Source organism: Poromitra crassiceps, assembly GCF_964638095.1.
Source record: "Poromitra crassiceps genome assembly, chromosome: 8".
In the NCBI taxonomy this organism is placed as follows: domain Eukaryota; kingdom Metazoa; phylum Chordata; class Actinopteri; order Beryciformes; family Melamphaidae; genus Poromitra; species Poromitra crassiceps.
The window spans coordinates 37,384,636-37,450,710 of NC_139629.1; the positions used below are offsets into that span (position 1 = coordinate 37,384,636).

A 66,075-nucleotide genomic window follows, 5' to 3' on the forward strand; every position below is an offset into this window, starting at 1 on the left:
TTATCAGTACATTTGACTTCTAATCTAACACTAACATAATGGAAGATAGCCTACATTAGTTACTGGCTGATTAGATGCAGCCATTGATAGCTTTTCACTTGTGTGTTTGCAGCTCTGGTAAGCCTGCTAGTTTTGTAAACAGTTGTTGTCGCAACCATGAACATGAATGACACTACAAGGAATACTACTTCTCTGGAGGTTATCATGTCCTATTTTCCTTGAGACAGTTGGAGACATTTAGAATACAGGGTAATTATTGAGGCTGTAGTTTGCAGGTAATGTAGTTTTAGATTGCAGAGATTGAGCCGACTTTCCCCTTTTGTGTCTCTGTAGTAGGCTACAACCAGTCTGACTTCCCCACCTACCAAGTACTTCTACTCCAAAGTCCTTTTACTCACATAGGCACACCCATAACTACTTAGTCCCCCTAGGTCCATGGGCAGGGACCTTGCAAGCCAGGCGGTGCATGGCGAGGACGGCAAGCACAATTACATTTTCGGTAGGAAATGTAGACATTCTAGTTATTATTATTATTATTATTATTATTAGTGGCCGGGCCAGCGAAGTGGCCAGGCCACTTCTTGTATTTGCCATTATTCTTCATCCTCCCGGGAAGTTCGACTTCCCATGGATGAAAACTAACCAAACTTTGCACAAAGGTCCAGTCCCATGCCAAACGTCTTTGACACAAATTTGGGGCCAATAGTCCTAACGGTGGCACTACAGCGACCGTCTAAAGTTTAAAACTTAAAAAATTCATAAAAAATCAGGCATACGTGCTACGGCTTTGCAACTTTCACCGAAATGTGCGCCTAAATGAGGGGAAGCTTTTGTACAATGCAACCTATGGCCAATTATGAAGTCTAACGACCGCAAAACTGCAAAAACGGCAAAAACGAATTAAACCCTACTCCTCCCACATTTTTTCTTCAAACGACACCAAACTTCAGCATCTGCATCGTAGACTGTTCTACACAAAAGTATCAAACCAGATTTTCGATCGGTCAAAAATTGAGCCCACAGTGCATCAAAACGTTGAATTCTGGCTCCGTGTATAGCCTAATTACCTTATTTACCTTTGGCAATTAGGTTGTATTTGTGATGTCATCAGTCAGTCAAGCAATTGTGATGCCATCACTGATGTCACTCGAGCAATTGTGATGTCATAATATTTTTTTTCCCCATTGACTTGCATGGGGTTTCGAAAAATCTTGCAGTAAATTAGCTGTAATTCAGAAACCATAACAGCTACAGCTACGAAACTTGGTAGGGAGGTGCACAGAGGGGCCTTTTATTCTACATGAAAGAATTACACAAATTGAGCAGATGGTGGAGCTATAACAGCCCTCTTTACATTCTGGTCCATAACTTCTGAACCGTATGGTCTATCATCAAACTTCTTTTTTCCCTGGATTCCTTGGGTCCTTCCGCATCTACTCATCTAGGCCACGCCCATTTCCGTCTGACTAGATTTCCTGCCATTTTGAATTTGGTCCAAAACAGTTTTTTTTGCAATTCCCCCTTGAAATGTTGTCCAGTCTTCACCACACCAAAGCACACATCATGTGATGAGTGTCCTGCACAACACTGTTTCGTGGTATTTGAAAAAAGCACACCGTTGCGATATAATCGACTTCCAAACTTCTGTGGGTGGGGCCAATTTCACAAGAATCACCATAACTCTAGAACACAACGTGCGATCCTAACCAACCTTGGTCCAGGTGTGGAAGGATGTACTCTGAGCCTACAGGATAAATATTGTGTCATTTCGCCTTTAGGGGGCGCTATAGCAGCATTCAGTACCTGTACCTTCTAAATTGTTTTATTTTGAAGGGCGGCAGGAAGTGCTGATTCATTGTCATTATGGCCAACCTTCCTTCTTGTATTGACACTTGACACTTCTGAGCTGATTTCAAGGCTCAAGGCTCAAAGCCTTGAGACTTGCCCGGCCACGACCCATTGCTGCGCAGCAGCTATAATAATAATAATAATTATTATTATTATTATTATTCCACAGTACACAGCAGCACTTACAACCTACCTGAAAAGAGCCCTGTACCAACCTCCCTGTCTTCAGCAGAGTTGGGGTCTGTTACTCAAAAAAGTAATGTATTACACATTACACATTACTTTAAAAAAAAGTAATGTTTATGTTTATGTTTATGTTTATTTATTTAGCACACATTAAAACAGTGCAAGGAGGGAACGAAGCCCACAGGGCTTGTACGGAGTTCCACCCCTATCAACAATCATAATCGTATAATCAAAATCATATAAAAAATAATCATATCAAAAAAAATTACAAAGTTACAATAGGCTAACAGAAAATTAGTCTATTGACATCCCCAGGCTAACACAATGACTTTTGCAGATAAATAAGGAGACAAGGTACAAAGCAGAGCGTATGGAGGAATAAGGAGACAATATACACAGATGGGAGAAGGGCACACAAAAGAAGGCAAAAGAAAAACCACGAACATGACAATGGCAAGGGCAGAGAGGGAGTTGGATTGATGGTTGGATGGTTCATGTATGGATAAGATGCTTTTTAAGGTGCTTTTTAAAGAGTGAATAAGAAGCTATGGATCGGAGTTGAAGACTTAATTCACTCCAGAGCATGGGGCCTCTATAAGAAATGTTGTGTTGATGACTTGATGTTCGGGTGAAAGGTAAATAGAGGTTATTATTGCTGTGCCTTGTGTGATATGAATGTATGTCTGAAGTGAATGTAAAGAAATTTCGAAAAGTGTCGGGAAGATCTTGCTTTCTGTAAGTAAACTTGTGAATGAATAAGCATGTTTGAAGAATATTAAGTTTATGAATAGGTAATAAAGAATATTTTTTAAAAAGTGGAGTAGATGGAGCATGTCTGTTGGAATGTGAGATGATTCTTAGGAACCTTTTCTGAATAATATACAGTTTGTTGAGATAGGTGGGAAATGTAGCAGCCCAGACAATGTTACAGTAATTTAGGTAGGGAAACAGAAAACTATAATACAGAGTTAGATGGGCTGAAGGATGTATTAAGGGGGTGACTTTTCTTATAATGCCCAGCATCTTCGTAGACCTTTTGCACACAAGGTTAATGTGGTTAGACCAATTGAGTCTGTCATCCACAATAACTCCCAGGAATTTTGTAGAATTGACTTGTAAAATTTCAGATCCAGTGATGAATATTTTTGCGGACTCTTTAGGGTAGGACTTATTTCTGTTGCAAAAGATCATAAAGTTGCATTTATTTACATTAAGTGTTAATTTGTTGAGTTGAAACCATTTGGAGACAGTAGATAATTCATCATTCACACAGCCAACCAGATGACTGAAGTTATTATGAGTTGCAATAAGGTTAGTGTCATCAGCAAATAATACAGGTAGAAGATGTTCACAAGACATGGTTAAATCATTTATATAAATCAAAAATAATAATGGACCCAGGATTGATCCTTGGGGAACCCCATGCATAATTCTGGATTTAGTAGAAGAATATCCATTAAGCGATACAAATTGTTCTCTGTTATTTAAATAGTTTTTAAACCAGTTCAGGGCAGTATCCTCCACTCCATACCTGTTAAGTTTTGAAATCAAGATAGCGTGATTGACAGTATCAAAGGCTTTACTAAGGTCTAAAAAGACACCAAGGGCGAACTTATTTTTGTCCAGGGCTGTTGAAATTATATTTGTTAACTGAAGTAATGCATGTTCTGTTGAATATTTTTTTCGGAAGCCATATTGGTGTTCATATAGAATGTTGTTAGTAGCTAAGTGACTGGATAATCTTGAATAAACAAATTTCTCCAGAATTTTTGAAATACAGGGCAGAATGGATATTGGTCTATAGTTGCTGAAGTCCTTGGTATCACCTGTTTTGAAGATAGGAATGACTTTAGCCGTTTTGAGATCCTGGGGGACAATACCAAATTGCAGTGATAATGATAAAATGTGGGTTAGAGGTTTAATTATATAATCAATAGATTCTTTGATAAGGATACTCTTTTTTTTTTTTTTTTTTTTTTTTTTTTAATATTTTATTTAGCAATTTAGATTTTTTAGAACACAGAAAAACAAACCAAAAACAAACACAGATACAGTAAAAGAAAAGAAAGAAAAAACATACATACACTAGTACCACCAGTCACAGCTTGTAAATATACATAAATTATGCTTGCAAACATATATACATATATACAAATGAGTGGGATCCCACGCAAGGGAGGAAGACCGGCCGGGCGAATCACCCATCACCCCTAACCTCGTCAAGGTAGGCCAGAAACGGGTCCCAAATAGTTTTAAATCTCCCAGGTGAGTTGGTCCTCAAGAACCTGAGTCTCTCCATTCGTATGATGGAGATCATGTCCGCCAACCACAACTGAAAACAGGGTGGAGTGGGGGACTTCCATTTCTGCAGAATTAGTTTCTTGGCAACAATTGTCCCCTGTGACAGAGACTGCTGCACAGCTGTAGGGAAGTTCAGAGAGGACTCCGAGCAGCCGAAGATGGCGAGTTCTGCCTCTGGCTGAAGGGTTATTTTGTAGGCCTTAGAGTACCAATCAAATATTTTGGCCCAAAATCCGGTCAGTAAAGGGCACGACCAAAAGGCATGAGACAGAGTGCCCTCCGACACCCGACACCTGTCACACAGTGGTGAGACAGACGAGTAAATCTTGTGCAATTTCTGCTTCGAATAGTGAAGACGGTGAGTAACTTTAAATTGGATCAGCTGGTGTCTACTATTAACTGAGCCGAGTTGTATCATAGACAGACTCCTATCCCATATAATGTCAGACAAGTCAATGCCAAGTTCCCCCTGCCACGCTTCTCTAATCCTTTCAGTAGAGGCCGTGGTGCAATTGTCAAACAAACATACAAATCTCGAAATTAGATGCTTGGAGTGAGGAGGGCTCAGCAATACATCAAAAAAAGCATGGTCATTTGGGAGTGCTTCAAAGGTACGAATCTTGGATCGAACATAATTTCTGACTTGAAGAAATCTGAGCCAATTCGTGCCAGGCAACCCAAACTTCCTCTTCAGCAGATCAAATGATGCAAAGTGACCATCTATGTATAGGTCTTTGATGGAAACTAGCCCTTTCTCACTCCAGGCATGATAGTGTCTGTCTGACCATGGAGCCAAAAAAGAGTGGTTGAAACAAATTGGCGTATGGCCAGAAACATCTGGTAGACTCAAAACACTCCTAACTTGGTTTAAAATTCTGACAGAGTTTTTCATGACAAAACTTAAATTAAAATGTTCTAAAGGGTTGTCTAATTTAGCAAATAGCATAGCTGGCAGGGAAGAGATGCCAGTAGAGCTGGCCTCCATTTTCAGCCACAAGGGGGCCCCGGGAGAAATATTGCCAGGAGTCCCTTGAAGCCAAAACATTAGGGCCCTAACATTCGCAGCCCAGTAGTAGTGCCTAAACACTGGTAAGGCCAGCCCACCTTCGGACTTGGGTTTTTGTAAATGAATTTTCGAAATTCTATGATTTTTATAGTTCCAGATGTAAGACAGAATTATGGAGTCCAGTTTCTTGAAAAAAGTCGATGTAAGAAGGATGGGAAGGTTTTGACATATATAGAGGAACCTGGGAAGTGAAACCATCTTAATTGAATTTATACGACCAATCATGGACAAGGGCAGGATTTTCCAGTTTTCTATACATTGTTTAAGTCTTAAAACAAAATCACCAAAATTCAACTTAAATACTAATTTAGGGTCTCTGGGTATGGTCAAGCCAAGATAGGTGAGGTGGTCCCTAGCCAATTTGAATGGGAGATTCTCCAGAAAACCGGGAGTGAAGACATCAGAGAGAGGCATAAAGTCGCTCTTTGTCCAGTTAATTGTGTAGCCAGACAACTTACCGAACGAGGTGATTAATTCTAGGAGAGGGGGGATCGATTTTTCCGAGTTATGTAGGTATAATATCACATCGTCGGCATACAAACTGATACGCGTCTCAATACCACTGACCTCCAGACCTACAAGGCTTGGGTGACTACGTATTTTTAGAGCAAGGGGCTCGAGTGCGACAGCGAAGAGGGCCGGCGAGAGAGGACAACCCTGCTGGACCGAGCGAAGTAGTGGAAATGTGGTTGACCTGTCACCATTGGTTATGACTGAACATGTTGGACTATCATATATCAGCTTTACCCAAGATATAAATGAATCGCCAAACCCAAATCTGTGCAGTGACTCGAACATATAAGGCCACTCAACCTGATCAAACGCTTTCTGTGCATCAAGTGATAAAATTGCTGCTCCGCTAGTCTTATTGTGATCTGCGTATATGGTGTTGAGGAGGCGTCTGACATTGGCGAAAGAGAACCTGTTCGGAATGAACCCTGTCTGGTCAGGATGAATAATAGACGACAAATGTTTATTTAGCCGGGTAGCCAGCGTTTTAGTAATTACCTTCCTGTCAAAATTCTGGAGTGCTATAGGTCTGTAACTGGCTGGGTCTACTTCCTCCTTCCCCTTTTTTAAAATGAGGGAGATATTAGCTTCATATAATGTTTTAGGCAAGACTTTGTCCTTCTTAGAGCTAGCTATCATTCTAAGGAGGACTGGGGCGAGAGTGTTGCAAAATGTCTTGTAAAATTCAGCGCCGAATCCATCCGGCCCAGCTGCTTTGCCTGATGGGAATGATTTAATGGCGGAAGTTATTTCTTCTAATGTGAAATCAGAGTCTAGGTCCTCTTTGGCAGCGTCACTGAGTTTGGGTGTTTGAAGAGTGTCGAAAAAAGCGTCCAGATCAGATTGAGCGGCATCACACTTAGACGAATATAGTTCACTGTAAAACTCCTTAAAACGGTCATTTATTTCCTTAGGGTTAGTCAACAAGGCGCCCCCCTTTGATTTGATAGAGAGGATTGATCTAGACGCCTGGGCGCCCTTAAGCTGCCACGCCAAGAGTGCCTGAGGCTTATCTCCCAACTCAAATTGCTTTTGTTTTAGTTTTAAAAGGAGAGTGTTTATTTGACCACTCAGGATGCAGTTGTATTCATATTTCAACTTCAATATCTTATTATAGTCGTCAGGGGATTTTGAGACCTGGTATGCAGTTTCAAGGGTGGGAAGAGCGTTTTCAATCTCCAATAGCCTCCGCCCTCTTTCCTTCTTGGCAGTGGCCTCGTATGAGATTATATGCCCACGAGTGACAGCCTTCAAAGTTTCCCATAATGTGGAGTCCGATACCTCACCATTATCATTAAATTCCATGAAATGTTTTAATTTTGTGTTAATATATGCTATGAATTTCCCTTCAGCAAGTAAGGAGGGGTTGAACCGCCAAGAGTACGTCTGTTTGGGAAGAGAGAAATTTAGAGACATTGTCAGGGGGCCATGATCAGAAATCAATATATTGTGATATTTTGTATTAGTAACGTGGGAGATTAATTGAGAGTCTATTATAAAGTAATCTATTCTACTGTAGGATTTATGGACGTGGGAGTAAAATGAATAGTCTTTGTCAGTAGGGTGTTGAACCCTCCAGATATCTACTAAATTCCTAGATTTGATCAGATTGTTTAGGACCTGCACTGACGAGATATTTGGGGGTGGACGTGAGGATAGTCTGTCTAGATATGGATCCAGGTAGCAGTTGAGGTCACCTCCAATTATTATTTTAGAATTACTGTTGTCAGGGAGTAGATCAAAAACTTTTCTAAAAAAATGTGGATCATCGGTATTTGGACCATAAATATTGAGCAGTGTTATTGGAAATGAATGAATGGTTCCTGAAACTAAAATATACCTACCAAGAGGGTCTGTGGTCAAAGAAGTGAGTTGAAATGGAATATTCTTCCGAATGAGAATAGCCACACCCCGGGCATGAGATGAGAATGTGGACTGATACACTTGTGATACCCAGCTGCGCCTAAGACTACGTTGTTGGTTAGACTCGAGGTGAGTCTCCTGCAAGAGAATGATGTCTGCCGATAAAGATCTCAGATGTTTGAAAACCTTCTCCCTTTTTATAGCTTGGCCGAGCCCTTTGACATTCCACGAGACAAGGTTGAGATCCCTACCCCCTAACTGAGTCCCACCTTGAAATCCAAACATAGGGTAACAGGAATTACATATTTATTATAAGCAAGCACACATGCATACTGCAAAAAGAAGTGACTGGTAGCCTTATACAAACAAAAACAACAATACACACACCCCTCCCACCCCCCCCGCGTGTCGCCCAGAACATGACACGCTGTGTCCCGTATTACCTAATTGACTTAAACGGTTACACATAGTAGATATACAACCTCTTACTTCTAACCAAGGAGGCTCCCGGTGAATTCCAGCATACAAGCTTATTACAACCAAGCCTTAAGAGTTAACAAAATGAATAATAAAATACCAAATAAAATGGAAATGGTTGTGCAACACATGTACAAATCAGATGAACAGTCTATATTAGAGCTGCAACTGTTAATCGATTAATCGACCAGTCGAACAACAGAAAGCAAATCGATAAATACTCAGACATTCGACCTGAGCAACTTCCCAAGAAAAAAGGGGGGAAAAAATCAAAACTCCCTGATTCGAGCTTCCTAAATGTGAATATTCCCTGGTTTCTTTACTCTATGGTAGTAAAGTGAATATCCCCGGGCTGTGGTCAAAACAAGACATTTTGAGGACGTCATCTTGCGCCCGGAGAAACAATGATCGACATTTTACACTTCTCCAACCCTCTGTAGACCAAACAACCACCCGATTAATAAAGAAAATAATCAATAATTATCGACATATCAATTGACAATTAAAACAATCGGCAGTTGCATTGCATCCCCAATCAATATAATCATAAAGAGCATATTACAATAACAAACAAGCCCATGTCTTGTGTAAACCCATACACGGAGTACGGGGGGAATTGAAAAGTGGCCATGTGAAGTGATCAAGCTGGTATCACCAGCCTACAGGTGAGTCATTTCTCAGTCAAAAATATTCTTAGCCTAAGTCGCCCTCTAGAGGGCTTCTAAGAAAGCGCGTCATTCTCTCGTTCCTGATGGTTGGTTTGTTTGGGCTGAAAATGATTTGGCTTGTGTATATATTTGCGTAATGGTAAACTATAGAAAATCAAGTGTTCTTTACAATATAAATTAGCCCAGCGATAACATCACAGAGAAAGTGACCATATCTTGAGTCCTAGGGCTGCTGGCTGGATTCATTCAAAAGGAAAGAAAAGAAGATTTTTTTTTTTTTTTTTTTTTTGCATTTTTCAAGCCAGTTTAAGTTACATTATAAATTAGCCCAGCAATAACGTCAGAGAGAGTGACAATATTTTGAGACTTAGGGCTGCTGGCCGGATGAATTCAAGGGGAAAATAAAAAAAAACATGTATTACGCCAGTTGGGTGGTATTAACCAGCTTCATAGCGTATGGCCCAGGTAAAGGGTACCCGTAATGAAAACAATGCTAGTTGCAGCCCCAATTAGTATAATCATTAAAAAAAAAAACATTAGACAATAACAGACACACCCATATCTTGTGTATAACCAGCATTACCCATGCACATAGCACATAGTGTTCACGCATACATCATCTGCCTACAGGCGGGTCATTCTCAGTGAAAATAATAATACTCTTAGCCTAAATCGCCCTCTAGAGGCCTTCTTAAGGAAGCGCGTTCCGTTCCATTTTCTTTTGGGCTGAAAGTTATGTGGGTATATATTCGTGTAATGTAAACTATAAGAAATTAAGTGTTCTTTACAACATAAATTAGCACAGCAATAACATCAGTGAGAGTGACAATACCTTGAGTCTTAAGGCTGCTGGCCGGATGAATTCAAAAGGAAAGAAATAAAGAAAATAAAAAAATCCACATTTATCAAGCCAGTTCGGGTGACATTAACCAGCTCCGTGGCGTACGGTACGGCCCAAAGAAAGAAAGAGTAGCCATATTACTACTCCTTACTGATCCTCTGATCGTAAAACTGTTGAGCTTCATCAGGCGAATCGAAAATGCGCACGTCGTTTCCATGCATCACACGCAGCCGTGACGGGTACAGATGGTGGAACCGCACGTTCTTTCGGTATAACGCTTGCTTTATACCATTGAATGCGGCCCGCTTTTTGGCGAGTGCTGTGCTGAGGTCTTGATAGATCCTTAAAACAGCTCCTTGATATTTCAGCTCGTGGTTCCTGGCCCAGCGTAGCGCAGCCTCCTTCTGCTGGAATCTGGAGAAACAGACCAGGAATGTGCGGGGATTCTTCTCTTGGCGACCGGCATACCTGGTGGTCGGGGTCCGGTGGGCTCGCTCCAATTCAGGCGGCGCAGGGAAGACGTCGGGTCCCATCACTTGTATCAGCAGCTCCGACATGAACTTCAGTGGGTCCTTACCGTCCTCACTGCCCTCGGGGATGTTAAGTACACGGAGATTAGCCCTCCGAGACCGATTTTCGAGATCGTCAACACGGTCCAAAAGAGACTGGTTTTGGGTTTGGAGCGTTTTAATGGTGGACTCTGCTGACGTTAAACGTGCAAAGTTGTCGCCGGACACTGACTCCACAGAGGACAGGCGGTTCTGGAAAGAGTTCACTGTTGTTTGTAGTGAGTCCATAGAGGCTTGTAGTGGTTTAGTGGATTCTTGGATCAGGGCTGAGAAATCATCTTTGAGTGACGCCCTCTGCTTTGCGAATTCCGCGGACAGTTGTTCCATCGTGATGGGCATAACGCTATCAGTTTTGCTTTTGGCTTTGCTAGCCTCGGGTGCGGGTGCTGCAAATGATGCTAGCTTCAATGCTGCGTTGGTGCTAGCACGTGTAGCCGCTATTTGTGCCTTAGTTGTTCGTGCGCTGCTCCTAGGCTTCGCAGACCCCACGCTCATTTCACAAGCAAAACTCCAAAGTGAATCCTACTCGACCGTTTTCACAAAAGTTTCAGAGAAAAAGCTTGATAAAACAAGAAAATAGCAAAAGTAGACCGAGAGCCTCCCCTCGAGCGTCCTTCCTCTACATGCTACAACCCGATAAGGATACTCTTGATACCATCGTGTCCTGGGGCTGAATTCTTTAAATCCATGATGATATTGCAGACTTCTTGAGTACTCGGAGGATCAAAGCCATGGAGTGAAGAAAACTGCCCCTGAATCATGCTACAAGGGTTCACATCAGTATCCACGATACTTGATGCCAGAACAGAGCCAACATTAACAAAAAAATCATTGAAACCATCAGCTATTTCTCTTGGGTTAGAGAGTAACCCCTCGTTCCCCCGCATTTCAACTGGTGCAACTGGAGGTGATTTACTGTGGTTAAGTATATGATTTATGAGGTTCCATGTGGACTTGATGTCGCTTGCAGCCTGCATAAACCCATCTGCATAGTACTTTTTTTTTTTTTTTTTTATGCTAGCTGTAAATTTGTTTTTATATTTCTTATAGTTGTCTATGTTTGTGGGGGTGGGGTTTGAAATAGCTTTCCTGTAGAGCTTATTTTTTTTGCGGGATGCCTTACTTTACTTGATTACTCCCTGGAGAAAGTAATTTGTTACACTACTCGTTACATTACTTTTGCGTTACTCCGTAACATCGCCTGAGATGCATTGTCATATAATTTGCCAGTTAACAATACAACATTAAACCTTACATACTGTATGCCCATAATGAGGTAGGTTGGAAAACTTTCCTGTCTGATGGTGGCTGTCCATTCCCTGCCATCTGTATTTTTCTCAGTATGTTTCTGAAAAATGGCGATTCTACTGTTGAAACTGGCAACATTTCCTCTACCATGTATGAGGCAACAAGCCTGTCCATCTCTGATTTTGATGTTACCTGGTGAAAAGCAAGCTTTTGCTGCTTGCTTGGGGTCGAGGGAGGCGACTCAGCTTGGCTCTGCGGATCTCTGCAACCAGCTTTGTGTTAGCATGTTGCCTCTGTAGATGCTTTGAGAGGTTTCATTTCCTGTACTTTTCCCCATAGCCTATTGGGTAGGGCTGTCACGATTCCTCGAGTACCTTGAATAACTCGAGTAATTAAAATGATCGAGGCCAAAATGATTCGCCTCGACACGGCATTTAGAGAGTAGAGACTGTGTTTCTCACGGACGCTTACTGGTGTGGCACAGCGCTCTTCCGGTGTAAACACATGAGAACACATGATCGCAGAGCGGCAGACAGACCAGAGACGGACCCCGCAAAATGGAACGAGGCGGCGGAGAAAGCAGACAGGAGGAGCCGGGAAGGGAAGAACCAGGGCCGACAAAGCGACCGAAACTGTCTAAAGTGTGGGACCATTTCACGCTGAAAAAGGACACAAACTCAGTGGTGTGCAAGTACTGGACGATACTTGCATATCACAACAGTACCTCGTCAATGCTTCAGCACCTGAACCGTAAACATCCAGTCTACGCATCCACCAGCGCATCTACGTCGAGCGGAGCAAGGTAACGTAACGTTAACTATACACAACGCTAATGTAAATGTATGCTAATGATTGCTACTTGATATTAAGACTAGTAGTAGTTGTGCTGCTGGCTTGCCACGTTGCCAATATGACTATTAGTAACTGCATTCATGCTGCATTTTTTTGATGTGGCTTGCCGTTTTCGGTGAGAAATACAAAGCTCAACCTAACGTTAACGTTAGCGGCTAATTTAACAGCGTTGTGTGTGTGTGTGTGTGTGTGTGTGTGTGTGTGTGTGTGTGTGTGTGAGTGTGTGTGTGTGTGTGTGTGTGTGATCACACTAGCCTGTTGGTGTGTGAGAGAGAAAGAGAGAGTGAGTGTGTGTGAGAGAGAAAGAGTGTGTGTGTGGAAAATGTACATTTACACACCCTAGACCGGTCGACTCTTCTCATGATGATTGCAAACAACTATTTAATTGGTGCATTTTAGGCTCCAATTATTACACCACCTGACCTGTTATCTTGCTATTCTGATATTTGTGTCAATAATAGGCAACAGGTCTAGGGTGTGTAAATGCGCATTCTCCAGTTTTGTTATGAACTTACCTAATAAATATCAATATTAATTATTATTTCACCTCTTTTTCAGCGGATCACAGCATACTATGGACAGCTTTGTAAGGACGGGTGAAAAAGATGAATGGTGCCACTGCCAGTTCTATGCAATTTAAAAATAAAAATGTTGTTTTTTCTAAGAAAGAAACTAATGTAGTTGTTTATTTGAAGAGATTTATCTTATTTTTTGGTGTATATTTACGATAAGCCTTTGAAAACACAAAAAAGGGTTCTTATCCGATTACTCGATTAATCGATGGATTATTCGGTAGAATACTCGATTACTAAAATAATCGATAGTTGCAGCACTACTATTGGGCCACAGGATCTGCTATTAAAACGGGAGTTGAGTGTTTGATTAGTAACTGTAATCATTACAGTGTAATGTGATCACTGCACTTATCAGTAGTTTTGTAACAGTAGTTACACTACTGTTACAAAAGCAATGTGATTACAGTAAGCCAACACTGGTTTTCAGGCACCTTCTCCACCTCATCTGATCCCTGATAAAATCATATTTGAGTTTGGTACCAGTTTAAAAAGTTGGGGGGACATGTCCCCCCTCTCCCCAGTGGAAAATACGCCCCTGGTGAAAGCCCTAATGAAAAAAACGATAATAATTAGTGAAAGGTGAAAGCCCAGGTCGTTATATTGGTCGCGCAAGGACACCGTGTTTAGACCGGGGAGCAGTTGCCATGAGCGTCAAAGATGACTTCCATGGGTTTACATTAGCCAAAGCCCAAGTCGTTATATCCGTCGCACAAGGGCAGCGTGTTGGGACGGTGGAGCAGTTGCCATGAGCGTCAAAGATGACTTCCATGGGTTTACATTGGAGTTTAGTTGGAAAGCCCAAGTCATTTCATGGGTCGCTCAAGGGTACCGTGTTAGTAACAAGCAACGCAGAAGGGGCGTGACAAAGCGTCAACATGCTGCGCGCTCGGAGTGAGAACGGGTTGGGACGACACATTCAGAGAGAGACAGATTGAGACAGGAGGCTCCATGGTGTATTGCCAAGTTTTGGAGATATCGGCAGTACAGAGATGTCTGCCTTCTCTCTCACTCAGCTTGTGGTGCTCAAAGCACCAGGAAAATACATTTGAAAAACTCAACCACAATCTCTCTTTCCAGAAATTATGACCCGGTTACTCAAGATAATATTTTCTTTTCTATTTTCTATTTTCTTAATTTTGACTGAACTAGGCCTACACTAGCTATCACTACACTCGCTAGCTGCTATAGCTATCAGCGGCTATGTACGGTAGTTCGTTTGAAAGAAAATCTGCTGGTCAGACCAATCAGAGGACATCCTGAGAGACTGTTTCGACCAAACAGCATGGGAAGAGTTCAAGGCTGCAGGAGACCTGGACGAATATGCAGACACGGTAACAGGCTTCATACAAAAATGCACAGAGGACATAATCCCCCCAAAAATAACCAAAATAATGCCAAACCAGAAACCCTGGATTAACTGTGATGTCCGGGCTGCACTCCACGCCCGGACCACCGCCTTCAAGTCCGGGACCCCAGAACAATACAAGCAGACGAAATACGCCCTCCGAGCTACAATAAAAAAAGCGCGGAGAGAATATGGAAGGCAGCTGGAGGCAAAACTGGACTCCAACAACCCCAGACACCTGTGGAGAGGCCTCCATGCTGCCACTGACTTCAAAGGGGTAAAACAGCAAAACAACGAGTCACCCACCCTGCCAGACGAACTCAACGAGTTCTACGCCAGGTTCGACCCCTCTGCCAGAGCTCCCCCCCTCCTCTCCCACCCCTCTCCTCCTCTCCTCCCCCCCATCACCCCCCCCACCACCCCCACTCCCTCCTCCTCTCCTCCCCCACCACCCCCCCTCCCCCACTCCTCTCCTCCCCCCCCTGCCACCTCCTCTCCTCCCCCCCTGCCACCTCTCTCCCCCCACCACCCCTCCCCTCCTCTCCTCCCCCCCCTGCCACCTCCTCTCCTCCCCCCCCTGCCACCTCTCTCCTTCCACCACCCCTCCCCTCCTCTCCTCCCCCCCCACCACCACTCCCCCCCTCCCCCCCCCCCACTGCCCTCCTCTCCCCACCACCTATTATAAGGATGTGAAATAAACGTTACCATTTCCACTCTGCTTTGCGGGTCCACTTGAGAGTGACGGCCATTTCCACGCCGAGCAGAGCCACGCCCGTCAGCAGGAGATAATAGAGCCGGTTATCTTCTTTAACGGCCACCACGCGCCACACCATCACCGCGCCGTGCACTGCAAACAGGATGCGGCTGTGCACAGCCAGCAGCGGGTTCAGGAGAACATGCATCCTGCACAGCAGCAGGTTCAGGAGAACACGCATCCTGCACAGAGAAGAAGCAGCATGTTCAGGAGAACACACATCCTGCACAGAGAAGCTACACAGAAGATACTGCATATTTACTCATTTATAATGAGGATATTATGAGATCAGTTTAAATGGAGGGTTAGATGTTTGCAGCTGGAAATAACACGATACAATGATTCAAGTTCACATATTCATACACACTCCCACCAGAGAGGCAATTGGTGGACAGATACATTTCCCTCGACCATTTGCTGGGTTGCAGTGACAGAATCATATGACAAAAATTAAACAGCTATACTGTAAACACGGGGGTGTGAAGCGCTTTAAACATTAACAGGTTTTATGCATTTTATATTACAGTAAGTATTTAAAACATGGTCTAAAACTCAGCTAAACGTAGACCCAAAATCCTGGTCTAATCGTGGTCTACATCAGAGCTAAACCACTGCTCAGTGGGGAATCCGTGTATGACCAAAAATAAAAAGTTATAGTTTAAACACGAGGGTATACAGTGCTTTTATTACACATTTACAGGTTTTTATGCATTTTAAAATGTCTTTTGAAGTTGTTAAACCATCGGCTAAACGTAGACACAAAATCCTGGTCTAACCGTGGTCTATATCAGAGCTAAACCATAGAGGCGAGGTTGAAATGAGTAAGTCGGTTATTGAGTAAGAATTAGATTCACATTCATTCAAAGAGAGGTGGAATGCAAGAGAGCATCAAGAAATAATTACATTTTGTATTCATCTGCTTCTTAGCACATGCAGGCTAGACTTTTTTTCCAAGGCTACTATGTGTGTCAAAATAAAGTGTTTCATGTTGGCTTTCAACCCAAAATAGTTATGATGTTATTTCCTAGCACGCTTCATTTGACTGCACAATCCTTTGTATTTAATTTATATAGAGAATTAATTCAAGATTGACATGGTGAACTATATGATTAGATAGATAGATAGATAGATAGATAGATAGATAGATAGATAGATAGATAGATAGATAGATAGATAGATAGATAGATAGATAGATAGATAGATAGATAATTTCAGCAAATCATTAGACCATGCAGCCTCCACCAAGTGCTGGAAATAAAAGAAATAGCGTTTCCTACCTGAGAGGGCTGACAAACTTCTCTGAAATGAGCTTCATTGTGTTGAAAGGATAAATTGGATGAACAGGTCTGAGAACTGCTTTGTTGCCAATTGACTTTAAAAAGGAAACAAATGGGAAGACGAAATCAGAGTAATAATCTCTGGCACACAGACTAGTCATGGTTGCTAAACTTTGATTGACAGAAAATACCTGCAACTAAATTGAAAATGAAAATGAAAATAAAGGAAGAGCTGCTCTAAAGCCCAACTCAATTACACACTCGAACCGTGGTTCAGTGTTACAGACTCTGATCTGCCAGTCAATATCAAAGGATTCCAAAAAATGTTGTAATTGTTTACAAAAATGCTTGATCTCTCATTGCTTTTATCATCACAGAATCAATAGCTCATGCAAATTCAACTGGGGTCCCTCTATCTTTAAATGTTGATATACTCAAAAACAGTGTAATATTACTACACTATTATTATATTATAATACACAGTATTATTATGCAGCATTGAACACAAAAGCTGTTGTCAGCATAACTTGATGCAGTGCGTGTGCTGGTGCAATATGCAGGCAACTTACTGAGCTGTAAGCCAGAGTCGTCTTTGCTGAGATCTGATGTCCCTTAAATGTCTTTTCCCAAACGTTCCCAGATGACTTGCAGATAGAAAACAGTAGGCTACAAATGTGCGTTTGCCTTTTAAATGACAGCCCTCTTCATCCTTATGTCTCAGTGTCTGTACATGTGGAAGTTAGACCTGCTGGAAGAGTAGGCATGGCAGAAGTGTGTGTGTACTCCTCTGTGTGTGTGTGTGTGTGTGTGTGTGTGTGTGTGTGTGTGTGTGTGTGTGTGTGTGTGTGCGCCTGTGTGTGTGTGTGTGTGTGTGTGTGTGTGTGTGTGTGTGTGTGTGTGTGTGTGTGTGTGTGTGTGTGTGTGTGTGTGTGTGTGTGTGTGTGTGTGTTGGTGTTATAAACACAGGACAGCAGGTCAAGACTGGTGGTGATGTTATGGATGGTTGCTGCTTTAAACTTTAAACTTCTGTTTGATGTATCATTGTCCATCAAGGGACTGGTGTTTGAATTAGCTTCGGCTATTATACACATAGTACATCAGACATTGCTTCTGCAATCGTCAATGTTTCTCCAATTGGCCCTTACAAATCAATCAATCAATCAATCAATCAATCCACTTTAGAGATATGAACTTTGGCTGACAAGGAAAGAGCTAGAATATAAGAGACGGAGAGAAGAAAGACAGTTCAACTGCAAGACCTCCACCTTGGAGCCCTCCGAATAAAACAAAACCATTTCGGAATCATAATTTATAATGTCTGTGTGTGCTGTTACATTTTAAGTTGTACGTTTTGTAGCCGTTTGTCATACCCAAAACTGGTTTTAAGAAAGGGTAAAGGATCATGTAGCCTATAACGAGCCGGTCATTATTGGAAAATAAACCCCCGAAATGCTGCTAACACACCTGCCAGGTAGAAACAACAACATCCTGGATTTTTCTGAGATGTTAACACAAAGAGAGAGGTGTTTGGAGGCTGTACCTCGCCATGTGTTAACAGACTGCTAGCTTATGAATATAAACCAAACTTTGCACAAAGGTCCAGTCCCATGCCAAACTAAGTTGACGTGAATTTGGCGCCAATAGTCCTGATGGTGGCGCTACAGCGACCGTCTAAAGTTTCAAACTTTGAAAATTCATAACAAATCAGGCATATGGGCTACGGCTTTGGCACTTTCACCGAAATGTGTGTCCAAATGAGGAGAAACTTTTTGTATGCTGCAACCTATGGCCATTTATGAAGTCTAAAGACCGCAAAACTGCAAAAACTGTAAAACTAATTAAACCCTACTCCTCCCACATTTTTTCATCAAACGACACCAAACTCCAGCATCTGCATGGGTAGACTGTCCTCCACAGATTTTTGATAGATCAAAAATTGAGCCCACAGTGCATCAAAATGTTTTACTGTAAATGGTACTTTAAACAGCTAATGCAAATTCTTGCTAAATAAAGCTCTAATCTCCACGAAAAAAATTGACAAGATTTTGCTGTCAGAGTAGTTGAAGTGTGCAAAATCTAAGAATTGTATGTCAAAAACTGAATTTTTGACAGTATTTTGAATTCTGCCCTCATGTATAGCCTAAAGAGCATCGTAATTGCCCTAATTACCTAATGATGTGATGTCACTTGAGCAATGACGTCATCAGTGATGATGTCATCAATGATGTCATCCTTCCTGGCTGAGCAGAATGGGTGGCAATTTTTCAGTCTATCTCTCTCTGCCTCCACTGTCCCTACTCTCTCCGCTTCTATGTTCAACTGCCATGTACTTAACCGGCTGCCTTCTGCCCCAGCCGTCATGAACGGCAGTGTTCTAATCTAAGGAGACTGGATTGCATGCAGCAGATGATAGAAAGCTCATCCATAAGAGACTTGAGACTTGACTTGGACTTGTGACTAAAGACTTGAGACGTGACTTGGACTATAGCTAAAAGACTTGAGACTTGCCCGGCCACGACCCATTGCTGCGCAGCAGCTATAATTTGAGTTTGAGTTTGACATTTGAGTTGCCAAGCAGGTTTCAGGTGAAGGTCGATTATATTAAAATGTTGATGACAGATCAAAGAGGGGAGCTGGCCAAACCTCAATGTTATTGACAATGTGACTATGTTATTTTAAGACTTCTTCCTGGATCCTGAATCCTGAATCCTCTTGGCACACAAGTGTCGTTCCAATCCACCAGCTAGTATAAGCCCTCGTTCACACCATTATGCCGAAGCCAAGCTGAAGCCACGCTGAAGCCACGCTGAAGCCACGCAGTTTTATTTTGGCATCCTTGTTAACAGGAGAGACCGTTCACACCGTTGATTCTATCTAGAATTATCAGTGAGGGATGTCATCAGTGATGCAAAGTTGAGCAAATGTGCGCAGACATACAACTTTGCATCACTGATGACATTGATTCTATCTATAATTCCAGGAGTGTCTGTATGTCAGTAGGTCTGCACACAATCATTGTGATGTCATCAGAGAGTGATGTCATCAGTGATGCAAAGTAGAGCAATAGACCCTTCTCACGGGGACTCGGGGGAGGGTTTCCTCCTAGCCACGGCATCCATCTTGTTCAAGTTGTTTTCCCCGCTAGTCGTTAGCTTGGCTAACAAATGTTGCTAACATTAGTTGCTATTGCTAGCCTTGCTCCATTGCTCTCACAGTGAATACAGTAGGCCCGAAGAAAAAACAGAGTATTATTTCCACCCGGCCTCGTGCGGCGTCACCAGCCTGCCACTTGCATCTTCCTATCTTCCACAAAATCGAGGTAATCTTATTTTCTAACGTAATGCTAATTGCATAGCATGACATTAACGCTAGCTACATGTCCATTTGTCATTACAGGAGGACTAACGTTAGAGTAGTAGAAGTTAACATTATAAAACAGTAAACGTTAAACAGTATTGCATGCTGCACAGATTCGGACGTAGACGGAAAACAAATGCAGTTCTGTTTACCAATACCTACCTCTTTGAGATGAGGCAGAGCATATACTCATCTATATCTATCTAGCTAACGTTAGATCAACTGTATCAATCAATGAGGGGGAACAAGGGGGTTAAACTCCTCTGGATAGTTTATCCACCTCTGCATTTACAGTATTTACCAATCGCACGTTGGGTAAGCAAACGTTAACGTTATACAGTGATTAACAGTGTCATTCGTTTCTTCAAGGGGTAACCGCCGTCCAGTACCAATGATGGGACACACAACAGAGGATCAAATGATTTGTGAAGATTAAAGCTATGATATTCTGTTCTCCTGAGATTATAACGCTAAACTACATGTTACTGATGATCAGTTGTTTCAACATAGGATATTGCAATAACACACAAGCCAAATGCTGACATGAGAGATTTGCTTTGAACAAGTTGTAGCTAGTATCTGCCAGTGACCGGAGAATATTGTTATATTTGCTTGTTTTAATGCTTTTGTCAATAAACATGGTCAACAAAGATAGCCTTGTTGTATATTATCATGTATCTGAATGTCGCAAATATGATCGCGCAGAACGATCCATTAGTTGTCTGGTCAGAGGCAGGTTGGATAAAATGAGATGTGATATAAAGTAGGGATGTTCATCAATTATCGAAAATCGATAATTGATCGTTAAGGATTGGAATCGATCCTGTGGAATTTGGATCGATTTTGTTATTATTAATTATTTTATTTTATTTTTTATTTTTTTTTGACTAGGTTTGGGTGGAATTCGTTCCTCCTCGCCCCACTCCATTGCACAGCCGACTAACGTGAGGTGGAGCTTCATATAGTCTCTAGTTTTCTGGCTGGGCACGGACCTTTGTGCCAACAAAACTGTTTTAAACATTAATTCACACCGGCATGCGCCGGGGACAGCAGTGTTGGAGAGGAGACACATTGAAATAAAGAGTTCATTGAGGAGAACACGTTGTCTTTCGTATTTTCTGCCATAGACATTCATTTTGTAAAAAAAACAAAAAAAAAAAACATTGAAAATTTTCTAAGTATTAACACATTGAGTGCCAGCCGTTTTTTCAATCCTGTAGGTAAGTTGTGCCAGGTTTTTTTTTGAGGATTCTGGCTCATTTTACAAGAGCCGAGGATTCTTTTCTGTTAAGACTTCGTGAACACCAATCATCTAAAAATAACTAATAGAATGTGTGCTTTCTCTGTCTAAAAGAGTTAGTTTGCAGAGTTAGTAGTTATGTAGATATTAGCCGTTGAGTACAGCATGGTTTTAGCGTCTGAGACAGGAAGCTGAGATAATCGCAGTTTTGTGAAATTCAATCAAACAGCCAGAACAGTCACCTGCCTGTGATTATGGGTGCCCTTGGGCAAGTCTGTATACTGTATTGTGTGTGTGTGTGTGTGTGTGTGTGTGTGTGTGTGTGTGTGTGTTCGCGCGTTGCTCCGCGGCTCTGAGAGGAAGAGATCTCTGTCCGTTCTTTGCCCCCACAGCGTGTCTGTCTCCCACTCTGTGTGCTCTCTCTCTCTCTCTCTCTCTCTCTCTCTCTCCTCTCTCTCTCTCTCTCTCTCTCCTCTCTCTCTCTCTCGGGACTAGAGAGAGAGAGAGAGAGTGTGTGTGTGTCTCCAAACTCCTCCCTCCGTCTGTGCTGCGGAGGGGGTGGAGGCTCCGCGGCCGCTCTCGGCAGTCTGGACTGTAAAAAAACTGGCTCGTTCGTGTCGGCTGAGAGCTTTGAAGAAGCGTTTGCGATTCTGGTCTTATTTATGCGCAAAGGTACTCGAGTGTGTGTGTGTGTGCGCGCGCGCGCGCGCGTGTGTGTGTGTGTGTGTGTGTGTGTGTGTGTGTGTGTGTGTGTGTGTGTGTGTGAAATCGAAAGAGTTTTCGCCCAGCTATTTCCTTGTAATTAGACTGGCTTTCTGCAGCGGACCCGCCGTGGCTGTGGCTTTCTCTCTGTCTTGGGAGAGAACTGTCGCCACTTAGTGGTCGGTAAAATAGATTATACACATTCTCTTCCTCCAATAGTGATATAGAAGACGTAAAAGGGGTTGATTGATGTCCCACCGTCAAAAAAAAAAAATGTTTATGTAAGACGAGATAGCTCGTCTATGGCACTCAACCGTTGGATTATGTAAGACGAGATATCTCGGCTATGGCACTCAACGTGTTAATATGATCGATAATCGATAATTGATCGTTAATTTTCACCGATTATCGATTTTGGAAAATTTTCTAAATGAACATCCCTAATATAAAGATTGTTGATGTCGAGTGAACACGAACTACGAACCGAAGATTGGACCAGAGGACATGACGACGGAGAAACAACCGACCAGCAGTCTGCTTCAATCAACGAATGCTTTATATTTATTGAAATGAAATATGGTGATATCTGGTGGTCTGAAATTACTCTCCCTAGCTAGGCTAACTGGCTCATATTATGTCATATTATTGTAATGTCTGAATCAGCGTTTCATAACTTTATAATAGCCTAACGTTACTGTATAGCCTGGATGACGTTAGCTAATGCTACCCAGCCTTCCATTGGCATATGCTGCCTTTAGCTTGTGGTATTATGGTACAGTAATATTGTCTAGCTGTCTAGCTAGACAGACAAGTTTATCTGAAATCAGGGTGACAAGATCCCTGGTGCTAGCTCGTCTGCCTTTCTGTGTCAGAGTATCTAGCATGTTTACAGTATCTTAACAGACTGCATTACATGCTACACCATGCAAATATATTTAGATATAATTCAAACAATGGTTCCTTTCCCATACCATGGTGGGCTGGACTGTATGTATTGCTGTGAAAAAGTTACATTTGATTGTTTCAAGTGTTACACGTTATATTTTTAACTGAGCTTTGCGGAATTACCTCAATACAATTGTGTATCAGCTTTAAATGTCCAATATATTATATACAGCATTAAACAAATGACCAGCAGCATTCAAATGTGCAAAAACGTTATATTTATTGAAATGTGGTGATCATGTCACAAGTCACATTACATAACGATATACGTAGCGTTAGGTGTTCTTTTGATCAACAGACCTCATAACGGGGATCTATACTGTTACGTGTGTCTACTAACATCATTAAAAGATCATAAAGGTAACGCTGTTTCTGGTATTTTACTTTTAATCTCTGGCTACGTTGCTAGCTAGCCGCAGATCAGCTCTGAAGCCCCAACTTGTATGGTCGCTGCCCGTCCACTAAAACCCGATTTCGATATAGCATTAGGTGTTATTTTGATCAACAGACCTCATAACGGAGATCTACCGTAAATTCCGGACTATAAGCCGCACCGGTGTATAAGCCGCACCTGCAAAGTTGACTATTTTTTACATATATAAGCCGCACCGGACTATAAGCTGCGGGTGTTTTAATGGTATTTTTTTTTATTTTTTTTATTTTTTTTTATTGTGTTTTAATGTTTAATTACCATATGTAAGGGTTCATGCACAGAGGGGATTGTCGGGAAAGAGATGGCTGTTTGAGGAAGCTCCCATTTATTAACATTTCAACAAAACAACATAACACAACACCACCTGTGTTGTTTTTTACAGTGCACACAGTGCCATACAGTGTCATACAGTGTGGTGAACAGAGGGCAAGAGAGGAAATTAAAACAGAAGTGGATTTATAGTTAGAAAGAGTGCTAAAAAAGAGATTTTTTTTTTTTTTTTTTTTTTTTTTTTGAAAAAATCCATAGATAAGCCGCACCGTTATATAAGCCGCAGGGGCCAAAAAAGGCCAAAAAACGGGAAAAAAGGTGCGGCTTATAGTCCGGAATTTACGGTATACTGTTACGTGTGTCTACTAACATCATTAAAAGATCATAAAGGTAATGCTGTTTCTGGTATTTTACTTTTAATCTCTGGCTACGTTGCTAGCTAGCTAGCTAGCCTGCCTTGGCAACTGGTTGGGATCATCTGTGTTTCCTGTGGCTGGTGTCAATCAAGGAAAATCCCGCCCCCAAAGTTATAATTTTCTCTGCTCTTTTACTCAAAATGGGACCATAATTTAGAAAACAGAGCCCAGGAGAGCATGAAAAAGACTTGAAATTTTTTATTCAGACCATAAGCTCATTCGGAAAATGTTTATTTAAGACACAGAACGAGAGAGAAGTCGGCTCATTCTTTTTTCTCTCTTTAATTTGTATATGTTCATAAATTGTAATTGTATATCTTGTAAGTCGCTTTGGATAAAAGCGTCTGCTAAATGCAATAAAGTAAAGTAAAGTAACCCTGAGTCTCCTGTTTCCACTGTCCACACCACATACTGAGGTCAAGCAGACACTGCTGTCCACCCTGAGTCTCCTGTACTCTGCCTGTGGCCTGCTGGGCCTGATAACAGCCTCGCTCCCTGGCCTCCGCACACAGGGAAACAATGACCAACCAGAGACAGTGAAACAAGAAGCACCCTAAGGCTTAGGGTTCCCAAACTTTTCAGCCGCCGACCCCCAAAAGAATGGTGCCAGAGCCTTGCGACCCCCACTGTCACAGAGTGATGTATGACTGATCTGTATTGTCAGACACCCCCTTGTTTACTTCTGATATTGTAATTGATGTCTTTGCATCAGAGAGGATCAAACAGGAAGTGGGAGTGGCTTAGATATTATAGCCATGGATTTCAGGTGCGCAGCTCCTCTCTCTGCCATTGATTGAAGCCGAGCCATGGATTCTCTGGAGTTTTCTCTCTGTTTTCACGTGTTAAAAAAACACGATTTCAGACGGACAAGCCCGTCTTTATTGTCACACGATTACACATCAACACATGCACGGATGGCCACAAACACACACATGCTGACGGTGGCCGGTGAAATTTGTCCTCTGCATTTAACCCATCCTGGCTTGTCCTTTCCTCCGGGGGGGCAGGCCAGGAGCAGTGGTCGCTTTCTCGTACAGCGCCCGGGGACCAACTTCGGATGTTGTCGTCAGTGGTCGGATGACGATGACGATCTGATCTTCTGCATGTTTTTAATGGGGGGGTTATATACGGAGGAACCCCCTGGGGGAGCACGGGGAGAACATGCAAACTCCACACAGACAGAAAGGCCCTTACGACGAGATACCCCACCTGAGCAGTAGGCACTGAAGATATGGGGGGGAACACAACCACAGCGCCCACAGTGTCCCAGGCGAGAATCGAACTCAGGACCTTCTGACTGCGAGGCGACAGCTCTACCACTGAGCCACCGTGCCCCCCCGTGTTAGAGTGTGTGTGTGTGACTTTTGTTTTAAGAAGCGTCTTATGAGCTGAGGCTGCCTGAATCTGGCCTCCACACTACCGACTGAGCTGTCCCTTCTAGCCAGGCTGTCTAGATGTCATCGCCCCATGCTGTAGCAGGTAGGCTGCTCCCATCGCTTTTGAGACTTTTTGCTTGATATTTCTGTGCAAAGACGTTCTGTGTTATTGTGACAAGGTTTGGATTGTACTAGACACGAGCTTGATCCTATTTTGAGAGCCAGACTCTGTCACACCCACTATCCTCGGAGGTGGTTGAAGCATACAAACTTTTGTGTGCACATGGTGAGAATTTTGTAAACAAAACAAATTGTAACAATCATGGTTAAAATGTGTTCTTTCTAATCATTTTTAAATTGTATTAAGGACATTCTGTAGTTCATACATTATTTAGGCCGATTTCGCACATTCTGAAATTATCTCGTGACCCACCCAGTGGTGTCCCGTGACCCCCTGGGAGGTCCCGACCCCCACTATGGGAACCATTGCCCCAAGCCAGTAGTTCAAACTTTTTCACATCAAGGACCCCTAAACTGACACAAATTAGACCACAGACCCCCAGATAAGATTTTATCCCAGGGTCCCTCATCTGATAAGATTTTTGCTTTTAGAGGTTTTATTACATAAAGTGTATGAGACCCATAACCAAAATAGTCATACATTCTATCATTGTGTTATGGATGACATAAGACCCATAGTTAGAAGGTTTTTGGGGATTTCGGTTTCCAGGGTCTTTAAGTAGTGTAAAGGAATTTAATTGGCAAGCAGTGGTATTTTCCCATTCCCAAATGACCTGAAAGTCAATTTTTCCATGTCAGTCAAAGAAAGACAATCCTTGATAGTCTGGAATATAAATACTGTATTGCACATTTTCTGACCCCTTTAGCCTAGATGTGCAGTTACATTATTCATAATCGGTCAAATTAACGCCTTCCTTCAAATGACCTTTACTCACCAAAGAAATGGATCCAGAGAGAAATTGAAATAATATTTAGACAGCCATTATTTTCTCATTTTGATAGACAATGACCTCAATGCCAGATGGCTACTGTTTTGGTTTGAAGTTCAAGTGAACATTTGAAGCTGGGAGAGAGAGACACACACACACACACACACACACACACATACACACACAGGTAGTGGAGGAAGTCCTTTAATGTGACACAGGTAGTGGAGGAAGTCCTTTAATGTGACACAGGTAGTGGAGGAAGTCCTTTAATGCAGGGTTTCCCACACCTTTTTTGGCTTGTGACCCTACTTTGACATCACAAAAATCTAGCAACCCGAGACATTCAAATTCCGGTACACCATCGCTAATATCATCAGTGACATCAGTGATGTCACAGTATGCTTCTTTTCCCCCACAGAATTCTGACTTTATTCTGAGAATCCTGATTTAAAGTTATAATCTCAAAGATTTTCATCTAAATCAAAATAACAGACATACTTTTTATAAAAAAAAATGCATATGCACAACATGATGAAATCTTAGTTTATTGCATAATGCTGCTGATTACAACAAATGTGTCATAATATGCACAGTTATCTTCATTTGGATTAAGGCACCTCGGTAATAAACAGAAAACATTAGGGTTATGCTATAACCCGGGTTTATATAACCCACACTTCATGTTGAACTTTTTTGGTTTGGTTTGGTTTGGTTTTTTTGGTGGATGAACTTCCAAGTGAAACATCTCTTTTTGATGGGTTTTTCTCAAAGGGGCTTGCATAGATTTATCTCTGATCCTCTCAGTGGGGACCTAATTTCTTCTCTTCTCCTGTGGTGTGGTCTATTTCTTGCCGCTGAACCTCCGGAGAGCTGAGACAGTGCTCTGGTAGACTGCTGAACGGGCTGAGACAGTCTCTGGTAGACTGCTGAACGGGGGCTGAAGTGCAACAGAAGGCAGATGTGTGAAAGCCATTCCCCCCCCTGAGGCTGAGAGTCATGCCTGGCGGCGTTTTAAGCCTCTCTACACCTGAAACTTCTCTGATCTCTCCCCCTCTCCTTCCCCCTCTCCCTCTCTGCATGACAGCTCTGCTCTCCGGAGCCTGTCCTCCCCCCAAAAAAACACTCCATACACCATTTGTACAAGCTGCTTTACGCGGTGAAACTTTCACGCAACTAGTTGCAGGTTGCAAAAAATGCACGAAACATAATTTCCATGCAATTTGAGACAGTTACACGAAGCAATTATAAAATAATCATGTCTTATGATGCAACATAGTCGTTTATTTCACTAAAACTAGCTAGCTAGATCGATTATTTTTCATCTCTCATATTGTTTTCTTGTTTTTCTCACTAGATTATAAATACCAAGTGGTCATTGAAAGTTCTGCATCTTTTTCTCACATGCGTAATATCAATTTGGACGTGTTGTATTGGTTTTTCTGCTGGCGCTGGCTACTTTCTTTCATTATCGCTGTCAGACAGCTGTCTTGCATAATGCTCATTGATATGTTGGAGGAATAAAACAAATCCAACAAGGCTAAACGCCTGTGGGTGAAGGACTGGCTCAAAAGAGAGACCAATGGATCATTTCACACTATTCAAGGAGCTCGATCGAGTGCATTCTCCCAAAACAGACAACAAACGTGAGCAAAATGTTCAAACAACTGTCATGTTAATGTTAACTAAGCTAGTGGTAACGTTAGCCACGACCGGCTAACTGCAATTTAAACAAATTTGGATGATGTTTGTTTGTTTGTTGACTGTGACAAAATCTGTGGGGGTGTGAGTGGAGTTCACTCCGGAGGACCATGTTTGAATCTGAGCATTTCCAAAGTCAACATTTCAACTGTAACTAACCTTTTTTGTTATTTAACCCTAACCCAAACCCATAACCCTAACCTTAAGCAAATCATTTTACAGTGTTTGCGTAACAACAACCTGTAGTGACCTTTTCAAATTAACCGACATTTTCAAATGAACGTTGAGAGCACGGCGCTCCTGTGGGTCGTAATGAAGAGGGTAGGTACAAACGAACTATGTGGTCATGTGGCTTGGAGGACTTGTTTCCTCCACCTTGCCATTCCCCTCCTTGTTTGGACACCGGAGCAGCGGAGCGGCGCACCCTTTCAACCACGATCCCCTGGGCTCGCACTGCACCACAAAGATCCGGTAAAGCTCCAAGAGGACAATGAGGATGTTCTTGCAGGTGAAAAAGATCATGAGCTGGTTCAGCACCTGCTCCTGGATCATCAGGTAGAGCCGGTAGAGGAGGAACGGGCCGTCTTGGAGACCCACCGTCAGCAGCAAGCTCCACACCTCGCTGGAGCAACAGGAGGTGAACGTGGAGGGAGCTCCAGGGCGGCAAACTCCACCATCGGGACTTTCCTGAGGAGGCGAGGACTGATCCTTCGGGGGCCTTGTTTGCGTGAGCACCAAAGGAAACTGCATGAGCGCCCAAGAGAAGAGGGCCAAGCCGACAACCACGACCGCCCAGTTGGTTTGGACCTGAGGTTCTTTGAAGGTGTCGAAGATGTCTAGGATGTCGGCGCCAAGTCCGACATAGACCATGAGGAGCTGGGAGAGCTGGTCACGGGACATGTCCCCCTTGGGCATCAGCCAGCGACCCAGGACCAGCACGATCAGCATGGTCTGCTCCAGGCCGGCCACCCAGTTCTCTGGGTCCAGCTCCACGATGCCCTGGGTGGAGGAAAAACATCACAATCTGTCTATGTGATTGTCACACTGATTCGGAGTTTTTCACTGTTGCAACACCTTCTCACTCCCACTGCGTCGCTTTGCACCGCTTTGTCACATCATGCCTTTGGCGCCGGATGTTGACACACACGGTGCATCATGTTTGGATGCCCACGATTGGAGTGAGGCCCCCCTGCCGCACTGGGGTTGCCGTTAGGCAAAGGTCAGTGGACTTAATTCCCTGACATAGACTTAGTAAGTCTTACTCGAAAATCAGAAAATGAAAAACATAAATGTTAATAAAATAATATTAATAATATATCTTGCTTCTACTCGTCCTGAGGGATGAGCCCGGGGGTGTTCTTGACCTTTGCCTGAACCCACAGCTGCACGTTCCATAAAACGGGATAGGCTTCCCAAAGCATTAAGGACGTCGCTGAAGGTGCTTGACTCGACGTGGCTCCTGGACGAGGTCGGAGTGAGAACGTGTTGCCTCGACAAAACCCCATCATGTCATGTCATAACATTGCTGAACATTCTATCTTAAGGATTCAAAAGCTGCCACCCAGGCACAAGCGTACCGTAGCCATGGAAAACAAACAGACAAATCCTACATGAAGGAAACAGCATTAAAACCACCCCATAGGGAATAGATCTGAGAGTTATTCAAGCAGGAGTCTATCTGGACCTCATCTCAAGGTGTCAATTGCACATTTCATGCTACTAATAGTGTGTCCACCCCCCTTAGATTAGAATCGTATCTGATCGCAGGTGCTGGTTTTCATGGAGCTGTGTGCTTGCTTGAGGCGGGAGGGCAGTTTGTGGCGTGACACCTACCGCTGGGATGGGGATGAGAACCAGCAAATCAAGCTCAGGGCCTGAGGAAATGTTGACGGGCAGCTTGGACTGCAGCAGGCTCAGCTCCAGAAACCAAATGGAAGGGATGACGGTGCTGAGGTAGAGGAAAACCATGGGGGAGAACCTACAATGAGAGCCGCCACAGGCAAGGCAGGGGAGGTTATTTTTAGTGACACACTTTTTCTTCTTCTTCTTTTTGCCAGTCGCTAAAGAAGAAAGAGGAACCCTTTTTTATCCAAAAGAAACATCCCATTTCAGACAGGCAATTATGCTCATTGTATATGCAAATCCCACTTGACAGCACAAAGCCTTCTCCATGAGGAGAGAACTTCAAAGTAATACCTTTTAAAGAGGTGTGACACCAAATACCCATACCTTTTGAAGCTAGTAAACAGTTGACCTCAGTTGATGTTTACTCGACTAAAGTCCCAAGAGGAAAATAACAGTGTTCCTCCGAATCCTCGCTGGACAGAAATGAGTTGAGCCAGGAGACAGGACGACACATTCAGAGAGAGACAGATTGAGACAGGAGGCTCCATGGTGTATTGCCAAGTTTTGGAGATATCGGCAGTACAGAGATGTCTGCCTTCTCTCTCACTCGGCTTGTGGTGCTCAAAGCACCAGGAAAATACATTTGAAAAACTCAACCGCAATCTCTCTTTCCAGAAATTATGACCCGGTTACTCAAGATACCAGGCCAGGCCGTTACCAGGCCGTTATTGAAAATAAGAATTTGTTCTTAATTAACTTGCTGTTTAAATAAAGGTTGATGATGATGAAGATAATCCACAGACCTTGTTGTGAGCAGTTTTCATGTATGAACTATTTTCTTGACTGAACTAGGCCTACACTAGCTATCACTACACTCGCTAGCTGCTATAGCTATCAGCGGCTATGTAGTTCGTTCAAAAGAAAATCATTACTCCATGAAACTGCTCACAATAAGGTCTGTGGATTATCTTGAGTAGGTCGTGATTTCTGGAAAGAGACATTGCTGTTGACTTTTTCAAATCCAGATCCAGTTCTATTGTATTCGAGAGGCAGACATCTCTACGGCCGATATCTCCAAAACTCAGCAACTCATACCAAAATGATCTAGATGGATAAATAGCACTACAGGTAAGAGGAAAAATATGTATTTTTGATTTGGGGGTGAACTGTGTCTTTAAGCTCACTGAAACAGAGTAATAACAGAGGAATAGATTTGGTTTTGTTAGTGAAAAAGTGAAAGATACTGTAATACAGATTTTTAAAGCTATATTAGCTACACGAGAGGGTGTGCTTTACGGTCGTTATTGGCATGACAGTGATGCAACAGAACTGAGGCACAGCCGAGGTCCATACGTGTCACAAAACATGACGCAAAACGTGACTTACAGAGAGACAGATAGACAGACACCCACCCGCCCGCCCGTCCACCTAGGCAATTTTATTATAAGGATGTGAAATAAACGTTACCATTTCCACTCTGCATTGCGGGTGCACTTGAGAGTGACGGCCATTTCCACGCCCAGCAGAGCCACGCCCGTCAGCAGGAGCCAATAGAGCGGCTCCCCTTTAACGGCCACCACGCGCCACACCGTCACCACGCCGTGCACCGCAAACAGGAAGCGGCTGAGCACAGCCAGCAGCAGGTTCAGGAGAACACACATCCTGCACAGAGAAGAAGCAGCACGTTCAGGAGAACACACATCCTGCACAGAGAAGCAGCAGCAGGTTCAGGAGAACACACATCCTGCACAGAGAAGAAGCAGCACGTTCAGGAGAACACCCATCCTAAAAACACGATTAAACACGATTTCAGACGGACAAGCCCGTCTTTATTGTCACACGATTACACATCAACACATGCACGGACGGCCACAAACACACACATGCTGACGGTGGCCGGTGAAATTTGTCCTCTGCATTTAACCCATCCTGGCTTGTCCTTTCCTCCGGGGGGCAGGCCAGGAGCAGTGGTCGCTTTTCTCGTACAGCGCCCGGGGACCAACTTCGGATGTTGTCGTCACTGGTCGGATGATGATGACGATCTGATCTTCTGCATGTTTTTAATGGGGGGGGGGGGGGTTATATACGGAGGAACCCCCCAGGGGGAGCACGGGGAGAACATGCAAACTCCACACAGACAGAAAGACCCTTACGACGAGATACCCCACCTGGGCAGTAGGCACTGAAGATATGGGGGGGGAACACAACCACAGCGCCCACAGTGTCCCAGGCGAGAATCGAACTCAGGACCTTCTGACTGCGAGGCGACAGCTCTACCCCACCTGGGCAGGCACTGAAGATATGGGGGGGAACACAACCACAGCGCCCACAGTGTCCCAGGCGAGAATCGAACTCAGGACCTTCTGACTGCGAGGCGACAGCTCTACCACTGATGTTACGTATGTTTAATTATGTCTATGTTATTTGCACCTGTGCAAACAGAATGTTGAATTATGTTTAAATTATGTATATGCTATTTGCACCTATGTGCAGTGAATGTCACCGTTTCTGGCTTGTTTTTATTGCTTTACTGTTATTGCTTGTTGTTTCTCTTGTTTTCCTGCACCTACTGTATATGCCCTGTTATTTTGCACTATGTTGTAACGGAGTCTACAGCACAAGAATTTCACACGTGATACTTGTACTACGGAGTGACAATAGAAATCTAAACCATAGAGGCGACTCAGGCGAGGTTGAAATTATGTCTAAAGACGTCTGTTGCTCAGTGGGTTATTGAGTAAGAATTAGATTCACATTAATTCAAAGAGAGGTGGAATGCAAGAGCGCATCAAGAAATAATTACATTTTCTATTCATCTGCTTCTTAGCACATGCAGGCTAGACTTTTTTTTCCAAGGCTACTATGTGTGTCAGAATAAAGTGTTTCATGTTGGCTTTCAACCCAATATAGTTATGATGTTATTTCGTGACGAAATCAAAGTAATAATCTCTGGCACACAGACTAGTCACGGTTGCTAAACTTTGATTGACAGAAAATACCTGCAACTAAATGGAAAATGAAAATAAAGGAAGAGCTGCTCTAAAGCCCAACTCCATTACACACTCGAACCGTGGTTCAGTGTTACAGACTCTGATCTGCCAGTCAATATCAAAGGATTCCAAAAAGATGTAATTGTTTACAAAAATGCTTCATCTGTCACTGCTTTCATCATCACAGAATCAGAATAGCTCATGCAAAGTCAACTGGGGTCCCTCTATCTTTAAATGTTGATATACTGAAAAACAGTGTAGTATTACTACACTATTATTATATTATAATACACAGTATTATTATGCAGCATTGAACACAAAAGCTGTTGTCAGCATAACTTGATGCAGTGCGTGTGCTGGTGCAATATGCAGGCAACTTACTGAGCTGTAAGCCAGAGTCGTCTTTGCTGAGATCTGATGTCCCTTAAATGTCTTTTCCCAAACGTTCCCAGATGACTTGCAGATAGAAAACAGTACAAATGTGCGTTTGCCTTTTAAATGACAGCCCTCTTCATCCTTATGTCTCAGTGTCTGTACATGTGGAAGTTAGACCTGCTGGAAGAGTAGGCATGGCAGAAGTGTGTGTACTCGTGTGTGTGTGTGTGTGTGTGTGTGTGTGTGTGTGCGTGCGTGCGCGTGTGTGTGTGTGCGCGTGCGTGCCTGTTTCCTCGGTGCCGTGGTAAGTGAAGGCCACAGATAGCGTTTCCTGCCCCTGCGCCCACATCTTCATTGCCATCCGTCATGATGTCATCTCTCCTGGACCAGAACAAAGTTATCTCGCTGGGAGAAGCCGGGCTGCCGAGGGCCCACTCACAGAGCACCCAACCCTGCCCTGGGTCCCACCCATGCCTGCTCTGCCTGTGGCCTGCCGGGCCTGATAACAGCCTCGCTCCCTGGCCTCCGCACACATGCCAGGAAACAATGACCGACCAGAGACAGTGAAACAAGAAGCACCCTAAGGCTTAGGGTTCCCAAACTTTTCAGCCGCCGACCCCCAAAATGACGGTGCCAGAGCTAGGGATGCAGCGGTATGAGTTTTTGACGGTATGATACCTTGGACAAAAATACCACGGTTTCACGGTATCGCGGACCATTTGTGTTTTTACAATAGCTGAAATATTCCCATACAGCCGACATCATCTTTTTAGATGGGGGAAAGTTCAGGGGGGTCCTTGCGGCTCCTCTCTACTGTGCTCTAGTCTAGGTAGGCATGCAGCCAGGGGGAGGGGCCACGTAAGCTGCACTCTGCAAGCGACCTGGGGCCCTTTGTTTTGGGGAAACAGCTGATACTGTGGGGAAGGTATGACGGCAAATCTTAGTGGTTTTGATATCGTGACGTTTTCAAACCGCGGTATATCTTCAAACGGTATACCGCTGCATCCCTAGCGTGAGCCTTGCGACCCCCCACTATCCCCGGAGGTGGTTGAAGCATACAAACTTTTGTGTGCACATGGTGAGAATTTTGTAAACAAAACAAATTGTAACAATCATGATTAAAATGTGTTCTTTCTAATCATTTTTAAATTGTATTTCGCACATTCTGTAGTTCATACATTATTTAGGCCAATTTCACACATTCTGAAATTATCTCGTGACCCACCCAGTGGTGTCCCGTGACCCCCTGGGAGGTCCCGACCCCCACTATGGGAACCATTGCCCCAAGCCAGTAGTTTTAACTTTTTCACATCAAGGACCCCTAAACTGACACAAATTAGACCACGGACCCCCAGATAAGATTTTGTCCCAGGGTCCCTCCTCTGATAAGATTTTTGCTTTTAGAGGTTTTATTACATAAAGTGTATGAGACCCATAACCAAAATAGTCATACATTCTATCATTGTCTTATGGATGACATAATACCCTAACTACATAGTTAGAAGGTTTTTTGGGATTTCGCTTTCCAGGGACTTTAAGTAGTGTAAAGGAATTTAATTGGCAAGCAGTGGTATTTTCCCATTCCCAAATGACCTGAAAGTCAATTTTTCCATGTCAGTCAAAGAAAGACAATCCTTGATAGTCTGGAATATAAATACTGTATTGCACATTTTCTGACCCCTTTAGCCTAGATGTGCAGTTACATTATTCTTATTCGCTCAAATTAACACCTTCCTTCAAATGACCTTTACTCACCAAAGAAATGGATCCTGAGAGAAATTGAAATAATATTCAGCCAGCCATTATTTTCTCACTTTGATAGACAATGACCTCAATGCCAGAGGACTACTGTTTTGGTTTGAAGTTCAAGTGAACATTTGAAGCTGGGAGAGAGACACACACACACACACACAGGTAGTGGAGGAAGTCCTTTAATGTGAGACAGGTAGTGGAGGAAGTCCTTTAATGTGACACAGGTAGTGGAGGATGTCCTTTAATGTGACACAGGTAGTGGAGGAAGTCCTTTAATGTGACACAGGTAGTGGAGGAAGTCCTTTAATGTGACACAGGTAGTGGAGGAAGTCCTTTAATGTGACACAGGTAGTGGAGGAAGTAATTTAATGTGACACAGGTAGTGGAGGAAGTCCTTTAATGTGACACAGGTAGTGGAGGAAGTCCTTTAATGTGACACAGGTAGTGGAGGAAGTCCTTTAATGTGACACAGGTAGTGGAGGAAGTCCTTTAATGTGACACAGGTAGTGGAGGAAGTCATTTAATGTGACACAGGTAGTGGAGGAAGTCATTTAATGCAGGGGTTCCCACACCTTTTTTGGCTTGTGACTCTACTTTGACATCACAAAAATCTAGCAACCCGAGACATTCAAATTCCGGTACACCATCGCTAATATCATCAGTGACATCGTCAGTGATGTCACAGTATGCTTCTTTTCCCCCACAGAATTCTGACTTTAATCTCAAAACTCAGACTTTTTTCTCAGAATTCTCACAGTAACTCAGAATTCCGACTTTATTTTCAGAATTCTGACTTTATTCTGAGAATCCTGATTTAAAATTATCATCTCAAAGATTTTCATCTAAATAAAAATAAATAAAATTAAGAGTCACTCACAATGTTGATTGAGGCTATGGTCCATTGAGGGAAGCCTTTGCAGTATATGGTGACATTAGTAATGTCACATAATGCACCACTGTTTGGATCTCACCTGCAATTACCACTGATCACCATAGGTGTCACCCAAGAGAACAAAACTGAAATCTTAGAGATTATCGCTTTAAACTCAGAACAAAACAAAAAAAATCAGTGACCCTAATCATCTTCGGTAGTATTAAATTGTGGGTGGTGTAAAAAAATAAATAAAAATCAGGCAATCCTATTTGAATTCCAGGTGACCCCACTTAGGGTTGCGACCCTAAGGTTGGGAACCACTGCTTTAATGTGACACAGGTAGTGGAGGAAGTCCTTTAATGTGGAGGAAACAGGCAGAACTGGCAGAGGGAGATAAGGCACTCCGCTCTGCGTCCTAAACGAAAAAATGAATTGGAAAAATGAGCGGAGGAATAAAGGCGGGGGGAGAGAGAGAGACAGAGAGAGGGGGGGTAGCATGGAAGGAGGGGGAGGGGTGAGCGAGGTATCAGCCATGCAGAGTAGTATTTTTTATTTTAATTTTTTTGCCAGCGCCTTGCTTTTCCAGATAACGGGGCGGTTCACTCCAGATTGCGGCTATGAGTTAGTTGAAGCTAACTACACTTATCTGTGTTGGCAACATGTGATACGTGGTCAGTCTACAGTACACAGGCGTGGGCGATACTGCAAAAAATTGGTTACCAAGTAATATACAGGGCCAGAATCACCCATATCGATATGGATACTGATACCAATACTTTGTAATTTAAAAAAAAGGCTTATGTACTTTCATGTAGAGGAGAGCAGTGTCGTGATTTATAAGGTGAGGCTATTATAGACTACATTAAGCCTCAAAATAGGAATCCTATAGCCTACCTTTCACAGTTACACAAAGAGGTTAATATATGCAGCCATTTTCATATTTCACGTTTGGTATATTTTTTCAATTCCATTAAAAATAATGAATATAGATATGTTTCAGTGGGCTGAATACATTATTTGAATGTCTGAATATAGTCTATACATTTTAATCAGCCTGCTAAAGTAACAGCTAATGATGACCAATTGCAGTTTGAAAATGTAACATTAACCAATGCTGAAGATCTGATTTGATTAAAATATGAATTTCACTACTATACAGTACAGTGGTAGCCATCAGTTGGTGCTCCCAGCCGAAGTCCTTTCAGCTGCCATAGCAAAGAAATTAACTTTGTTACACCATGAGGGACATTGCTTTAGTTTAGTGGTTTAGTTTAGTGCAGATTGAAGATTGCTGCATTATTCCTTGCCTCTCTGAAAAGACTCTGCCAGTGAACTGTGTTGGGGGGTGTCTTCTTGCCTATCTGAAAAGACTGCCAGTGAACTGTGTTGGGGGGTGTCTTCTTGCCTCTCTGAAAAGACTCTGACTGCCAGTGAACTGTGTTGGGGGGTGTCTTATTGCCTCTCTGAAAAGACTCTGCCAGTGAACTGTGTTGGGGGGTGTCTTCTTGCCTCTGAAAAGACTGACTGCCAGTGAACTGTGTTGGGGGGGTGTCTTCTTGCCTCTCTGAAAAGACTCTGCCAGTGAACTGTGTTGGGGGGTGTCTTCTTGCCTCTCTGAAAAGACTCTGACTGCCAGTGAACTGTGTTGGGGGGTGTCTTCTTGCCTCTCTGAAAAGACTCTGACTGCCAGTGAACTGTGTTGGGGGGGTGTCTTCTTGCCTCTCTGAAAAGAGTGACTGCCAGTGAACTGTGTTGGGGGGTGTCTTCTTGCCTCTCTGAAAAGACTCTGACTGCCAGTGAACTGTGTTGGGGGGTGTCTTCTTGCCTCTCTGAAAAGACTCTGACTGCCAGTGAACTGTGTTGGGGGGGGGCTGTCTTCTTGCCTCTCTGAAAAGACTCTGACTGCCAGTGAACTGTGTTGGGGGGTGTCTTCTTGCCTCTCTGAAAAGAGTGACTGCCAGTGAACTGTGTTGGGGGGGGGTGTCTTCTTGCCTCTCTGAAAAGACTCTGACTGCCAGTGAACTGTGTTGGGGGGTGTCTTCTTGCCTCTCTGAAAAGAGTGACTGCCAGTGAACTGTGTTGGGGGGTGTCTTCTTGCCTCTCTGAAAAGACTGACTGCCAGTGAACTGTGTTGGGGGGTGTCTTCTTGCCTCTCTGAAAAGTATCTGACTGCCAGTGAACTGTGTTGGGGGGTGTCTTCTTGCCTCTCTGAAAAGACTGACTGACAGTGAACTGTGTTGGGGGGTGTCTTCTTGCCTCTCTGAAAAGACTGACTGCCAGTGAACTGTGTTGGGGGGTGTCTTCTTGCCTCTCTGAAAATAATCTGCCAGTGAACTGTGTTGGGGGTGTCTTTCTGAGGCATGTCTCCCCTCCTTTCTTTTCTGTTGCAGCTCAGAGTTCTCTGCTCTCTCCCGGCAGTCGGGAGTGAGCGCACGTGCGTGTCCACGACACAACAACAGCAGTGGAGAAGCAAAGAGTACATGCGTGCGTGTGTTCAGGACCACAGAACCTACTACTACGACTGTTTGATTCAATGGGTACAATGTAGAAGAGAGAGACTGAAAGTGAAGCTGGTATCGGCCCTATTGACGCTAGAATCAATCTTCAAAAACTACACGTAGTATCGACGTTTTTGGGGATCGAGCCGCCCACCCCTACACAGGACATTGCAGGTATACAAGCAGGATATATTCTTGCAAGGTGCTGTTGAGTTTGCGCATACGCTTCAACAGGATGTCTGGTTGTCCATATCTTCTGGTCACTTGTGTACGTACAGTATATGGTAAGGTGACTAGAAGTTCCAACAGGCAACAAGTCGCTAATGGAGGCTCACAAAGTCCCTTGTCATTATACACCACAACAGTGTAGTTGCACTCAAAGACCTGAGGTCCTACGCATTCTAAACTGTTAAATACGTCCATTGATCAGCACATTTCGATATCTAGAGGCCGTAACGTCCTTCGTTACTTCTGACGTTTTTTGAGGCTGACAGTATATTTTGCTTGCACCAGCCCGCCAGTATTCAAACTTTGTCGTCGGTGTCTTCTATGTACAGCTGTTGGACGGCAGCCGTTGGCGATTGGAGAGCACCCCCTGCCTGCCTTCTCCTCACATGGTGTAGGCGACCCAGTAGATGACGTTGACCACGGCGAAGGTGAAGGGGAAGACGGCGCGGGCGTATATGTCGATGGTGTCGGCCTGGATGGGCTTGCACACGCACTTGGAGCAGCACTTCTTCTTCTTCTCCTCCTCGCCCCCCTCCTCTGTCTGACGGGACCGCCTCCTCCTGGGCTCGGCCTCCTCAAAGCCTCCCTCGCCAGGGGGGCGCCCCCCGTGGCGGTTGGAGAGCATCACGCCCTGGTTCATGCCGGTGACTGAGAGAGAGAACAGCACCATGGCCTGCTTGCCATTCTTCACTATGGACTGGAGAGAGAGAGGAGGGGGAGAGAGAAAGAGGGAAAGAGGGGGGGCGAGAGGGAGGGAGATGGAGAAAGGGGGAGAGAGAGGGAGAGGGGGAGAGAGAGTGAGAGAGAAAGAGAGAGAGATGTCTGTTAGGGATGAGCGAGTACACCATTATCTATGTCTGTTTAGCCAGCTAAATTATCTGCATCTGTATCTGTACTCGGAGGGGGCGTGGCTTAAGATTGAAAGTTGGTGTGGCTTAAGTTTTGTTTGTGGTTGTTGTTGTTGACAATTCAGCGTGCCGAGATGTCACCAAAACGTTCAGAGTATGGCTAAGGTTTCGAATGAAGTACTCTATTTATATCGGTATCACTAAGGGTACTGGTATTGTCATTTTTTAAACGATACCCAGCCAGGTTGATTTGGTGTTGTCTTTCTCACCTCTGAGTGTTTGGCCTTGGCTTTGGCCTTGTCCTTGGCCTTCTCTTTGAGTCTGTAGTCGGCGTTGTAGTGGGCGAAGGCGTACTCGATGAGCGCGGCGAACACAAACACGTAACAGATCCAGAAGTACACGTCCAAGGCCTTGATGGCCGACGCTCGCGGCAGGGAGGAGCGCGCGCTCACCATCAGCGTGGTCATGGTGAGGACAGTAGTGATCCCTGGTAAAAGGACACGGACACACATATACTGTAGGGAAGCCGATATTTTGTGCTGATATCAATATCACCTAGCCTGGTAAAAACCATCCTGATCACATGACCTCACATTCTGTTTTGCTCCACGGGTCAGTCAGGACTTCCAGCCCACACACATCCACTTCCAATCAGGGACTGTGTCGTAGTTGATGATGTAACCGATGTAAGATAAAGATATACTCCCTGGCCAGACTACACCCGTGGTTAAAGTGGGCTCGCCTGTTTTATACCCCGGGCTGTTGTGTCTACAGGTGGAAACCAATGGTGGAAACCCATAATTACACATCCGGAAGAACCGAAATGACATGCAAATCTTCGGATAACAACCTTGTGCGGGAGCTCAGTACTGTTTTATTGTGATTGCTAACGTGTTGTGTAGCGTAGCAGCCATCTTAGCAGAGCCTGCAGTTACCTCAGTGGCAGCAACGTCGAGACTCAGAATGAAGGATGAAGGCTGAGTCTCATGTTGAGGCTATGCCAGACTATAGGGGGTTAATCTGGCCTGCTACACCGGGCCAATCAGGGCAAAACAATAGTGGTGTCTCCCAAAGCAACGAGTGGTAACGTTAACGTTAGTAGAGTAAACGCAGCCGTTATTGCAGAAATAGACTCAATAACAACAATTAAACAAGAGCAAGAATATGCATCATTGTATTTTCTCGGTGGAAAAGACATCTTTGCCGTTATTCCAACTGAATTTGGATTAGATTTGGCAACGTTGATTGGCTGAAGGAGTTGCCTGTAAAGGCAAGTACTCCCGCCCACTGAAATCTGAGTCCAGACTGATACAGTACATAGAATGAAACAGAATGTGAGATCACATTATCAGGATGGTTTTGCCAGACTAAATATTGCCCATTTAATATTGATTCAATATTTTGAATTTGATTTTATGGCAAAAAAAACAACAACAGATTGGGTGATTCCTCCTGACATTTGTTCTTGTCAGGGTAGATAACACTAAAATTCTCCATGGAAACCACTGGAATCAAAATGTCTCATTAGAAGCTATCGATCAATTCATTAATAGTAATCAAACAAACTGCATCATATTCATCATATCATCCATATTTTTTACGAAAAGGCCAATAATATTTGTCTCAGCATCAGTATGACACTCCAGCTGATCCATGATCAGAGTAATGATCTGCTTAATTTTGATACTTATTAAATGTCAGAATTGAGCTTGTCAAGTGAATACTGACCTAAGGACACCCGAGCGGGGACTGCTGTTTGGCTGATCCAAAAGGACACCCAGGACATGGCCACCAGCAGTATTGAAGGCATGTATGACTGGATGATGTAGACGCCTCGATTACGTCTCAGCTCGAAGCGAAGGCTGAGCCTGGGAAACCGTCCCGCTGGGAGACATATACATATAAAAACATATAATAATATATTAATATAACTAATTTCTACATGGCTGCAAAAACAAGTCTTGACTGTTTAGAAGTCAATTAGAAAATTATCCTATTTCTTACTTGATTTATGACCTCAGTAAACACTTTCCTAATGAGTTTATGACCTCAGTAAACACTTTCCAAATGAGTTTATGTCTCAATCACTAGTTCCAAGTCTTCTTCAATGCAGCATCATGTTCATTTTGTAAATAAATTATGGTCCCTTTGCACACCAAGCGTGTTTCTTTTTGTCTAAATGGTTGCACATAAAAAAAAAAAAATTTTTTTTTACAAACTGCATTTTATATAGTCTATCGACTACGCAAAGCGCTTTTACATGAATACATTCACACTCACATTCACACACCGACAGCGTCTGCAGACATGCAAGGCGCTGACTGCTCGTCAGGAGCAGTTAGGGGTTCAGTGTCTTGCTCAAGGACACTTCGACATGCTACCGGGTGGAGCCAGCCTCGAGCCGGGAACCTTCCAATTCCCAGGCGACAGCTCTACCTCCTGAGCTATTGACTGCTAACCTTCACAACAAATAAATGAGTGAGTGAGTGAGTGAGTGAATGAATGAATGAGTGAGTGAATGAATAACTCACCAGATTTGAAGTTCATCAACTCTGTGACAAATCGATAGTCCGTGATGGTGAACTGGGAGAGCTCCAATTTGTCCAGGCCGTGGATGTGTTTCTGACTCTCTGACCAGTGATACACAATGTCCTCAGAGGAGTAGCCGTCTGGAACATGAAACAGACACCCCCTCAATTTATTAGTTACACCTGGAGAAATCCTGTTCTGTGAGCGTGTCGTTTTTATCTTTGTAGAGGAATAGACAGAGGATGTAATCCTCGTTATCAGTGCCTTTTCATATAAGACAGTTTCTCCTTTGATGCACGGTGGCACTGATCCATACAGCGGCCTTGGACGTTTCTGTCTATAAACGTGTGTGATTTACATACATTTGTACAAATCTGCATGATTGCTGTCATCCATTTTTCACTCTGCTGGCTGTTTAAACCCTTTCTGACCTTTCCGAGATGTGTCTCCTCCCTTGGTATGAAGGGAAGGTTCAGATATTAGCAGCAATATAGAAAACAGTCATTTGCCTTCAGTGGGGACAAATACAAAGGAGATAAGAGAGGAGAGGAGGATGAAGTCAACCTGGAAGCAAGGTTATTTATTACAGTTACCACAAACTTCACTAATAAACTAAAGCATTAATCTCTGCCTTGAAGATGAATCCAGAGGACAAGACTTACAGCTCTCCAGGTCCAGCATGCACTCCTGTTCGTCCATGGGATACTTGGTCAGGTCCATATCACACGCCACCGTCGAAGTGATTCTATAGGACAAAAGCAGCCTAGTTAATCTATACTTCATACAGCATTATACGAGGTATATATGTTGGTCAACAAACGGCTTCAACAGACTTCCGGGTGCCATTGGCATTCATTTAAACAGCAGTTCAGGGTGAAACCATGCCCTCTTTGAACTCTTAACTGCTCCTTCATACTTTTTTTTTTATGTTTATACTTTTTGGGACCCTATGGAGCGTGCCTTGAGTGTGTCTTACGCTAGCAGGCTGGAAAGGAAAAGAATGCAAAACAAATTAAAAAATTTACTTTTTACTAAATCAGACATTTTAAAACTGTGGATTCAAAACAACCATGATATGATGTGTACATTATGTAATAAATAAAAATTCAATGACAACAGAGACACAAATCTTAGCGATGTCATTGGTTGCTAAACACCCATTTTAAAATGCTGTTAGGAAATGCAAATAATATAATTCCAAGGGAGAACATGTGGAATTGTGATGGTCAAGCGTCTCATTTGTGATTAATACTACAGCAGAATAAAATGCACTATCGCAATTCTTCTTTCTGACACATCTCTGTCACATTTTTGTATTGTGATATATTGAATTTCGACATATCATTTCATCCCTACTGAGCTGTTTTCCAGATTCACATTTACACATGGGATCTAGCCAGTGAAATGACAGGTCTTCTACTGTCGACCACAAGAGGGCGTCCCACTCACTTTCCCCAGCCACTCCAAGGATTCCAAAAAACATCTAAACATGAAACAAGCTCAAAATGTTTTAAAAAGCAGATAAAACACTGAAAAGCCATAGTAAGTACATGGGTAAGTGGTAATGGATTCCACACAATCCATACAAATGGACTCCTCTCCTATCCAGTTTGACCATTTCATACAGTATTCTGTTCCCTCCCATCTCTTTTCACCAGCTATGTAAAAGCACCTCCAGACCAGAAGGAAGCTGCGGCCCAGTAATGGTGAAGGGGTCGATTCCTTGCCTTGCACATGGGAGGTGCTGTGTTCGATCCCCGGTGTGTCCATTTCTAAAAATGTTCTCCCCAATTGTACTTGCAGCCGCTTCTTTTCACCTGACAGCGAGGAGTTTCACCGGCAGCATGTAGCGCGTGGAAGGGTCATGCTATCGCCCCCAGTTCCCCTCCCTCCCGGACAGGCACCCCGACCGACCAGAGGAGGCACTAGTGCAGTGCCCGGGCGGGACTCATACCCCACTGGCTTCCCACCTGCCGCAGACACGGCCAATTGTCTCTGTAGGAACGTCTGACTAAGCCGGAAGTACCGCCGGCAGGAATTAAACCTGGGTCTCCGCGGTGATAGGCTACCTAGTAGGGCTGTCAAAATTAATCGTATACTCGATGCATCGCGATGGGGACGTGTGAATCTAATCGGATCGATTCGTTTAGAGATTAATCGTTGAATCGTTAATGTTTAAATTTCTGTTGACATTCAAATTTTAAAGCACTTTCGAAGTAAAAAAGGGACTTGATATTTATTTGACTGCTTGTATTGATTGATGAAAAAGTAGCCATGTGCAGTAACAATACAGAAAATTGAGGATTTGATACTTGGAGCTGCCATACTTTGAGCTGTATCGAGATGCATCGTGGAATCGAATCGAATCGTTGACAGATCAATCGGAATCGAATCAGTGAAGATTCACAGCCCTACTACCTAGATGCCCTGTGTCCATTTTCTTTTACCCAAACGATAACCCTAACCTTAACCAGGTTGTTTTAGTTGCCTAAATCCACCCAAGTTGTTTTACTTGCCTATGCCTAAGGTGTTGTAGTTGCTTAAGACCAACCAAGTTGTTTTAGTTGCCTATAGTTAACTAATGCAGTGACATTTTCAAATTAACAGACCAGTGGCATCACGTTCAGATGTTGTGGGAGTTCTGTGGAGAGAGGGTCTAGCTGCCATATGGGTAAGTTGTCTCAGTGGCTTTATTTCTGAAACTAAATCCTTAGGGCCAATGTCCAATTACACAAATGTTTATTTCATATGAATCCATCAGGGTTATCGCGGACGATGTGGTACTGATGGCATCATCGCTCTGGGACCTTCAGCAGGTTGGTTCACAGCCGAGTGTGAAGCGGCTGGTATGAGGATCAGCACCTCTAAATCTGAGGCCATGGTTCTCAGCAGGTGGATTGTCTACTCCAGGTAGGGAATGAGTCCTGCCCCCAAGTGAAGGAGTTCATGTATCTCGATGTCTTGTTCTCGAGTGAGGGGACGATGGAGCGGCAGATGGGCCGGAGAATCTGAGCAGCGGGAACGGTATTGCGTTCGCTTTACCGCACTGTTGTGACGAAAAGAGAGCTGAGCCAGAAGGCAAAGCTCTCGATCTACCAGTCGATCTTGGTTCCTACCCTCACATACGGTCATTTCATATTCATATTCAACGTTTTTTTGTTATTTATTAACCCAAACCATAATCTTTAACCAAGTTATTTTAGTTGTTAAAGTTGTTTTATTTGCGTTTAACGTTGGAAAGGCTGCAAAGTTTTCAAATTAACCGCCATTTTACGTTGAGATTGTCGGTTTGCCGAAACGCCAAAAAACGCAAAGTTTTAGAAACATAAGAAGCCGACGCTTTGTTTCAAATTAACATTGCAATTGTACGTATCCATGGCAACGCACGATGCTGACATTTGATTCTGGCAATGGGGTTGGTCTCCCTGTGTGTACCGGCTGCTCTAGAGGATGACTGTCAGGCTGCAGGCGGTTCAGCTTGTCCTCCATGGTGTGTGTGTGTGTGTGCGCGTGCGTGTGTGTGTGTGTGTGTGTGCGCACCCGTGTGCATGCGTACCGGCTGCTGTAGAGGATGACTCCGTCGGGCTGCAGGCGGATCAGCTTGTTCTCCACGGTGACGTCGTGGAACCAGGCCGACTTGGCGTTGACGATGAAGGTGTCGGGCAGCCACAGCTTGTCCACGAAGCGGCTGTCCAGACCCAGAGTCTTGTTGGTGTGGTTGTAGGCCAGACGGTCGTCACGCCAGCTCTGCCGCAGGAACACGGTCATGGTGTAATCCTGCCAGAGGGAGAGACACACGCACGCACGCACACGCAGACACACACACACACACACACGTGCGCACACACACACTCACACACACACAAACACAGAGACACGCACACACACACGCACGCACACACACACACACACACAGAGACATGCACACACGCACGGACACACACACACTCACACAGAGAGACACACACGCACAGACACACACACACACACACAGAGACATGCACGCATGCACACACACACACACACACACACACACACGCACGCAAAGTTGAGTCAAGGGCACAGGGAGATGCACTCAAAACGTAGGGATTTTCAACCTTTCTCATACCAAGGACCCCCTAATTTAGGCCACATTAGAGCCACGGACCCCCATTTGATGACATTTTGTTTCTCTGAGTTTGTTTCTCAAATCTGAGATTTTTTTTATTGTCAGAATGATATGCGTTGGTCCAGAATTCATGACTAGCTCTATAGAGAGATAACAGTGAAACTAGGATCAAAAATAGTTGTTCTTCTACATTCTAATCTAGACAATCCCTCATTTAAATTAGAATGACTTAATCCGACTTGATGGAACTTTGAAATGCTCATCATACCAAATAGATGTTGAGGAGGCGAAGGGAGAATAGGAGATGATGGGCCTGACTGTTCAACTTTATACTACATCCCAAAGTGAACAAATAGCCGACAGGATTTATTGAAATTCTTTGTTTAGTTGTGGCTTTTCCATTGAACTCATTCCCCGCCAGTTCCGGACAGACGGCCAGACGGCCGACTGTCGGCTTGGTGTGTCTGGGGGCTTAAAGGAAGGAAGGGATTTGTACCAGATATTCAAATCTTTCAAATCTCCCTGCATTCACTCCCTACTTTTTACCACAAAATCCATGAAAGTATCAAATTATTAAACTCAGTCGATGTTCGCACAGCTTTTCACACTGAGCAGCACGTTTCCAAATCCTCCAGTGGGATGAATCAGGATTATGCAAATGAGGGGAGAGGAGCAGAGAAGAGCCAGTGTACTTTACCATGTTGGCCTCTGAGATGTGGTCGATGCTGGCCACCTCGATAGCCATGGCCACGTTCACTGGGGGGCCTATGCGGGGGAGAGAGGTCAGAACAGAAAGCAAGCAAACCCTCCTCCTCCCTCCCCCCTACACACACACACACACACACCCACACCCACACATACACACACACACACATATCCACACACACACACACACCCTCAACACTCCTGTGGTGCGCGGAGATTAAACCGGCGTCCAGTTTAACCATGCTAAGTGGCACATTGCACTGTGGGCACTCTGGACTCGCGCGGAGTGAGCTTCTGCCAGCGAGCACATTAACACACACACAGACACACACACGCGCACACACACACACACACACACGCATACACACACACGCACGCATACACACACACACACACACCATGGCATTCATACTCAACAGTTTGCCGTATGATTTGGATGGGTTGTGCCTGGCAGATCGGATGCTAGAGGTCGAAACCTGCAGGGGGCAGCAGAGATGAGCTGGCCGATGCGGAGCGGAAAGGCTATTTATACTGAACATTAAGGAATCATACATTACCATTCCCCGCGCCATTCAACACTTATCCCATAGCCACTGATGCTAAGTCATGTTCTGTTGCCCATAGAGAGCCAAAGTGGAACGTCACTTCCTGCTTCCGCACTGTTCGTGTGACAAAATGCTTATAAAAATAGCTTTACTTGTTCAAACCAAACGGTTCAGATATATTTAGAAACAGGGGAGACCGCATAACATTTCACTCGGACCAAATATTTTTTCGATGTTGTTCTCTTAAGTTTTGGTCCGAGTGAAATGTTCTCTGGTCTCTCCCGATTCTAAATATTGCTGAACCGTTTGGTTTGACCAAGTAAACCTATTTTTATAAGCATTTTACGAAATGTCTATAGGAAAATAAATTGCGGAAGAAAATCTCCGGTACAGTGCTGAAGCAGGAAGTGACGTTCACTTTGCCTCTCTATACACTGGATGCATAGAGTGTAAGGTGGTTTGCAATGGCGTGCGTCAAGGTCAGCGGAGGTGACTTTGGCCTACTTCATTCACCTTGATGCAATAACAGGCACATTCTGAGCTGTATCCTTTATACCAGTGATTCTCAACCCTTTTCAAATCAAAGACCTTATTTTAATTTTTATTTAGTCCACATTCGATCCACAGCAACCCCATTTGATGAGATTTTGTCTCTCGGACCCAAGTCTGAATATATTTGTATTGTTAGATATGATTTTGTCCAGAATTCCATGGCTGTCTGTACTGTAGGTAGAGATATAACAGAGAAACTAGGATCAGAACGGTCATTCCCCTACATGCTCTAACTGTTTTAACTTCTTGCAAATGAAATAATGGTGTAGTTCTTCATTTTGCTGGGGACCCCCTGAAACCCTCTCAAGGAACCCTGTTGGTCCACGGACCCCCCGTTGAGAACCACTGCTTTATACAGATTAGCAATACATTTGTAATAATACATGCATTATTAACATGCCCATTTACTAGTGATCATGAAAAAGAATGATCTAAAGAAAAACTACAACGCATATTCAATGTGGTTGGGCTATGGGATATGAGTTGAGTGAAGGGAAATCGCCCCAAATAACAAATATGATTCCCCAGTGGTCATAAGCAGCCTTGCAGCTCGGGTAGCTTTTCTTCAGTAGCATGTCGTCATATTATATCAGTAGCATGTCGTCGTATGATATCAGTTGGAATGTAGGGAATGAGCCACATGATGCTGCGATGGTCGTGCGGTGCGCGAGGCACATGATGCTGCGATGGTCGTGTGGTGCGCGAAGGCGGCGTGTTTTTGGCGGTGGCGCATTTTCACCTTTTGCTCGGCTGAGTTAAGCTGTGAGATTGAGAAATCTAGCACTGTGGTCATTGGATGTGTCACATTTGGCAGCCATTCTTAACAAAGTCTCCAAAGAGGTGGCCCACTGGGGCTCGCCACACCCGCCTCTCTTGCCTTTGCGAGGCAGGCGTGGCGTCTTGATAATCCCCTTCGGCAAAGCTTCTGTTCTGTTGCATCCTCGACAAAAAAAAACATTTCGACTTAGCAAAGCATTTCTCAAAGCAGGTATATTTGCATACTGTAAGGTATAAACGCTGCTTTGTGCGAATATCTGAAAACAAAAGAAGCCAAAGCAAAAGGGGGAAGGGTGCATCTATCACGATTATGGAATTGGAGAATGAAATATCTGTTTTCCCAAGTTGCCATGTGGGTTGGGTTATGCTAAGTTGCCATGTGGGTTGGGTTATGCTAAGGATGGCTGTAAATGTGAGATGGTGAAATGCAATCCAATGCCGCGAGCAGTAGATCTCATACTCACCTCCTATCCCAGGGCGAAAGTTTCTCGCATAGCCCTTCATTAACTCATCCAGGTTAGGTAACCAGGATATCTGAATGCCTGAACCTACATAGTCCCCAATGTCACTCATCATGGCCCTAGAGGAAGACAAAGACACATGAGTCCCCAATGTCACTCGGCAGGGCCCTAAAGGAAGACAAACACACAGGAGCCTTGAGCTGGCGTTCTGTCCACACTGCGTCCACGAGATACCTGCAAGAACCTCAGATACACATTGTGACATAATGATAGTGACATCAACAGTGATACACATTATGACAACGATAGAGTAACATCTAATCCTTCTCTTGCTCAAAATGTCAAAATATAAGCGATGTCATGTATAGTTTTTGAGATATTAACGTTTGTTTGGCACAACTCATATCTAGTTAACTTCCGCGGGGTTCCGCATTTCTGGGTGGCTGTGATGTCACGCTGATTCAATGATACAGTAGTCAACCTTTCCTGAACCCCCTCCTATTTTACACTATGCCACCAGCTGGAAATGAATGAAAAGAGTTGAATGTGGTTTATTTACCTAAAAGTGATGAAGAAAAATCTAAATGCATCTAAATAATATGGGGGACAAATATGATTTATAATAATAGATTGTTTTCACAGAATTGTGTTGCTAGGGAACATTTTGGAACCTAGTTCATCCTGTCTGTTATTGCACTAGCAAACACTGCGACAGGAAGTAAGCTGCGGTAAATTTTGAATTTTTATGTTGAGTTGAAATCGTCTATATGGGGGGCTTCTTATCCTAATTATTCACTACCATCAAAATGAACACACTATGAATAAACCAGAATTCTTGTAATTAAATGTGGTAAGTTGCCCCTAACCAATAAATATGAATTCAAATAAATATGAATTCAGAATCAAAGTGACGAGTACAAAAATGAAGCAAACACAGGACACTATGAATTAACATAATTACTGTAACACACAGTGAAGAAGGCGTTTTCATATCAAGCCTTTTAGAATGTCCCCATTTAGATGGCCTGGTTACCATGGTGATGATCTACCCTGTTGAAGCTGAGACGCAGCTTCATGAGAGAACAGCAGCTCTCTAGGAAACAATATGAACACATTAGTACAGGACACGTTCACTGGTTATTCATTTTTTCTATCAACTCAGTTATAAAACCGGTCCCTCAAATCAAATGATCTTCATAGCCTACTATGACATGAGAAGGGCATTCAAGCAGCGCTGCAGACCAGTTTGTAGTACCAACTACAAAACACATAAAATGCTTGCAGTTGTCTAAGCAAAATGTTGTAGTCGGGTATAGGAGATACTTGGATTCAGAAATCAGGGAAAGGGGGTACTGAAGTTTTTGAGAACCTCTAATCTAACCTAACAAGACACCAACGCATTTACATTGGAGAGAAACCCTACCAGGTTCAGTCAGCTAACCTATAGTAACAAGACGACAACATATTCACATTGAAGAGAAACCCTACCACTGTGACCAATGTGAGAGCAGCTTCCATCAGTCAGCTGGGGACCGAACAAAACACCCACGCATGCACACTGAAGAGAAATGCTACTGTGACCAACGTGGGAGTAGGTTCAGTCGCTCAGATCACCTATACAGGCAGGATAAACACAGATTGGAAGTTGGAATCCCTCATTACTGCTTTGCTTGCACCTGTGTTTATCCTGCCTTTTCGACACAAAATGGCCACTGTGAAAAGGGCCCATTGTTGAAACAGGCATGCGTGGGTGTTGAGCAGCATCAGGCAGCTGAATGAAGCCGGGCACACAGGTGAATGTAATAATCACCTGTGTCAACCAAACTCCACAGCTCCAGAGTGGGAATATTTTGGCTTTGATGAGAATGAGAGAGGAGAGCCAACAAGCTGGTATGTGGAAACTGGCAATACAACTAAAGCTCATCTAAAACATCACCATCCCATCCAGTTTTCCCAACTGGGAAAAAAAGCAGTTGGAGATATTCACACAAGTTTTGGGGGACGATCAGTGATTTATAATAATTGGGGAGATTTTCTGCAATATTGGTGATTCTATTGAAAAAGAATAGCTCGGAGAAGCTCATTAAAAAAAACACCATTTGGAAATGAATAAAACTTTTATTTAACCTTTATACAGGGGGAATCTCACTGAGAGCGATGCTCTCTTTCAGGAGTGCCCTGTTCACATTCTCACACACACACACACACACACACACACACACACACACACACACACACACACACACACACACACACACACACACACACACACACACACACACACACACACACACACACACACACACACACACACACACATTCACATTCACATTCACACCTGGAAGCTGACCAGTACAATGACCAGTACAGCTCCACTGGGCAACTCAAGGGAACCTCAGTAGTGGTAATGAGGCAAGCATTACTTCTAACTTTCCGCACACAGATTTAACCTGCATGCCATTTAGTTCAAAATTCAAAATTGTGAACTATGAACGTGAACTAGTTCATTTGAAGCTGTGTGAACTGAACTTTCACCTACTGTAGCTTATGTGAACCTGAACTACACTGAGTGGCAGCATGTCTGGGTCTGGCTTAATTGGCTTGTCCAGTCTTGTTGGAATTTTGGGGGGAATTTTTTGCATGAAAATTGTCAACTTTAAAGATAGTGAAAACCAATACATAAGACCGGCAGCTTCAAACCAAAAATATAATTTGAATCGGCATTCAAAAACCATACTGGTCGAACCCTGCAGGGCCTTCAGTTGTATTTTTGTACAGATTACAGAAAGCCAGGTCTAAATCTCTCACTTCAAGTATAAAAACAAAATCCTCGTACATTTTCAAACTTTGCCAACTTCTAGAGACGGGAAGAATAGTGGCCACTTTGAGAAGCACTACCTCAGTCTGTGGTTTGAAGCTAACAACACAGCACACACACCACCAGGGGGCAGCTTTGCATTCTCTAACAGTGGCCCTATGAAGAGATGACATCTGTAACAAAGACAGTTTTATATATGGCTTTATGTATTTCAGCTGTGCAGTCCTATGACAGGCTTTTTCAAAATACATGATGCATCCATCGTACAACCCCAGGCCCATTCTACTATAGGAAACACATTATTGTGCAGTGTAGTATCATTCTATTCTGCAGCATTGTCATTTGGTGTTTAAAGAGCTGATAACGTCTTAGATTCATGTAGATTATAGAAAATTAACGATTTCACTGACATTCAACATCATAAAGAGTAGTGGTACATGTAGCAGGTAAAGTTAATGTGTAGGTTTGATTGGGTGAATTATGATTGACAATGAAAACCCACTTGGTGACCTTTGAAACATAGCTGAGAGAAAAAGAGAGTAATGCCTTATACTCACACCTACGCTTTATGAAAAAGCAAGGGGAATTTGTTGGTCAGCAAACATAGCAGTCGACAACATATAAAGACATGGGGGGGGGGGGGGGGAGCAATGGAATCATCACTTAATGACATGATCCATATTTATATAGATGTAAAAAAAAAAAAAAAGCACAATTTCTGGCATGTCATTGGCATTTCCTCACTGAATCCATTTGGATGTGCCAGCTGTATTTTTAGTCTGCTTTAGTCACTGTCAAGTATAAATGAATAAATGGGGACACTGATTGAATTAATTAATCAATCAATGACTCCTGGATTCCTTCACTAATTGGCTGTTTCTAAATCTGGAAGGAGCTTTTCCTGCAAGGATTCATAATTACGTGAATGACGGGACATCATATGGAAAAATATTAATCTATATATATAATTATATAATCTAATCAAAGTTTTATTTCAACCTTAGTGAAAAGTCACTATAATATTCAACTGTCTATAACAGTTGAGATATTCTATAGATATATATATATATATATTTAAGCGCATATATTTGGAGCATAGCTGACAGCCATGTGCTCCGCTATGACCTGAGGTTACTATGGCTGCCAAATTAACTTTAGTTTGGGGGGGGAGTTGGAGGCCTACTGTGTATTATGCACAGTGAGATGGTGATGACAGCAATATTAAGGGACAGGTATGTAAGCCTGGAAAGTTTAGGTTAATAAATATATGGCAATTCCTGTATGCTTTTAGCCATTTTCTCGTAAAATATCAAATTAGAAATATTACACTCTTCTATGAAAACGGGTAATTCTGAACATTTTGAGCACCTCAGAAAATCTGTAGCTCTAACAGTTTATGCGAATGTATGCATATTTAATGAGATATTGCCAAATTTGCATATTTAAAAAATTAATTAAGACAAAATGTAATACAAAACATATTGCTCTTAATGTGAAGATTAAACTGGTAGAAATTCAGGATATCTTTAAAGGGGGGGAAATCCCATTCACCTGGGGGGGGGTCAGGTGTGGGGGTGTTTGGGTGTAGGTGTGGGTGTTAATGAGTTGTATTCAGAGCTTTTATTACACAGTGAAGGTATCAGTATTTCTAGTTCTAATTCTATATGAATATTTGACACATTTGAATCCTCTCCATTAAACAAATAAATCTTTGTTCATGGAAGAAGGACAGACAGTTGAGACTGTCAGAGTGAGTGATTCTTATGAGGCTAGCAGAATATGAGAATGTATTGTGTTTTGATTTCTCTGTTTCAACTCATACAACTCAGCCATGACATCTGCTGGGTAAGCATAGGACATACTGTACTGTCTACAAAACAGCGCAAATCGCAAAAGAGCTTGTTCCTTATGAACGTATAGGGGGCAAGAGGCTGGCAGGCAGATGTTCAGGTCACTGAGTATCCACTGCTCTTTCTTTCAAACAGCCTAAAGAAACAGATTTTCTCCAACTGTGAATAATGTGCTTTTTTGCCCATGAACAGTTTTCATCTTTGGAGATGGAGTGGGAAAAGGAGTGTCAGGGACATTTTCCCAATGATATACAAAAAATATTGTTCTGATATGCAAATGTAATTTTTTATGAAATATTAGCTCATTTGAATATTTAACTTATTCCACAGATCAAATTAAATTCTGATTGGATGAAAGGACCCCCCCCCGCCTATTAATCCATAGTGCCTCACTTTAAATCAGTTCTTTGGTGGCAGCATACAGTACTGAACCGTGCTGCACCCTGCAGCCAGAGAAGAATCAGCCATACTGTAGGTACGTACATGATCAAAGCATTGAGTGTTATGTAGAAACGTACTCTCTCTCTCCGGACAGTGTGATGTTTGCTGACTCAGCCTCTCATACAGATTAGCACAGAGCAGTCTGTGTGACCTGAATGCAGACTAGGGACACATGTGACAATGAAAGGTCATGAAGTGTGCATGGGGATTAAATCCTGCTGCAGCACATTCACATTGCACATTGAGTACCAGGCAGCCAGCTGCTTCTGTGTGGAGTGGACAATCCGATGCATGAGTCCTGCCCTGCCCTGCCCGCCTGGAATCTCAGAGGGGCGACCCCTTAGTTAACGTTATCCTGGAATCATGCGAGTTGAACGAGCCAGTTACATTTCTTTGCATTCTTAGACATCACTGTTTGCTTTATTTTGTATGTTACATACAATTGGTCAAGTTATTGGTTAGTTTATGGGTTATAAATTCTGCCAGATTACAGACACTAGGCGCCATTTTCTCCTTCACTTTGGAGGAGAAAATTCTCCTGAAATAAAGATTGATTGACAGCTGCCATGTCGTGATATGATTGGTTGAAATGGGGTAGAAATTTGATAGTACTATGTGACGTCAGCAAACTGTAGATTAGTGTTATGAATGAAATCTTGAAAAATGAACTTTTGATGTGAAAAACTAAAGAAATTCGATTTTTGTGATTATTTTGGCATACATTATTAAATAGGTGCACTGAATATAATATAATAGGTATTTGAACTAAAATAAAATAAAAGTAATTTTTGGGTTCAGCTCGACTTTAAAGGGAACGGGGCTAAAGAACACTCCAAAGTTAGGATCAATTTTGGCGAGGTAAAAATGTGCATGACTATTTTCAAAGGGGTCCCTTGACCTCTCACCTCAAGATAACTACCGGTAAATGGATTCGGTAGCTAAATGCTAGCTACGAGTCTCCCTTTTACAGACATTGCCGACTTTATGCTAATCCCAAGCAGTTTTTCTTGCAAAAACTATAATGTGTTCTTTTCGCCTATTCTATTGAATATTTCTGCATACTGGGGGCCCCAACCAATCTTGGAATTGCAGAAATTGCATATGACTGGAAAGCTGAGACTCCTGTGGATTCAATTAACCCAATTGTATTTATGTGTTATGATGTTAGTCCCCATAGTAGCCATTTCATTGTAGTGAGACATTTTTCAAAACTTGACCTCACTGTATAAAATGACCTATTTTTGTGACCTCTAGGATAATCACAGCCTCATTAAACCTTGCAAGCACAAATTACAGTAGAGACATACAGTACTTAGGGCAGTAGGGCATTAAGGGGATGTATGGCCTGGGGATGGCCATCATACTGTATTTCCATCATAATGTTCTAAGCCCTTCTAAACATTCAACATTTGAATAGACGCCGAACCAAAACACAATGTTTATTGCAGATTTATGACAAGAAAACCTTGACACACAGTTCTGAGCTGCATGTCAAATTAACCTTCAGGTTCCCAGCTTTCAGCTATCTCACCCTAAAATAGAGCGAAGCAGAATGTGAAGTCCCATGATCAGGATGCTTTTAGCACCTATGAGTATATGTGGTTGTTCACCTAAAATAGTCGCAAGTAAAAAAAGAAAGTTCTACATTTGCTAAAGTGGTACAGTAACATGGAGAACTACAGCCAATGATCTGCTGGATGATTTTGGTGTCTTTGTTCTCACCAACAGATAGCCTCAATTTGATTGGTTTAACAGGAATTCTAACATTGGTTGAAAAGGGATCTACACAAGGAAATAATCACAGCCAGGCAAAAAGTTGGAGATTGTTGGTGTTTCTGGTGTATAATGTTAACGGAGATAGCCTAGAATACTGCTAATTAGCTCTGGTGGCCTCAACAAGTCATGTTAGCTTCCTAGTCTAACTAGCATCAAAATACATGTTGCTAACTTGCTAGAGTAGCCTATCGCATAATTAAGATAACCTTTTTCATGCTTTTGGTTAATGTTTGAGTTAGTAAAATGAAGAAAAAGATACAAAATAGGTCCCCATAAACAGATAATGTTACATAAACTGAGAATTTGCTTGAATGCTTATCACCAAGATACACCCAGTTAACACCCACAATCGACATGTTGTGATTGAGCAAAGCCAGGCAAAATGGTTTGCACTTGGACTGCATGGACGGTCATACTGTACTAACTGTAGCAGGCTATTGATAGCATAGCTCTAGCACAATCTGCACAGTGTACCAGTCCTTCCACTCATCAAACGTCTGTTGTGTTTATTTGACGATGCAGCTATTCGTCTATTGTAAATAGATAAAGTCTATGGTCACATTTCCTGCATTGTCAATTTGTGTGAGGTAGTACTACAGTATGTTCGCCTGTTTGAGCTCTGTTGTCTTGTAGAATACAGTACTTCACTATATGATTTTGACTTCTATAGTCACACATTTCTCAGAGATAGAGGCCGACAAATCCCTAGACTTTTTTTGAGCATTTGAATATAAAATGTCTGATTGTGATTCAAGCAAAGAGAGAACAGTCCTTTCCTTCTTTGCAGAGTCTGTGCTTTTGTTGCAGGTATTTACAGGGTGGAGAAAGCAACAGTATTGCATGCAGACTGTGTTTAGTGAAGGGTGACACTCCAGCTAAAAATGAAACAGAAAAAGCTGTGAAATTCACAGCACACGAAAAGGTGGCGAGGCAACTTAGCGAAGCATCTTTCCTGAAATAAACGAGGAGCTAAAAAAGAGTCGTCCTATTCTGGGGGCGGTAAACTCATGAGCTTGCAACAGAAAAGAGCCGCTTGCAACTTCAAATAAAGGCAATGTAACCTTGTGTGTGTGTGTGTGTGAGAGTGAGAGTGAGGGGAGGATATAATGAATGTGCCAGAACAAAGTCTACTATTCATTATACTGAGAGTAAAAAAGCAAAACAGTGACTTTGGGCATAAAAATCCAATTACAATAGTGATTACTCCCCCTGCTGGTGGACGGCCATGAGGGACGAGAGGGTCAAGTGGAGGGATTTGTCCAAAATCCTCCTAAAGCTAAAGTGGCTTCACCTTTTGCCCCTTTCACTGGAAGCATTTCAGCAAATAAATAACAACAACTCAACAGGCTTTGGGACCATGGGGATTAAGCAGATGGCTGTTATGCTGAGAATTTCATTCCTGCGCACTGTTAGAATAAGAGTGTGAGGCCATTTGTACTGAACACGGGTGAAAATCCATTGTAATCATCAGTTTTGGGTTGAGATACAGTTCCTCTCTATTCATTTTGTTCGTCATTGATTTGGAACACAGATCATAAATAGAAAGTTTAAACCGCTACATAAATCACCCGCTTTAGAAGCATCTAGTTAGTTTCCACTGCTGAAAAGCTCCAGGAAATCTGTGCACGATGCTTATTATAGTGCAGAGCATGATAAGAGGTCACAGAATTCAAATGTGTAAACGGTGTTGAAGCACTTTAGATGGCGTTGCGCCAAAGGTTTTCTTCGCTAAAGATGATCAGAGTTCGTATTCATCGTCTTAAAATCTCAGCTGAATTTGGGGGTTAGGGATCGTAAGCAAAATACAAGATAAAAAGGAGAAATACTCCATATTGCAGGTGCTGTTATAGGTCTAGTACAGTGATTCTCAACCCTTTTCCTATCAAGGACCCCTAATTTACCGTAGTCCACACAATAGGGCCATTTGATGAGATTTAGTCTCTCGGGCCCAAATCGGAGAATATTTTTATTGTCCGATACGATTTAGTCCAGGTCATGACTGTCTGTATTGTAGGTAGAGACATAACAGAGATGACTTTCTGTATTGTAGGTAATGTAGAGACATACAAACAGACTGTCTGTATTGTAGGTAGAGACATAACAGTGAGACTATAGGATCAAAACAGTGAGTCTGCTACATTACATTAGAGTAACTTCTTGTAAACAACCACTGGCCTAATTCCATGAAACATCAGCCTATGTGATGACAGGTGTCCAATTGATCCCAACCACCTGCACTCAACCCCACCTGCTCTCAACCCCACCTGCACTCAACCCCACCTGCTCTCAACCCCACCTGCACTCCATCCACACTGGGTTTCTGGTTGCTTGGGCTGTTCCATTATAATGTGTTGGTCTGTAAGTGCACTGTGTAGCAGCCTATGCCTGTGCAAATGCATATACTAGGTTGCCCGATAGCCTACTTGAACCCTATTGAACAGGCCTGCAGGTGGGTGACATTATCTGCCAGCAAAAACACATCAGGTCCAGGAGACCAGCTCACCTCACATTCATCTCCATACAAAACAATCACCTCATGCTATGCATATGCATTATGCAAATACAGTGCTTAAAGCAGAGGAGACAACTGAATTTAGAGTGTGGGCGTGATGTTGCATTTTATGATTATTCACAAAGAAACAGAGTAGCCTATATTCAGGTAGGATACTGTATATGCTATGTGGATTGATTGAAATCAATTAATGGGTTAATACACAGATGATGCCATGGCCTCGATGTTGTAACGCTCAACTTTTAGAACATAATTTACAACATTGGACTGAACACATTGGTTTACATTATCCAAAAACTATAAGGGTAAATGCTAAATGAGAAAACATTTAAAATAGCAGAATGTGCCTTTACCCTATAGGGCCAGGACTAGTGATTGAATAGTGGCTAAACACATCTAAATCCACTTTACTAATAGCCTATATTTATGAGGTGTCATAGCCTACTCGTGATAGTAGGCCTATAAGCTGTAGCCTACCGAATTGATTATATTTGAAGGGAAATGGTAGCTACTTTGAAACGTTTTTTGTTGTTGTCGTGATCTCTATAATAGGCTATCATTAATAGTTTAGTTAGCCTAATCTTGCCTGCCATATGTTAGTTATACCGCTACGCTACCTGCTCACAATATCACAAATGGGTGATGGTTGGGCATAGTTTAGTTGGGCAGTATAGCGAGTCTACCTGCAGGGAGTCAAAACTGAAACGTGATCTCACCTGGTGAAAAGATTCCCTCCAACAAAGAGCAGGAAAAGACCCGACAGCAGGAAAGTGCGGATCTCCATTCCAGCCGCTTTTAATCAATGTAAAAAAAAAAAGTTTCCTGGAATGGACAGCAATGAGAAAGCCACTGAGTTTCCCCCTTCCTCCTAGTGCGCTGTTCTCGTCATCCTGAGGCGCGGGGAAGAAGAAAGTAAAGTGTGGTGCTGAGGCTGGAGATGATGGTGGTGGTGGTGATGGTGACCCATGATCGGCTCTCCTACGAGTCCGCACACAGCGCACAGAGAGAGCGCACAGAGCGACCAAAGAAACTCCCGCTCCGACCGCAACAACGCGCCGCTCCACTGTTCTCCAGTGAGTAGTCTCTTATCCAGTGCGCGGAGACTGGAGAAAGAAAGAGAGAGAGAGAGAGCGAGAGGGAAGGAGGGAGGGAGGGAGGGAGCGGAGAGAGATGTTCAAGTGTTTACACACAGTTGGCATTTGTAGGCTATGTTTATAATGTCCATATTTTTCTATTTTTATTTTAAGCTACCTGTAGACTCTCTGTAGCCTACATAGCCTATTTCCTTTACCGGCAAACAATTTTTTTCTGTTTATATTTCTTTCTGTTTAATTATTTGATTGCAGTGTTGCAATGTTATAGACAGGTCTACACATTTCTTTATTCTAGCACCTTACCCTAGCTATATCTTTAATTTGACATAGATACCATAAATTTTTGTTCTTATTTTATATGTGCTTTGGCAATGTAAACCTGTTTCCCATGCCAATAAATCCCATTTGAATTGAATTGAGAGAGAGAGAGAGAGAGAGAGAGCGAGAGAGAGAGTGAGAGAGAGAGAGAGAGAGAGAGAGAGAGAGAGAGACTAATCTGTTGATTCCTGCATTGCCTGGACTCTACAACATCAGATTAAATCTTCCTTGTCACGAACAAGGACTTCAGTGTATTATGTAATCTTTGACACATTTAAATCCATGGGCCCATTCCACAGCAGCCGTTTTGAGGTGGTAAGCAGGAAGTAAAGCAGGTGTAATCAATAACATTAATGAGGGCCCTGGCACTGGAACATGAAGTAACTGGCTGACCCCTGTGTTGGAACATATGTGAATAGGATTTAAGTCTATGCCAGTGGGTCCCAAAGTGTCCGAGGTCATCCAGGGGTCAGCAGGGGGTCTTTACAGATCTATGGTCCCAGCCCAGGAAAAAGTTTAATTTCAGTGTTCCTTCATTCAGTACATCAGGGACACTGGAGTGTTTTCATGGCTCGGACCCCTAGACCCATCTTCCCTATATTATGGAGATTTGCTGATTCAGTATTGAACTGTGAGTCTTAAGAGTGAAAACAATGATGACAACAGCCACCACACATTCTCTAATAATAGGTAATAGATCATTATAGCAATCAATTTCAGGTGAAATTAAACTATTACTCATGTTGTTGTGGACCCTCTGGATCCTCCTCCAGGAACCCCTTGGGTGCCCCCGGGCCGCACTTTGAGACCCACTGGAATAGAGGTGAGCAGGATGAGAGCATGTGATATAGGATTGGACTATTCTCTCATTTATCTCATCCTACACCACAGTTATGTCATTCTGTACGAAGCCACATATCTTCTCAGAACAGCTTCAAGGACAGAGAGCAAACTTTTCCATGGCACTTTTTGTATCCTTTTACGCCTTGACTGTTAGAGTGGCCCCTACAGGATTTAAGTCTATGCCTTTACACTGGCTTTACTGTTAGCGTTTGTTCACACCATACACCAAAGTCATGCTCAAGCTACGCTGAAGCCCTGCAGTTTCATTTAGGCATCCTTGTTACAGATGAGACCGTTAACACCAGCGGCACACCACGCTGAAGAACACGCTGAAGCTGCACTGAAGTGATCGTTCAGGATTCTGTTCTATTATCCAAGCGTGAAGCTGCCAGGCATGAAGTCAATGCAAGTTGTGGGCGGGGGCAAGGCGCGCCGAGCGCGCTGAGGAAAAGAGAGTGCTGCTTCTTGTGTGATCGGTTTAGCGCGAGCTCGGCTTCAGCGTGGCTTTAGCGTGGCTTACACTCATGTAATCTGTCTGACGGATGCGGGATCCGACAAAAATAGAACAAGTGTGTAATTTTTCCGTACCGCATGCATCAATTAACATGGGCGAGAGTCGATTCGGCAGTTTTGCTGGATTCGCAACGCAGCCTTAACGCATCTGGTGTACATTGCCTATTAGAGTGAGGCCCTATAGGATTTAAGTCCATGCCTTTACGGCTTTACTGTTATTGTGTTAGAGAGCAAACTTTTCCATGGCCCTGACCCCAAATATTATACACACTACCAGACCAGACCCCATTTGATCAGATGTGGCCCTTAAGGAACCCCAAAATAAACACATTTCAAATTAGTATACATTTTTAGGGCAGGCTAAATACAGCAAAACTCTAATATTCATATGAATAGGAATCATACAGTGATACAGTGGAGATGAAACAACATACCATAAAGTAGGATAAAAAAAACTATAGATATAGCCTACTGTATATGACATTATAGAAATATTATAGGGGAATCTCAGTGCATGCAATCTTCTTTCAACAGTGAAACATATGGTCCCACTTTCCCTCGATTCTGCACAAAAGTTGCAGGTTTTTCCTGTTTTCTCATGAACGCTAACCTCATTGATATGCTGTGCGGAGTGCAGTGAGGTGTCAGAGCAGTGCACCTGCCCTGGTTTGCTGCCTCACCCTGGGGAGGAGACATACAGAGTCAAGTCAAGTCAAGTTTATTTGTATAGCCCTAATTCACAAGCATGTCTCAGAGGGCTTCACAGAGAATATGTCTAGCTAAATCTAGCTGACACAACAATAACAATAACAGTAATAGTAATAACATGGTTTGAACAATCATATTAAAGAGAGACAGAGGGAGGGGAGAAGGGAGAAGGAGAGAAAGTGGGATAGGAGAGAGCAGGGGAAGGAAAAATATGTTTGCCTCACTCCAACAGATCTTATCATTCTTCCTTTTGAAGCAGTTGAGAGATTTTCTGCTGAGCTTGGCTTGATTGATATCATCAGTCCAAAGGTAGTGCAGTTAATTATAGTGGCTTGTTCAAGGGTATAGTGGGAGAAGTAACCAAATAGAAACGGCTTCTTCCATAAGAAAATCAAAAATAAAACAAATCTTTTCTTAGGTCATGAGCATAGGTCATGAGTCATGACTCATGATAGGTAGGCCTATGTATTAATAGGAAATTAAATAAAGTAAAGGTAGGGCCCTCCCTTTGTCTTTCTGTTATAGCATATCCCTCCGTAATGTAGCCTGTATTCTGGATGTTATACAGAAAGGAGATAGGCTATCATTTCAGAATAGCACAATTGTACATAATGTCGTTTAATATTTGCATAAAAAGTAAATGTTACATTAAAAAAACACAGCTGCTCACTCACTCTACCTCCAGACCTCTGAATGTCTCAGGGACAAACCTATATTCATGGCCGATTTTTACTTCTTCTTTAGATGTTCATAATTCAGTAAAGTATTTCAGAATGTGTATTTCTTTCAGAAGATGTTGTTACTGGATTCCACCAGGAGTGGGTGGAGCTCCCCCTCCGCGGCCGTCCCGTCTCCATGGAAACACTGTAACAAATATGGCGGAGTGACTTTTGCTGTCAAACAGGTGGCAAAAGTTACTTTGGGAGATATTTTGTCAAGAAACGAGTTATAGAATAAAGCCAGGTGAGATAACGCTCAAATATGTACCGCTACATGAATGTCTCTTACTTTGATGTGACCATGTCTTACCGAGGTGTTCTATCCATAGCTACCTAGCGGTTCTGCGCATAGTACATGGCATAGCGTTAGATTGAACACATGTTACATGCTAGCCAGCTTGTCGGGAAGGAGGCTACGCTAAATATGTTTTGGGCAGGGGAATTGTAGCCGTATATGCTTACCCACGAGACTCCCCTTTTACAGATAAATAGCATTGAGGAGCTAGTCTAACGTTATAGCTTTGTTTGTTTGTAGGTGTGTGTGTGTGCGCGCGCGCGCGTCTGTGTGTGTGTGTGTGTGTGTGTGTGCGCGTGCGTGCGCGTGCGTTATGCTCAGCTACTTTCATAAACCAACAAAAAACAGCTGTCTGACTTTGGAGGTAATTAGCTCTTTGAGAGTTGTTGATAAAATAGGTTTGTAAGATAATGTGCTCCTGTGTTACTCAAATAAGGTGAAATGGATGCAACAGACAGGGAGAATCCATCCAAAGTGGCCTCACACAGGTCCGCAAACAGCAGAGCCCGTGTCTGGACTGATGAGGACATTGGGGGTGAGTTTTAGCTAGCAACTGCTAATAATATCTTCAATTAACTAGTAATGGGCCATATTTGTGGCTTTGTATACTGTGTAGCGCCCAGTTAGTGTTTACTGTATATTTCAGGTGAGGAGACCTTCAGAGAGGAAGAGCCAGCGATTCCTCCTGAGTTAGAGTGGTTGGAAGAGTTGTACGAGTAGGTATCTCTTACGTCTCTGTGACTCGCATCTCTTTGGTTACAAAATGCCTCTCATTAGTTCTCTTATTATCTAATGCTGTTTTCCTCTTCGGTCAGTGTCTAAAAATGGACGTTCAACACCATTAGCCAGTTTGACATTTACATTTTTGCTTGGTATTTACTCACTCACATACTTATTTCATGTAGTATAGCCATACTTTGAAATGTTTTTGGTGGCATCTTCTCGGCACACTGAACTGTCAACTCCATCACACACACCGCGCTCGACTTCACCACCACAGACCGTATGGGTTGCAGCTGTTGTGGTAGTAGGCCAATCACACGTTGCATTACATCGAAGAACGCTTGCGATGATTGGCTACAAGCAAAACCATACAAATAGTAATTGTTTTCTAGATCTGTGTAGAAAAGGATCAAATGCAGGAATCGTACTGTATATGTTTCCATACTGCAGGTATAGTACTGTACTGTATATGTTTCCATACTTGGTATGGGGTTATTTCGGTCAATAGCTTAAAAGGTATCGAGTCAGTCCTAATATGCATTCTACACTCTACACATAGATTCTACATCATGAGTCATTATAACAAGAATCCATTCTTCTATGCATGTATGTACAGTATAATTACTATTTGTATTAACCATGCAACCTTTCCCAAATGCCATCTCACATCTGCCTCCGGGGGGGACAGCGACAGGGAGGACAGCGACAGTGACCTTGCGGTGGCGGCCGACGCTGGCGGGGAGAGGAGTTATGCCGAGACAGCACGGATGTTCAAGCTGAGACGAAACCTGGACCAGCTGGACTGCTTTCACCGACAGAAGGAGCATGACGTGCTGAAAACCAGGTCTGGACCTGGCAACCACCGGACCTCTGGAGCTCGCTCCATAACCCCAGATAGAGGTCCCTCTCTGTACCTTTCAACCCTGCACACGTCAGGGAAAACTTCTGCCTTTGCTTTCCACCGAGCCATATTCAAATCCAAACTGTGTTTTTGAAAGCGCTTACAGGAAATGAAATGAAAATGAATTGAAATTAATTTGAATGAATGAATCCTTGAAAGCTTGTGAATTTAAGGGGCGGAAGTCAAGGCCTTGAACGTTTTTGAAAATAGATATAAATAGACATGGGTCGTTGAAAGTGCTTGAATTGATATATTTTGTGCAAGAATATAAATGGGAGTTCTTTTGATTTCGTTTTTAACTTAACAACGTGTAACACAGCACAGTTGAGAAGTGTTCACACATTCAATCTCTCTTTCTTTCCCCATCCCCCTTCCTCCTCCATCTGCTGGCCTCACATAGAGCAATATTCATTCAGCAATTTATAGGAAATCATTTCAGGCCAAGATGGAACATTTTCCATAATGCCCCTCTCCCCACATCTCCTCCTTTTATTTGTCTGCGAGCCATTAAGCAGCCAATGACCTGTGATGCACAAATACTATGTCGTTTTCCTCAGCCACAAAACTACAAAGACCAGTGTGCAGCTGTTCTGTGTTCTGACCACATTTGGCTGTAATAATGTAACAGCCACTCTCAGACACTTGGCTTGTAAGATTTTCTTTTTTTACCCACATCATGTGTTGTGCACTGTTGTCGTACTCGAGTCCAGGAGTCATTTTCAGACTCGAGACTCACAAATTTGGAATAACCGTGACATTATTTGGTTTTGTACAAGCGCTGGCCACCTTCATGTGGATTCACACTCATGTTCAGTAACTCCGGACATGGACTCGTAATGGGGAGTTGACCCGGGACTATTCTTTGGTGACTTGGACTCGGACTCGAACACTGGGGGACTTGACTATAACTATGGCGCCGTGATTTTCTTTTCATGAAAGCGCTTCATCCCATTTACAGATTGTAGTGTTGCACTCCATTAGACTGCAAAAAGAACATTGGGCTATTCAGAGCTGTTGGTGTGTGTGTGTGTGTGTGTGTGTGTGTGTGTGTGTGTGTGTGTGTGTGTGTGTGTGTGTGTGTGCGTGCGTGCGCGCGTGCGTGCGTGCGTGCGTGTCTACGCCTCACAATATCATTATACCTTGTTGTTGGTCCAACAGAATTCCTTTCCTTTTTTCGCAGCGCAGCCACAAGGGAATTCATAATTAGCCAGATGCCTGAGCCTATTGCACCACCAATGGCCATTAAGTGTTCCTCCTGATCGGTCTAGATCTGAGATGTTCTGCTAGCTCAACAGTTGGCCATGCTCCTGTTGCCTTGTGTCCCCCCCCAATATTTCTTTCTAATTTATTTTCCCAATTGTACTTGGCCAATTCGCTCTGCTGTAGTGTTTTACCTCAGTGTTTTTTGATGTTGTTTTTCCAGAGAAGAGCTGAAAGTCTGTCGTCAGAACATTGATGACTTGGAGAAGCAGAGGGCCAACTTGGAGGATGAGATAGAACTACAGAAAGAGGCAGATAACAGGTGAGTCCCCTCCACTCAAATATATGTTTCTTCTTGTTCCTTCAGTTGGATGTCTGAGCTTCACTGTGCAGAATGATGTCTGTGCAGCGTTTGATACTAGAAGGCTGTTTTCACATTTTGTCTGCTGAAAGTGGAAAGTTTCTCTGTGCTTATTGAGAATCACATTATTAGGGGGCGGGCCTATGAGC

At 43.1% G+C, this 66,075-nt stretch overlaps 4 protein-coding genes across 4 annotated transcripts in view; 1 reads left to right on the forward strand and 3 right to left on the reverse strand.

Moving 5' to 3' along the window:
* Positions 1-17,067, reverse strand: part of LOC310781579 (transmembrane protein 26-like) — a gene marked incomplete at its 3' end in the record, with an annotated part of 97,476 nt that extends 80,409 nt beyond the window's left edge. The window contains exons 1-3 of the mRNA XM_083642201.1: positions 16,950-17,067; positions 16,381-16,475; positions 15,055-15,285 (exon numbers count right to left, since the gene is read on the reverse strand). Of these exons, the coding sequence (XP_083498327.1) occupies positions 15,055-15,285; positions 16,381-16,418 (269 nt within the window). The remainder of the gene's footprint in view (positions 1-15,054; positions 15,286-16,380; positions 16,476-16,949) is intronic.
* An 11,036-nt stretch (positions 17,068-28,103) lies between these two features.
* LOC310780684 (transmembrane protein 26-like) lies at positions 28,104-33,037 on the reverse strand (the record flags this gene model as incomplete). The annotated part of the gene is made up of 4 exons (XM_083641195.1): positions 32,984-33,037; positions 31,080-31,274; positions 29,601-29,745; positions 28,104-28,766 (listed from the first exon to the last, which is right to left on the reverse strand). Exons 2-4 carry the CDS (start codon positions 31,271-31,273, stop codon positions 28,104-28,106), a joined length of 1,002 nt encoding a protein of 333 aa, XP_083497321.1. The 5' UTR covers position 31,274; positions 32,984-33,037.
* Positions 33,038-38,711: 5,674 nt separating this feature from the next.
* Positions 38,712-59,035, reverse strand: gabrd (gamma-aminobutyric acid type A receptor subunit delta; the record flags this gene model as incomplete). Its single annotated transcript, XM_083640970.1, has 9 exons — positions 38,712-39,026; positions 39,447-39,664; positions 40,906-41,061; positions 41,709-41,846; positions 42,369-42,451; positions 45,263-45,483; positions 46,512-46,579; positions 48,858-48,973; positions 58,968-59,035. The coding sequence occupies 9 exons, from the start codon at positions 59,033-59,035 to the stop codon at positions 38,712-38,714; spliced, it is 1,383 nt and encodes a 460-aa protein (XP_083497096.1).
* Positions 59,036-63,182: 4,147 nt separating this feature from the next.
* cfap74 (cilia and flagella associated protein 74) overlaps positions 63,183-66,075 on the forward strand; it is a gene marked incomplete at both ends in the record, with an annotated part of 52,314 nt that continues 49,421 nt past the window's right edge. Inside the window, 4 exons of the mRNA XM_083641196.1 lie at positions 63,183-63,276; positions 63,388-63,457; positions 64,153-64,308; positions 65,789-65,887. Of these exons, the coding sequence (XP_083497322.1) occupies positions 63,183-63,276; positions 63,388-63,457; positions 64,153-64,308; positions 65,789-65,887 (419 nt within the window). The remainder of the gene's footprint in view (positions 63,277-63,387; positions 63,458-64,152; positions 64,309-65,788; positions 65,888-66,075) is intronic.